We start from the raw sequence: 70127 nt of genomic DNA on the forward strand, positions 1-70127 counted from the left end.
CTATTAATCAACCATGAATAATCCCAACTTTAGGGGTATTTGCCTAGAGTAAACTTGGGTAACTCGATAACTTGTTATAGTATGTAATTCACCAAAAAAAAAACTAAAAATTAATTTAAAATTGGAGAAAAATTTTGAAATTTTATTCAAAAAATTCTAAATAATAAAAAAATCAAAAATTTTTTTCACATTTTTTTAAAATTTTTTTCGACATTTTATTTTAATTTATCTTTTTTTAAAATAAAATTTGCTATAGCAAGTCATCCGGTTACCGGATTTACTCTAGAAAAATACCTCTTAAGGTTGAGATTATTCATGATTAATCAACATGTGGGATTATTATAGGAAAATTATGAATAAGTTGGATTATTCTAAATAATTTTTCTAAATTTTAACTTAAAAAGTTTAAACGCATGATAACCGCACTTAATAAGTTGGATTATGATAAGCGGTGATTTGATTATTGAGATGTCATTAAGTTATAGTTGACTTCTAGAACCCTGCCCACTTGAAGCTTTTAAAACTTATAGTCAACGTACAAAGTCATTGAATCATCAATCATTATAACCGCACACACACATCTTTGCCGTAACCCACATGCTTAGTTACTTGGATCACTTGTAGACAGCCTTTTCATATCGTATTTCCATTGACTATGTTCAAAAATTCTACGAAGCATTCATTAATCAGTTCCTTTTTGACTATAATATTAAGCTTTTCATATTACTAGTAGGTTCATGCAAAATGCAATATATACTCGTATATAAGACAACGCCTAGTTTAGTACTCCAATAATTAAACTTAATTTTACGAATTTTTATACAAAATCTAATTTTTATACAATGCAACAAGTAGAGGAGCAAGCCAACATTCCACGACCACCAGGAAGAGATGTCGAAGGTGGTGGCGCAGGAGCAATGACGCCGGAGGGAAAGGAAAGGAAGGTGGCCGCCCCCGGAGATTCTATGAAGAAATGGGTGTTTATTTGTAGGTCATGTGCTTTGGTTGCTGCTTTCCTCTCTTTCATTCTTATGGTTTTTGTTAGTGACTTCACTCAAGCTGAGGGGTTCAGGTAATTATTCCATTTTCATGCAAATTTGATCAACATTATTCATGTGATTATGCTCAAGATTTAATAGTAAGAAAAAGTCTCTTACAAGAATTACAAACTATAAAATTGGATTTTGCCTCAATTGGTTTATAGTTAGGAACCTCATTAAGTTTGTGTACACTTTAACTCTCCTTTATGTGTGTTTTTTTTGTCTAAAAGCTCGATAACAAATTTATTATGATGTCAAAGCCTATAACTTCTGATCAATGGAAACAAAAAATAATTTGTCTTCCACAAAAGAATGATGTTCTTGCCTAACTAAAAAAAAGGATTCACCGCATACGAGGGAGAGTGTTGAAAACAACCATATAACCCATATGTGATCCCTAATCTAAAACTTAGAGAGAACGTAACTAATATATAAGTTTGGTGGGCCATTATCCCAATTACTGATTGATTTTAAGATGAAATTTTATCAAATTGTGCAGTTAATTTTTCTCTTATATGGGTGAATCTTGTTATATACGAGGCAAGTTTGATAAAAAATTTATCAAGATAGAGGGTAAAAAAGTAATGGGTCATAAGCTAAAAATAAACATAATGTAAATAACAAGAATAAACTAAAGGAAAATTGACTGAATTTAATCTCAACTATCACCCGTTGGCCAAAAATAATCCCCACTATCGATTATTTTTTGATAATCCCAACTATTATCTATATTTGTTCAAAACATTTACCCCTCCCAGCATACTGGCAGCAGCAGGTAAAACATGTTTGGATTTTTTTTTCCTTTTTTTTTCTCTTAAAAAATAACCCATGTCCTTCATCTATTAATCCCCTCCCTCTTCTTCTTCCCTATTACTTCTCCATTGATGAATCATCAAATGTTCAAATTATAATTCCAAAATAAGGAAAAACATATAACTATCATATAATTATAGTTTAGAAATGATTAATTATGAAATTTTACAAAGTTTATGAATTCAATCAAATTGGAGAAAAATCTAGGGTTCAAAAAATTGAAAATGAAATTGCATTTGTGGGTTCAAAATACTCAATTAAACAATAATTGTTAGGTAATGCAATTCAAACAAAACAAAAAACAAATTTTCTAACAATAATTATTTCAAAATAAAACTTGTAAATCTTTTTTGTTTTTTTTATTTTATAATATCTTGAATTATTTTAAGTGTCCAATACATCAAATAACTCAATTCATTATTTTTATTATCATATAATTTAAAATAATGAGTACTTATATATATAGTTTCAATCCAAACTAATTAAAACCCAATTTTAATTATGCAATTATAATTCACATTTTAACCTCCCCTAATTGAATCAATATCATATGTTGTAGGAATTTGAAGATTTTGAAGGTTTAGTTTCAATTTGGTTTTGTTGAGAAGGTAGGGTTCATCAATAGAGGAGTAATGGGGAAGAAGAAGAGGGAGGGGATTAATAGATGAAGTAGATAAGTTATTTTTTAAGAGAAAAAAAAAATCCAAACCTGTTTTACCTGCTACTGCCGATATGGTTGTACGGGTGAATGCTTTGAACAAATTTAGATAATAGTTGGGATTATTAAAAAATAATCGATAGTGGGGATTATTTTTTGCCAACGGGTGATAGTTAAGATTAATTTCAACCAATTTTCCTAAACTAAAATGACAAATGAGACAATAATTCTCTTTACTATAACTCAATTTCACACTAAGTAAAAAAATATACTCCATACAACATCATTGTAATTTGTATGTATTAAATGTTAATACGTTTGACAAGGGACTTTTCATGTTTGTGTCACGTAGTTATTTGTTCAGCATGGCAGTTCTTACGACAGTTTATATGGCCGTGCAAGTTGGATTTAAAGGCCATGAACTTCGCACCAAAAAGGATGTGATTTCACCAAAGGTTTCAGTTTGGATTGACTACTCTGGAGATCAGGTTCATATTTTCTTGTTTCTACCTGCTACTTGCCCAACTTATTTTTTAAGCTCAAACAACTAATAATAACACACATATTCGGATATTCCAAAAAAAATTATTGATCAACTATATATCTAAAAACTTTTTCATATTCATATAAAACGTTCAGACGATATATAAAAAAGGAAATAAAACTATTTTGCTGATATAGATTAGACTTACATTCAGTTTGGTTAATATTCTTAATAAATAGTGGTGACAGTAATGAGTTTTATTGTTAATTTTGACAATATGTGATATGTTATTTAACGATTAGACTTTTAAAATGGTAATGAATAAGAATATAAAGTTTTGTGACAAAAGAAAAGGTTAGAGTACGACAAGTATAACAATAAGTCTTGTCAAGTAAATCTTCTAGCGAAATTATATTATATTTTTATTTTAATTTTTACTAATTTATATCAGTAACCAAACAGACATGAAATTGATTTTTAAAAGAAATTCAACTTTAATAATTTACTTGTTTTGGTCGGGTAATTTTGCAGTTTCTAGCATACATGTTATTCTCATCAGCATCAGTAGGAGCAACAACGTGCAATTTTATCAGAAGTGCAGGATTAGAAGGTCCTGGGTTTGGCGTAGCAGCTGCATCAGTCAGCATGTCTTTTTTTGCATTCTTCTGTCTCGCATTTACCTCAATTTTCTCTGCTTATCGTCTATTCACAGTATTATCAAACTCTTAAATCATAGCTAAGCTCATATTCAGCTTAATTGTTTGTGAAGACTCTTTTTTTCTGTGTTTGTATTGCCTCTCAATGTCAGCTATTACATGATATATATATATATATATATATATATATATATATATATATATATATATATATATATATATATATATATATATATATATATATATATATATATATATATATATATATATATATATATATATATATATATATATATATATATATATATATATATATATATATCTCAAAAAGTACTATTACATTCTAGAACTAGTAACATAACAAACTACGGGACAGCTGGCATAAAAAGAGTGGAGGAGCAACATTCCGTTGTAACAAACTCTGCACAGCAGCAGAGATGCGAGGGCACCAAGGAAGGGCAGCAGCAGTGGCTCAATAGTTTGTTACTAAATATCATTGATTTTTTTTTTTTCCCTTTTTTTCTTCCATCTTTTTATTTACCTTTCATTCAATCGCAAATTATTTTCTATGTCTGCATGAATTCAATGACGGCCTTAGAAAAACCATCTAGTCAAAAGCTATTTTGAAAATTGAGATAATCATAATGTTGTTTTATTTTCATTTTATACTATAATTGTCAAATTTACCTAGAAATTTATCTACGATTTGTATGTACCTTGTAACATCGATTAATTTTATCTATAAGTGAAACTTTTGAGTGTGAATGTGATGTACGTAGTTTGACTTCTTTGATGGATTGTTGAATTGCACATTTCTGCAGTAAATGGTATTTAACGGAAAATTTAATTTCTAATGTGAATTTATTTTAGCTTGTGTACATGTATAATAATTAATAATTATTATTGAAATGAAAAGAAAAGGAAACACCAAAGATATTCTACCATATTAGTATTCATATGATCGATCTGAATTACTAAAGGGTGATTGCAAAATATTTTAATAGCAATAAATGTTAAGTTGAATTAAATTTATTGTTAATATCAGCAGTCAGCAGTATATAATTGAAAAATATGAATTGCCAATACCTTATATGCTAAAAGGAGATATCATCCTGAAATCCTATAATAAAAATGGGAAAAGAAACTCCAATAACTTATAGAATAGAATGTGCACCATTTTTAATCCATCAATATCAAATAATCCATTCCAACAAAATGAAAATGTTTGACACTTTTTCAAGATTAATGATCAAACTACATTTTTGAGTTTTCTTTAAAAGTAGATTGCCAATATTAAATTTGAATAAATCAAAAAATATAAACCTAACCTTTAATAGGTTTTTTCCATTGTTTTTCTCTAAAGGAAATTTGAGAATCATTTAAATAATCAAGGAAGAAGCCGAAAAAATAAAAGTTATATAAAGGTACATAAATTATAACTTTCTCTGTTTTTTCCGTCCTTGTTATATACTTTCTCTGTTTTTTATAATTGTTACAGTTATTTTATTACAGCAATTAATGTTCATCAATTAATTTAATTTGACATATATGTAAAACATAATCAAGTGAGATCCAGTTTAATTCATCTTAATACACAATTTTATAATATTAAGGTTTTAGATATTTTTATGGTATAAAATTAAAAATATTTAAAATTAAAATTATACATTGAATAGCGTAAAAAACAAAAATGTTAAAACTATTAAAACATGAGAACGTACTAAATAGGCTTGAGTTTTAAGTTTATCACCATTGATAACTATGACAAATACAAAGCTTTAGATGATTATTAATAAAAAAATTTTAAACATTGACAATCAGTTCTTATCTAAATTGAAAAGCTAGGTACTTACTTTATAATACTCCCTATTGTTCACTTTAAATGTTTTATTTAGTTTGGCATATTTATCAATGTACGTTGTCAATCTTAAAAATTTATAATTGTGTTTGAGTAAAAAGTATAAAAGGTTGATATTAATAAAATTTACAATAAGAAAAGCCAAATAAAATCTCACATGACTATATTGCAACTTATAAATTAAGAACAAAGTACATAATAAAAGTGATTAATAAATAGTGTTGAAAAACCAAAATGTACGACTAAAGCCAATATGATGGAGTAACAAAAAAACACCTTGAACTTCCGATCAAAGCTTACTTTATAAAAGACAAGTACGAATTCGGCTAGCGTTTCCCGGCCTACAACATCTACACACCTTTCTGGAGTTTTTAACAATGGCGTCCCCGATTCTAAAAATCGTAATCGACAAGGGTCCTCGCAGTGGTAAAGCCGTGGAATTCAATTTGAGATTAAAGCTTCTCATCGAATGACTTGTGAAAGGCTATAATCTAAGAATCAAAGATTCAGGTATTTCTTCCAAACATCTTGTAGTTGAATTTAGTTCAGACACAGTGAAATAGGTGGTTACTAATCTCGGTTCTTCAAATGGTACTTTTTTGAACCCTAAGAGATAGTGTTTTAAAGAATGGTATTGATTTTAAGGGGGTAGGTCGAGATGGGTGTGAAATTGGGGAGAAATGATGAGATTGTGGAACAAATTGACGGTTTTAGATACCCTAATAGGCGAGATTCAAATGTCACACAAAGCACAACCACCTAAATCATGAAATTTACTACAGAGCCCATCTTTGAACCAAAATCAGCAGTTATTTGGAAAGATCCCATCAGAAATTAGCCAAATTAACCAAAAGAAACCACGTTTCTAAAATGAATTTTGGGGTTACCATTTGATCAAGGTTACCATTAATCAAAATCCAATATCATTTAACCTAGAAAACTTTAAAAAGGGATTCAAGGTTACCATCTGATCAACAAGTACAAGTGCATAAGCATAACCAAAGAAAAAGCACAACTTAGCATTGGAAATTAAGATACAGTCGGACTACAAAATCAATCAATTATTATAAACAAAAGATTAATAATTTTCTTGAGATATCCCTAGAAGGATGCTTTGATTCTTCAGCTATAATCAGGGGACTCTCCTTATTTAAATTACAAAATCAATGTTTGTAATCTGTACAGTATATATAGACTACAATGACCATAAAACCATCTATGTTGGCACCAAAAAAACTAGGTAAAACATTGTGAGTGAGTGATACCTATTAAAGTATATAACATATTAAAGGAATCAATTCAACCAAAAATTTAAGCTGATGGTTGAGCCCCATAGCATATTATATGCTCTAACAATACCGAATACTGATGTACTGTGTGTAAGATTTTGAACAAGGAGTAGCATCTAATTATGTATATGTATTGGAACTTACCTCAAATTTCTTTGTCTTTCACTCCATACTTTACTACCATAACAAACCTCAAATTCAACCACAAAGCGTAAATTATTTTTAGACCTTCCATTTTTTAGGTGTCACACAAATCACAAGACATCTACCATCTTTTTTTCTTTCTTTTCCCTTTTCCTTAACAGATTTATAAATGCCTAAAAAAGGAAACAAAATTAAACCATTCCCTGTCCTATAATTTCTATTTTTTGGCTTTTAGTGCCACCTTGTTACAAGTTAGTTTCCAAGCTGTCATATTAACACAAAAGAACATCAAATCACTCACTCAACACAACAAGCACACACAACCAATCCACTCTGTTTCTTCTTTGTTTTCCTTTTCTTCCACTCCATCCTTCTTTTTAAATTACCCACCAAAAAAACACAATTCTTCTCCTTTTCAACTCAAATAAATCAAGTTTTCTTACAACATTGAAGGAAATAAGATATACCCATTACTCAAAACATGTCAAATTCAGTGGGTTTAGAATTAGAAAAGAAACCATCACCGGAAAATGACATGGAAAGAGGAAATCCGGTAGAAGGAGTAAATCCTGTGACAGAAAGATCAGATTCTGGAATTGGGTCAGTGCTTCAAAAATGGAGAAGACAAGATCTTCTTAGAAAAGGGTCATTAGGTTTAAGAATTTTGGGTTTTATTTTTTCTTTGCTTTCATTCATTATTATGGCAAGTAATAATCATGGTAATGGCAGAAATTTTGGTGATTATGCAGAATACAGGTAATTTCCAGGGGTATTTTATTTTTTAAATTAAATTGGGTCTGTTTTTTTTAAAGAGATTTAATTGTTTGTTCTTTTGGGTGTTTGCAAAAATAGGTACTTATTGGGTATTGCAATATTATCAACAATATATACAGGATTGCAATGTTTTAGACATATTCATCAATTATCTACTGGCAATGAAATTGCAACTCTCAAGAATTCAGCTTTGGTTGATTTTATTGGAGATCAGGTGATTTTTTGAACCAATTCTCTAGAGAAAAATCTGATTTTTCATTTCTAGAGTTCATACTTCATATCATCAAAATACAAATTAAACTTTTAAGACTAAATAAATGTCAATTAATTATGTTTTAATATGTAGGTGGAAAGCTTATATATATCTAACCATATAAGCATAATCTATGTTACTCGAGCTCTTTATTTTGCTTTCATGTATTCGTGTCCGATTTTTGATTCTTGGACATTAGTAGGACACTTAGACACTTCATTTTAGGCATAAAATCGAATATTTAGACGTATTCGGCACTTGGACACGTATCAGTATCTGACATTTGTACCCAAATCCAAATAACATAGAGCATAATTAACTATGATCATAAACTTCAATAAAATTGATACTTCTATCAATCATGAAATTATGTTTCATTTGGTGTAATTAATGTTTCATATTTTTATTTTGAGCTTGTTCTGCGTAGCCCTAAGGCAATGAATATATTTTTTTACAAAGTGAGTATAAATTATGATACTTAAGTCTTACCTATGAAGTGATGATGGAATAGTGTAGTTAGAAGAGCTTGTCAATGTATAGTTAATATTTTCCCAGTTTCAACTTAATGTGATGTATATTTATTAAATTTATTTATTTGATAATGTAGTTAAGAAGAGTATTCTTTGGGAATTATATTTTATTATTATGATAATGAGTTATGACTATAAGTACCATCAACCATGTTTAAGCCAACTTAACATTATTTTCTGTAATTCATTTATAGTACTCCATCCATCCCCAGCATCTCAATGCATTTTGCACCTTTTTAAGCTCATAGGATGCCTATCATTCCTTCTAAAAATTTCATCTGCATACATTTCACAAACAATTCATGCTATTCACACCGCTAATTTAGTTTAAAACTGATTTATCCACTACTCCCTCTGTCTCCTTATATTGCTAATGCTTTCTATTTTAGTATTCTCTTTAAATTGATGTAATTTTTTTTGTGGAAATGTCTCCTCTGCTTTCATTAATTCTCATCGAGATATTTTTTTTTCTTTTTTTATTTCATCCACACAACTTAAATAACCCATTTAATTCTTAAATTTTGTGTTCAATGTCATTGCTGCAATATCAAAGGAACTGAAAGGAATAGTATATATAAAAAGATCTGTATTTAAAAAGGAAAAGACACGTGAGCACAGACACACAAATGAAGAGGAATGCTAAAAAAGTACAGCTATCTTGAGGGTAGAAATTACAAGGTCTTCTGATTAATTTATGGTATATTAAAAAGTGGCGTATCTTAAAAAAAAATTAAAAAATTAAAAAAATGGCGTAATTTCGTAATGTAAAAAGATTGTAATGATCCAACTAACTTTTTGTCTTATGAAAACTATACGGGTATCTTAGCTTGCTATTCATTCCACAACATAATTTCATTATTTAATGTCATTAAGTAGCTCCGCTAAAGTGGGGTTTGGATGTTTGCAATCTTACCCTTGTTGGTGATAACAAAGATATCGTTTTTGATTAAGCTTTGGTAGCACCGAACACCATAAGCAATTTCACATATATTATATATATTATAAGTGCACGTAATCTAATGAGTCATATATTATATAATATATTATAATTCAAAACCAAAGAACTAAACCTCATCGAATTAAGGGACTTGTCATATATTCTAATATTCTATAATGTAATGTGTTACAAAAAGTTCAGACTATTCTGGAGTTGAACTTTCTGTAGTTGTAAAAGAGGTAGAATTGTAGAGTGTAGAACAAGTCTTTTGTTGCATATTTAATTCCATAAACATCTAGAACAATGGATTTGGTTAGGTTCCTTGTGGCTTTTTGGGAGACAAGACTTGAAAACCAGATTCCTATACTTAGAAGCACTATTTAATATTTTACTTGTTATTCTATGATTCTGGATAAGTAGTGGTTGTGAGTCAACTATGGTTGAAGTAGTTAATTAAGCTCTTTTAAATGGAATGATTACTTACTAGTTACTAGTTCAATTCTATTTGGGTTGATTTATCGGTTCATGTAACTGATTACCGACTCTAATCTTTTGGTTTAAGACTGATATTGTTGTTGTTGTTTCCTTCCATTTATAGAAGTGAACCAAATTCTAAGAAAAATGTATAAATGTGCAGGTATTTGCATACTTATTACTGTCATCTGCTTCATCTGCAATCCCTCAGACGAACAGAATGCGAGAGGGAGGAGACAATATTTTCACAGATTCATCAGCAGCCGCGATTAGCATGTCTGTCCTGGCTTTCATTGCACTCGCTTGTTCGTCCATCATTGCTGGCTTTAAGATCTCTACTCAATCGTCCATATAATTTTTCTTTTTCTTTGAATATATATTTATACTTTTTTTATAATGTATAAAGTATTGCATATGGATCATACCTGACCACAAATCCTTGGTCTATCTGTCTATATATGTGATTAAACTCTACAGCGTTTCCAGGTCTTATTTTACCTTGAATACGTACATTTTAGTCTTATATTTCTCTTTTCTTGTGGAAGTAAGAATAGTTGAAAAATAAATATAGAATATATTAATTTTTTCTCTCTGATTTCTTTATTTTGTAATCTCAAATGTCATTATTCTGTCTGATTGCAAAGAACACTCATTTTCTGTATCTCATTATCATTTTTTCCTTTCTCCATTTGGCCTTTATGGAAAATCACAAAAAGTTTTTTATATTTTTTGTTAATTCAAATTGTAACAGAAGCTTTAATATCATTGAACTTATAAGATGTTACATTACATGTCTAAATCTTGAATCGGCCTAAGGAACCTTTCCAAAGCTTAAGGGCCTCTTTAACAAATGAAAAAATGATCTAAATCTGACTATGCTTATTCTGTGAGATTCAAGATCTTTTAGAGTTGAAAAACTTGTATAAATAGATTTTATACATCTAAGAAGTACATAATTCTATACCTATTTGTTAAACCGTATTTTTTTATTTTCGTGATTCTTGAAATTCAGCGAAAAGTTTCAAAAAAAGCGCCATCCATCGGCTCTTCCTTAGTTTCTAATGGATTTCCAAACCCTGAGAACCCAAAGTTATTGTTTTGCAGCATTTGTAGGGAGAAAGGTGCCTGCTGAGCTTCTGGTCTCGAGCTACTTGTATTGTTATTTAAAGCCCGCAGGCCGGTTATCTGGTTAGGTTGGCTGCTAATAGCCGATGGCCTAACTGGGATCGGGGCATTGTTATAGCTGGCACTACCACGAGCTGCAGGAACATCATGGTTGTGCTTCCCCTCGTAGGTCGTGATCACAGCCCTTGTGTCGTGAGATGCCCTTTCAATGTGCTTCCGCACTGGACAACCTGCGCTGGTGCATTTGTAGTAGCTCCTGTAAAATCCATCGATTTCAAACATTAGAGCTTTCTAATAGGAAAACGAAAAGTTGTCCTAGAATCGACTCTCACGAACTTTGTGCTTACCTTGGATTCGGGTTTCCCTTCACTACTTTCTGCCCGTATTTTCTCCACCTATAACCATCATCGAGAATATCAATCTCACTGGTTGTCTGAACAATCACTCTTGGTTCTCTTACTGTTCTGCTCCCATACCCTGACATCACTTCCCCTTCATTCTCTCCTTTCCTGTAACAACAATTCAAAACACGATCAGAACCAATAACAACAATGTCAAAGTCTTAAATTTGTTCACCGATTCATTTTCACATCAAAATTTCATAAAACTTACCATCTTTTAGATTCGGGTTGTTCGTAATCATCCTCCTTTGCTGATTTACTCATCGCGGAAATCTGATTAAACTCATCATCCTCATCAAAAGAAACCGAGGAGGTTTCGGGTGTATTGAAGTTTGAATGATCATTATGTGGCTGAATCGAAGAAGTCTCGGCGCCATCAAAATCGTTATTTGTCCATGACGATCTTCTACCAGGCTGGGGTTTAGGGTGATTATGATTACCCTTGTAAACAATCTCAGTAATATAACCTTCAGGAGATGTTTCAACTTTCTTCTTAGTAGGACAATCTGGGTATGAACATTTATAATAACTCCTTGGATTTTCACTCCCTTTAACTTGTTTTTGCCCATATTTTCTCCAACAATATCCATCTTCTGCTCTTTTTTGTGCTCTATTCATCTGAACTATTGGTTGTTGATGAGTGTTATTTAAGTTTCTCTGCAGATTGTTAGAATCTGTCTGTGTTATTGTGTTCTTTTCTGTTGGAATGATTTGATTAGAAGTAGAAAACTCAGAATTTGAAGTCATTTGTTGTTTGTTAATCATCTCAATCTGTTTCTTGGGTTCACCTGAATTCCATCCTTCCTGCACATGTTTAGTGTCAGACAGAAATGTCAGAGCTGTATTAACATTTTTATTATATTATTATTTAAATATATTTAAAATGACCCATTAAGTCTCTTAATTAATTGAATTATGTTGTGCTTAAGACGATGTTCACTATTAAAGTTCTATCATAAAAATCTTGGGGTATGTAGGAAAATTTTCGTACAAACAAAAGAAGTGAGAAAATATAGTCCGGTAACAGATAATAAGGTTGTCGTAAATTCATACTGCCAAATATCAGCCTTAAACATCATTATCATTTGAAACGGTGTAAACACATTTTTTTTACACGCAACTAACATCAGTTTGATAGATTTTAATAACTTTATTGTGAAATTGTAGATATAATTTGGTGAGAATATAATCTTTAAAGTACTCCCATATATAGTGAAAAATAATCAATTTTTAATAATTTTCTTTTTTAAAAAAAGGGTGCTTCTAGAAGCAAAGGCGGCTGTGAAACTTCATAGAAGCAATATCTTCGCATTTTGTGCATTGATTTGGTCTTGACCAGGCACTGTGTGCTCTGTGCAGCAACTAAAGTCTATCTGGTGGGCATTTAATATTTACATCTTACAACTAGTAGTCTAGTACTATGCTTATTTTTTATCTTATCTGAGTACATATTATCTATTTATTGAGTTTTTATATATTAAAAATATAATTCTAATTATTATTCAACTATAAATATATAATATATTAATATCGTAATAAGTAGAGAACATAGAAGTATCATTTGTTTTAATTTAATTTATTTTTACATTTTGGGATAAATGTTAAGATAGAAAAAGAAAAAGACTTACTATTGAGGTGTTTTGAGCATAGAATGAGAAGTTGTTTTCTCCTCCATTTTTAGCACCAACTTGATTGTTCTCATTTGAGCTTCCCCAATTAAAACTGTCACCACCAAATGCTCCTACAGTTGGAGATGGGAAATTCTGCACAAATATTTCATAATCATTAATTAATCACTAACATATTTCATTTACACAGTGATATTAAACAATGATAATAAATCTTAGTTTAGATTTTTAACAAAATACAAGTTCTCAGATCACCCTTAACCATGTCTTTTTATTTGTAAATTCTCATTGTCAAATTTTGTGAATAAAAATAAATTAAAATAAAACAAACATTATCATAAACCTTCTGACTTACACTAAAATCTCAATTTAATAATTATTTCGTTTTTTATAATGTCTCACAACATATGTTTACAGGAATTACAAAAATATAATTTTTTTAACAATTAATATATTATTTTATTAAATTAATAAATGTCATGGAGAAATAATAAAGCTCATAAACATTAAAAATTATTTAAAAAGTTAATAAGACTCCTTACATGAACAATTGAAACACGTAAAAAAATGACAAATAGAAACTTAAAAAAGGATAGGGGAGTATTATATTATAAATCTATAATGATAAGATAAATAACAACCCAAAAAATGCACTTACATTGAGAATTGGGGAATTAAGGAAGATTGAAGGGCTAAAGGCATTAGGAGTATTCAAGAAATTAGAAGCACAAGAATTATTGTCAACAACAGATAAAGAAGCAGGAGCCATTGACTTAAACTTTGGAACTTCAACCAATTCATCAAACCCATTCCAGATATTAATATTCTTGTTCTGATCATCATCATGATCATCATGATTAATGTTGTTTTGTTTGTGATTATCACTTTCTAATCCATTATTATTATTAGTATTAGCAAAAAAATCAGTGAAAGATGAAGAAGAATTCATGAGGTTTGTAAAGGACAAAGTGTTGTTATTGAAGGAAAGATTAGATTCTAAAGTTGTTAATACAGATGAAGACATTTGTTTGTAAATAAAAGATGGGTTTTTTTTTTATTTTGAAGAGAAAACTGGGATTAAGAAGAAATTAATTAAATGAAAGAAAAAGAATTATGATTTATGATGAGTGTTTGAAGGAAAGGAAAGAAGTTGATAAAAAGAGGTGGGCTTTGTTTGAAATATGGAATATAAGAGGGGAAAATAACTAAGTGGGTTTTGTTGTTTGTGGTGAATGGATGGCTTCAAGAAAATGAAGGTGTTTCTAAGAAGGTAGGGAATTGGAAAATTTTGACTGTGGAAAAGCCGAAAAGGGTATGCAAGGAAATATAATGTTTGGATTTTTAAAGAGAAAGTCAAACCATGTGTTCTTGACTGGACTTGGTCATACTTCTCTATGTGTGGAAAGGAAGGTATGCCTTGTTTGCGCCGGCACCTTAGAAAGTCTCTTGTTTTGCACTTGTCATTCTATGCCACATCACTCAAAAAGTTTACCCCTTTGTATACGTGTATATTTCATATGTCCTAAAATATTTGCTATATTATGGTTGTTAATTATTTATTATTCTAACTTATTTTATATTTGAAAAATTATCTAGAATACTCTGATATTTTTTTGATTTTCTTATAATAATCTCACTTATTGATTAACTGTGAATAATTCAAACTTTAGAAGTATTTGTCTAGAGTAAACCCGATAACAAGATGATTTGCTATAACAAATTTTATTCTTTTAAAAAAAATAAATTAAAATAAAAATATCAAAAAGAAGGTTAAAAACTTTCTTATGATTTTTTATCATTCAAAAATTTTTATAAATTTTTCTCTAATTTTATATTAATTAACAGTTTAATATTTTGGTAAATTACCTATTATAACAGGTTACCCGAGTTTATTCTAGGCAAATACACTTAAAGTTGTGAATATTCATGGTTAATTAATAGGTACGATTATCATAGAAAAATCATAAAAAGATTGAATTATTCTTTATAACTACTGGTTAAATTACCTCCTATATATAAGAAAAATCATACTAAAATAAAACTTAAGTTATTCTAAATATCTTAATTTACAAAAGTTAAAATTATTGTAATACATGGGTGATGAAAAAAACAAGATTCACTAAAAGTGGATAAAAAAAATTACCAAATAATAGAAGAGCGATTAAAGCTAATTACCCACAGAGGAAGAGAATCTCACAAAAGATTAACAGTTATTTTTGTGAGAGCTCAAAAAGAAAAGCCTACATTTTTATTTTCCTTTTTAATTTATATTAAATAGATTATTAATTCATATATAATGTGTCTTTCGGAATGTTCGTCTCTCACGACACTGTGAAAGATTAATTCCCAAACCGTATATTTCAAAACCTAAAAACACTATTCTAGTTTTCGAAAAAATGGAAGGATAAAATTGATTTGCGAATCCTTGATACTCCCTGCTGTCAAAAACAGTAAAAATAATTCCATCAAAAAAGGCAAGCAGCGGAAAATATATCGTGAAATTAAGGATAAAATAATCAACCGAAATAGTGTGCACAAACAGACTAATGAACTGCAAAACAGGATGACCAACATGATTGACAAATACCCAAACAATTACATAACTGTGGTGCTTTCAAATTCATTCCCTATATTCATTATAGAAATTTTTAAGAATCCAACATAAGAAGCGACTGATATTATTTAATGAGACAAAAATGGTAAAAACATTTACTTCTTCTCTATTATAAACATGTTATATTTGATATTTTACGTAATCAAATGTATTATTTTGTCATTTATTAATGAACTATACACATTTAAAAATTATAAAATTGTATATAGTAGTTATGAAAGTATGCGATTAGAAGACTCAAACAAGATTTCATCTGATTACACTTTTTTACACATTAGCCGCAATAAATAAAATAAGCTTGAAAGATGAATAGTGTCAATAACTATTATGCAGCCACTTGCGAGTATTATACAGAACGAAAGAAGTACTAACAAACAAGATCTATTAGAAAAACAGAACTTAAGATTACCTGATTGCATAGCATCGGTGAAATTTGAAGAACAAGAGCGGTTAAATCTTTCAGATTAATACGTATTCCCTATAGTGACAAATGTTTTCACTATTATTCTCTCTGATAATGGAATAAATGGAGAAAAGAAATACTATAACCTAGAAACCGTAATTGCTATATAAAAATATAATAACATTTGACTAGTATTCAGCCCATTATAAAATATAGTCATAAAATTAGTCAGTACACATTTAAGACTCACAATCTATTAATACATTTAAGCCCAAATTCTTCAAATTTAATTAAATACTTTAAATTGACCATAAAAATAGTTTTAATAAATTATAGTGACATATAAAAATTTACATATAAGCCCAATATTAAACTATGGTCAACCACTAATATTTTTCTTACATATAAATATATAATTTCTATGTCAATTTATCTTAGAAATGCGCAATATAGCAATTTATTGAGACAAGCTGGGAATGATAATAACGCACTCTTTGGGTTCTCTAATCCTTCCATCACATTAAGACACAATTTATTAATTTAATCAACCAAAAAATATTCCACAAGCTATTCTTGGCTGGAAAATTTGTATATTGTTCAACATTAACTACAATTACACGTCCGAATCACAACAATGATCATCAATAGAGCTTCAAGGAACTAACTTTAAAAATAAGGGATTAATGTCAAAAAAAATAGTTAGTTATGGTAGATAAGTAATTTTCTCCTTTTTGTTTTTTTAGAAAATTAATTTTTTTCAACAACTCAAATAGTTGATGCAACTCAAAGTCAAATAATTATCTTTTATTAAAAAAAATCAAATAATTACCTACAACGAAGTATAAAATAATATTTTTTAATCTCTATATCATATGCATAGATTTAGTTTACAAGATATATGTACATTTATTAAAACATGATATGTAATATTCTTTAAAATTGACAAATAAATCTTTAGAAAATATATCGTCTAATTTCAACAACTTTACTTATTTTATCGAATGCCTTGTTAATTTTTCTATAAATAGGAAATTTTGAAACTTAATTCTAGCCCGCCAACATTGTGGGTCATGTTGAATTTGGATGTGGATCATATGATCTATCTATCTATATTACTACATAGTCGTTAACGTGTCACAAATCACAATTATACTTACTCTTTTCCCGTTAAAAATTTTAAGGGTACAAAAATACATACTACTTTGCCCTCTTTTTGTTACCTCAAAGAGAAATAGGTGTATTTTTAAAAAAGTGGTAATAAATAAGGATAGAGAATAAATTGTGTGAATGAAATTTAAAAAAAGTTAAAATATATGGATGAGATTAAAAGAAAATAATGAACTATTGTCCAAAAATAAAAATGATGCAAATTAAGTAGAACGGACTTAAATGAAAAATGATACAAATTCAATGGGACAGAGGGAGTATATCTAACAAATTGCATTGGCAAATGGCAAATAATTGGCAAATAAAAGTTTCCAATAATATTAATTAAGCAATATAATATTCATAATAATATAAAAATATATTCTTTAATATATATATATATATATATATATATATATAAATATATATATATATATATATATATATATATATATATATATATATATATATATATATATATATATATATATATATATATATATATATATATATATATATTCAAGTATAATATCAATTTGATTTACTCATCATCATCATCGTACCCAATATGCCGCACAAAGGTAGGGTCTGGGTGAGGGAAGAGAACGAACAATCCATACCCGCACTCCCTTAAAGGGAAGACTAGAGGAAAGTGGTCTATTTTACCCCAAAAAGAAAGAGCCTCGCATAAAAGGAAATGAGTGATGACTGACAATGTTGTCTAAAGATTAAAAACATTGATAAAGGAACTAAAAACAAAAACGCAAATAAATTAAAAAAATAAAAATAAAAATAAAGATAATACCGAGAACAGTATATGAAAAGATGAGTAGGTAAAAATCAAAAACCTAACACAAAAAAAGAGCAAGAAATGAACAACTAGACACTAGGGCAAGAAGGCGACTAAAGAATCTATTAGTAGTCCAAAACATGGATCTGGCGTCTCCACCTATTCCTATCCCTAGTCAGGTCCGCGGAGAGGCACATCTCACTCAAGTCGTTCTTAAATTGATCAACTTACGCCTTCTTTGGTCTTCTTCGACTTCTCTTACTCTCCACTATGATGCTTTCTATCCTTCTAACAAGCGAGTCGGTTGTCTTTCTTTGCACATGTCCATACCATCTTAGTCTATTTCACGCATTTTAGCAAATAGTGAGGCAACGCCTAGTGTCTCTCTAAACTCCTGGTTCTTGATTCTATCCATTATTGTGTTACCACACATCTACCTTAGCATACACATTTCTGCTATTTCCATCTTTTGTTCATGAACCTTCTTAATAGACCACACTCTATCGCATACAACAATGTTGGTCTAATGGCAACTTCGTATATGATGTATAGCATCTCCATCAATCACTCCATTACTCTGAATAACAAATCCTAAATACTTAAACTTATCCGTACTTACAACCTCATTCTCTCCAATAGTCACCACTAGATGATCATGATTTATTCATAAAAAGCTAATAACTAGAAATTAATGATAGAATTAAAATATTCGAGTTAAGGTAGTTAGAAATTTAATTGCTACGTAATTTGTTGCTTAAAATAATTGTTGACCTTATGCTATCAATATCATAAGCTCAATCAAATTTGGTCTTAAGATTTTTTTTAGTGCCATCATAAGCTCAAATTGAATTTGGTCTTAACATTTTTTTAGTGACCATAAACATACTATTAAATGAGTTATAAACAAGCTTATGTCTTTCGAGCCACCATATGGCTAACCAACCATGTCCACCCAATATAACATAATTTGTTTTTGGTGGGATATATTTAGTGACATTTAATTTAAGTGTCACTACTTATCTCTAATAGTATATATATTGAATTTAGTGACACTTATTAAATCCTTTAGCAGCATAATAAAAATAATACTAATATTTTTAGCAACATAGGATCTAGTGACATTTCTCATAAATGCCATTACACTATAGTAACAATTACATATGCTACTAAAGGCCAAATAAAGTGTACTAAATCACTTAATAATGAAACTTAAAATAAAAACCAATAATTATTACATTAAAAATATAATTAATAGTATTTTTTAATGTCACTAATTATAAAAATTAAATTTATTACAGTGACTTCTAGATTCAGAATGCATGTCTATTGTGTTAGACTTTGGGCAATCTCATGGACAATTTAAACCACATAAAAAAAATTGATACTTCATTTATGAGTTATGACTAGAAAAACTGAGTTGATGTTTTCGGTCGTGACTTGTGATATTTTACTAAAGGTGAAAGATTTCATTAGATTCTGTGGTCGTTGGTTGATTGGTTCTATTAGTAATGAGTTATTGATGAGTGATGACTATGACTACTCAAATGGATATTGTTGACTTTTTAGTCTATAGTTGACTTTGAAGTTGACTATCCATTAGTGACTACTAAATCTTTGTAATACTATAAGGAATAAGGTTATGATTTGGAAAAAAAAATATTTATTATAAAAATCTTACACAAAATAATCCTTAATATATATATATATATATATATATATATATATATATATATATATATATATATATATATATATATATATATAACTAATACTAAAAAATATATTGACACTATACATTTTTCTTAAAAATGCATATGGGTTACTTTGTCATAAATTTTATTCCTCTAAAATGTAATGAATCATCATTATTATTATTACTATTATTATATTTTGTATCATTATTATATTATCATTATATAATTACTTATTTAAATGAGTTTACGTAATGTACTCGTAATGAAATTTTTTTTTAAGTGAAAGTCAATTGTTACACTATATATTGCTTTATATAGTACTAACAATATTATTTTTTTTAATATTTACAAATATTTATTTACTTATTATTCACATATATTTTATAAATCCTATCATCCTATCATTGTGTATCACTCGAGTGTCAACCTCGTTTAATACTAACATAGTAGTTGTATTCGTGGATGCAATACTATAAATTTGAAATAGAATCCTTCTGAATAACGAGAAAAAAAATTTTGCATTATAACATTAATGTGTCATGTATATCAGTATTTGAAAGAGTGTGTAGCTTGAGTCTTGCAACTCATAATCATGTGTTACTTGACACTTGAAAAGTAGAAGAATTTTGTCTTAAAGGTTAGAAGTAACAAATTATGATTACTAGGCCTTTAAGCATGTATTATGATGAGAGGAAAAGTACACTCAAGACTTGGAAAATAGTACACACGCACTTGGTGTGCATAGAACAAGTACATGGAGTGCTTCAAATGGGTTTGTCCTTGATCATCAAGGCAATATAGTATACACAACAACTGAAATAAGCTATGGAAGCATAAAGGGAACCATAGGGGACTCTTGCAAAGGCTGAAAAAGACGTCGAGAGCATGGCTGCGGACCGCTCGACCGAGCAGCTCGCCCGAGTAGAGGCCGTGCAAGCCCACTAACACTTGTTTCCTTGTTTTTCTGTTTTGGTTCATTGCTTCCCAAGTCCCCTTTGCCTATATAAGTTGCATTGCTATTGTTTTATTTTGTAGAGCCAAGCTATAAGCTTGAGCCTCCCATTTTTTATCCTTACTATACTCATCTTTTCTCTACTCGATGTACAGCTCACAAACACTCAACTCTATTGATGTAATTTTTTCAACATTGTAATGAGCTTTTAAGCTCCTATATCCTTTAAACACATAATTATACACTAGCCTAGGATGGTGGATGTAGCCTCATTAATGATGAACCAACTTAAATCATGGTGTTAATGTTTATTACTTTTATTGCTTAAATCACCTTAATACAAGCATATAACTATGTTTCATTAGTGCACCTTCAAGCCAAAGTCATTAACCTTTCGTGTCATCTTTAGGCCCACGCTTCCGCATTCGTTAGAATGCTCTAACAGTATTAGTACTTTTGATACTAATCAACCCTTGGCAAATTTATGATGAAATAAAATACTGTTTTTATTTTGGTTTAAATTATCAATCGCCAAGTACATGGTCGAAAAAGTCGTCATGTAATAATAATTAAATGTGATCGATTGTCTTTTAAAGATCTGATCTTAGTTTAATTTAACCTATAAAGATTTGACTTTTAAGCTCTCCTTTATGAGTATAAGTTGCCGCCTTCTTTCTCTCCCCAGACCATGGCCTTAGCTTTCTAAGAGCGTGATATACCGGGTAGGATGATGATGATTTGACTTTTGCATGTTATTTTTTTCTAAAATTTTAAATAACCTATAACCTGTTAAATAGATTGTTTTTTTTTTTTTTATGGAGTAAGCAACTGTGAAGACTTGGTCGTTCCATAATGCAATATTCTGACACACCCAATCCAATGCTAGTGCTACACACAATATAGTTCCCATAATCTATATGTTAAGACTGGTTCGTAAAAAATGTACATGAACGCAGACTACTTGATCCTTTGTCGTGCTTTGAATAGAAGTTAAAGAGAATGAGAGAATATATTGCAGGGTAACTGAAGCTTCTTCAGCCACAAATGTCCACCACGGGCACTCTTCACGCCGACAGTGTCCTCAGGACTGGTCAAATATTCAGAGACATTTCAAATTTTGTGTCAAGCGTACAAAAAAAAACTCGAATATCTACAAATAACACAATCTCAGTCGACGATTTCACCTAACCTCATAGTATCCTTAATTTGTAGTCAATTTGCGACATATAATTTCCGATGAATCACCACATAATGACCAATTGTCCAATTCAACCATGAGGCAATCGAGCAAACATCATACACTTTTTACTTCTTAGGGACTATCGACGTGTAAGGAATATGATATCATCGTCAACATATTCAAAAAAGAGAAGTCTTCAGGAATTATTGTTCGTTTCTGCAAGCTGCATTTTCCAAGACTTGGAGTCTTCTAACTCATCCTGTCAACATTCACGACGGGAAATCAGCAACTTCATGGGACAAAGTTTTACTGTATTCTACATGAATATAGCTAATGGCTTTATTCACAAAATAAATTCAGGAAAAAACAAAATATTTCAATTTATCACTCTCTTTTATCAAGTTGCCTCATAATTGTCTAAAACAGAGTAAAAAGCATCAAGAACGAGAAACAACCGAGCAGGTGAACAGCTATTCAACCCAAACCCAAAAGTGGATTTTCCTAGAGATGAAGAAATCCTATTATTCACTTGCTGGCCAAGATACAGATACTGGCATAATGAACGACATCGGCCAAGGATCAAAGCACCCAGTACCCACTACAGACTATTATGTAATATTCAGATCCCAAAAACCCACAACAATATTGATGCAGCACTAGTATGGTTGTCACCCAAGTGTCAACTGTAAAACAATAAACTATAGAAAAAAAACAAAAAAAATTCTCGATGATGGCAACAACAATGTCAAAGTCTTAATCCCAAAGATTATCAACTATCATAGAGAAAGCTCATTGCAGAAAACATACTAGGACAGACCTTATACTAGGGTACAAATTTACCTGATATAATTTCTTTCTCCATTGGAAGACACAGCCACGTGCATCTAGATGTTCAAAGAGAGGTTGTGGAAGCAAAGATTTGAACGATGAATGAAGTTTGACTTTTGTCAACCCTCCACAAGCCAGTAGGGCTGCAGCTAGACCTCTTGGGTTCAAGCCTTTCAAATGCAAAATGTTCATGCTTTGTAGACAGCTTATGCTAGCCAGGGACAAGAGGCCAACATCCGTGATTGAAGTACATGACAAATTTATCTGGGGGATAAGAAGAAAGGTACATCATTAGCCCAATCGTACGTAAAACACACCTTAATTTAGTAAAAAGGGAATAGATTACCATTCGAACGAAAGAAAGAGCTAAAGCCAAGTTTTACATCAAACCGGCAACTCTGAAACACAAGGTACCTCTTTAAGATTATGAGAAAAGTGAACAAGTGGAAGAACTCCAAAATCATTGATATTGACACACTTCTTTATATCCAACTTCGTGAGGTGCTTACAACCAACAGCAACAGCTGCTATGCCCAAAGATGTTATTAGAGGACATCCTCGGCATTCAAATGTATTTAACTTCACACATTTTGACATAGAGATCAAAGAAGCATCCGTGACGGCTTTGCAGTATGACATATTGATCATTTCTAGGCCAGGACAACCATGAGCAATAGCTGTGATGCCTAAATCTGTAATCTCCATGGACCTGCCCAACAACATCTAATTAGACAAGAATACAAGTACCAAGATACAGAACAGGCAGACAAAATATATAAACACAACAAAACACGATGCATAAAATGATCTAGCATACAAACAGGCCTGAAAGAATCAGTAAGCGAGCAATAATTTTAGAACAGCTATCAAAATCATAAACTCCTCAACTCGTTAGTTAAAATCACACTTCCTATTTCATATCACACATAACAACTCCCTGGATAAGCTTTTTTTTTCTCTCTTCATCGCATCAAACCTTTTCTCTATCATAAACCATATTTTCTAACTACTTTTCCTCTCCATCTAGAATCAACTTTTTTATCCTACTTATCAACATTTATCTTTTAATTTCCAAGCCAACTTCAAGTAGAGAGCTAATTATCGGATAAAGTATACAGTGCACAAGAAAAATGAGTTAAAATTTAAATGAAAACACACCAATCAAACTACACATTACTTTCCAGGCAACTTTGTATCCAAATATTTCGACAGATAAGGAAGTCGATTCCTATGCTAAATAAATTGTCCACATAGGCATCAATTCTACTATTGAAAACGTCCTCTTCATCTTAATTGGATATGAGTGTGGAAAATTCTTATTGGATATGAGAGTGGAAAATGCTTATTATTGGCCTTTTCTAGAAAACATTTCATAGTTCTTTCATAGCTTTCTTCTTATTTGACAAATTGTCACGACTACCCAGCAAAAGGGAGTAAAATACTTTAACAGAAGGAGCAAAGCTTTGCCAAATATCAGTAACACATGCAATATGCCTATGACCTAAATTCAGAAAAGGTTTATTAAAACTTACAAGTAGTAATAGGAGGCTTCTTAAAAATAGAGTTTTTGTTATGTGCCTTTGACTCATGGAATTTTTACCATTTTTTTGCTCAACTGTTATTGCAATAAACAACTGGCCTAACAAGAGTACAGAGTCCTCATGTTAGCTCAGGAACGGTAAAAAGAAACAACATAGTCTGCAAACCTGTATAAATCAAGTTCCACAAGTTTGGAACAGCGGTTGCCTATATGACACAGCCCCTCATCTGTAATGTTCAAGCAGATACCAAGTTTAAGAATAGATAGTCTCGAGCACTTGGAGATAGATTTAAGACCTGCACAGAAAAACAGAAGTGTAAGATAGCTGCACCATAATGTCCCTATAACAAAATAATGGAGGCAAGCATTGAACCTTCATCATCTATTTCATTATCAGTAAAGTCAAGCTCTTCAAGTAGATGGCACTTCCGACCAAGCAGAACAAAAGCTTCTCTTGGTACTAGAGTACATGATTCCATTTTGAGAGAGGTAAGAGAGGTGCAAGAGTAGGCAATATGTGCAATAGATACACAAGTTAGCTGCCGGCAGCAAGTAATGTCTAGCTTCCGGAGCTCCTTCTGTTTCTTGACTAAAGAGGACATGCCTTCATCAGTCACACCAGAGCACTTGCTCACGCTCAGCTCCCGTAATGAGGCACAATGATTCCCAATGGCTTGGAGACCAGAACATGTAACTAGGCAGCCATCTAGCTTAATTGATTGCAGTTTAGACAGCCTCTGCAAACTACGAGCAAGGTCAAGAGTGACCTGAAAATACAGGACATGGTAATTAACAAGACAACCTTACAGACATTCTTAATGACAAAGAGGTAACCAAAATCTTACTGGAGATCCATATGCTAGAGTTAATTGCTGTAGACATCCAGTGCCACTTGTTAATGAAGATAAGCCAGTATCACTCACATTTTCACAGCTTGACATGTCAAGAGTCTACAAGCAGGAAATCAAGAAAATCTATTGAAACAAGCATTCCAATATAGAAAGCTGCAACTTAAACTGACAAAAATATATCAGTCTTTTTCTAACCCTCTAGGCACAGTATTCTAGGACAGCAAAGGAATAGACCAGGACATAAATTGTATCAAACCAACCTCCACCGAGTGCTTTCCAACTAGGTGGAGTGTGGCAATGACTCGCAAAGGGTTTCAAGCAATCAAAACACCATCCCTAATATGTTTATTAAAAAAGTAATTGAAATAAAGTTTTTTTATGCTGTAATAGATCAAGAACTTTCTAATTTGCGCATGAGAAAGAAAATCTAAACTCAAACTAAATTTAACAATCCTAAAAATAAAATTAAAAATTTATATAATATATTTCAAATTTTTGGCTAATAAGAATACCTTAAGTGATTTGGAGCCTTGCTTTAGTGCAGCGAGACTATCATCATCAATCCCAAAGCACCCTTCTAGAAACAACTCTTCCAGATATTGTAACTTCAAAATGGCTGGTAAACATTTACTTGTAATCTAAACCAAGAAAAACAATAAAATCAATCTTGGATGCACTCCTAGTCAAGTAGAACAATACTAAGTACAAAGCACACACTGAAGAAAATATTTTTCCAGCCATTAGAATCAAGAGCCATTAATTCACCATGCCATAGTATCATTACACTACTGCTCAAATCTTATTGACCACCTTTACTTATCAAAAAACTAATATTCTTGGATAAAGGACTTATATTATTATCTCATCAGTCATAACCAATGAAAAATACCAACCTAAACAGATTCCAGTGCGGAAAATACAAACCAAAGATGTCATTTTCACCGGACTACTCCAGAAAAAGCATATGCCACAAAAGTTATTACACCCTTCAAACAAAAAATATAAATCAGATTCCGACATAATATCGTATAAACAAACACCTTGCAGTTATTCCCTACAACGATCATACACCAAAGAGTAAACCCAAATTTATCATGAAACGCACCATTGGCACAAGTGTTTTTTCTTTATCATAAAACTATTTGAATTATTTATTACTAGTTTGCAAATTTATATCTAGTATCAAACCAGACTTCCTTGTTCACTTGCAAGATCATCAGGCATGGTAAATACAATATTTAGGAAAAACAATTTTAAAAACTCGATAGAATTTGCATTTACCCAAAAAGAATTAACAAAATATGGAAGATCTAACAAGCAAACAATCTAAAAAAGTATAATATACCTTAGCATTTGAGTTATAAACAAAAAAGGAAAAAAAAAGGAAAAAAAAGGATAAAGTTATACCGGCAAATAAGAAAGATCCAAGCTACGGAGCTCTTTACACTTAACAGCAACTAATTCAATCCCCAAATCACCAATTCCTAAACACCACTTCAAGTTAATTAACTTTAATTTGGGGCAACCAACAGCAATACACCCAATTCCAATATCAGTAACAAATTTACACCTTCCTAACCACAAATTCTCCAAATTCTTAGCTTCCCCAATCGCTGCAACTGCCGAATCTCTCAAATTCATTGAGTTCGACAAATCCAACCCCTTCAAATTCACACAATTCGCCACCAAAACCGCCAATCCATCACCAGAAAAAAACTTCGACCGAGACAAATCAACAAAATGCAGCGTATTGGCATAAGTAGACGCGATAATCGAGAGAGAATAATCGGTGATTCTAGGACAAAGTGTTAAATCTACGGTTGAAATTTGGGAGTAGCGATTAAGAATTGAAGGTAAGTATTCAGAGCGAAGAGGTTTGAGCGTCCTGCGATGCTTTGATTCGACAGAGTAGAATGATTTAGAAACCAATGAAAAGGATTTCCTGTCTTGTGGATTGGTATAATTGAGATAATCAAGAATAATAAAAATGATTTCTTCGCTTAGCAAATCAAAAAAGTTTGTTTTTGAAGAAGGATAAGAGGTCTTCGCCATTTTAGTTCTTTGTTTCTTCATTTACAGCTTTAATGGCGGAATTTGATTGGGAAATTGTAAGAAAAATGCAAGAGAATAACAATTGATAAATAAAATTAACGGTTAACATAGAGAGAAAGAAGAGTTGATAAGGGGAGGGAAGACTAATGGATAGACACTAGACAGGTAGTTGATGTAGACACTGTGAGCAGAAAGGCAAGCTTATACAGTTATACTAGTTCATTAATTACTCCCAAATTTGTTTTAATTTTTTTAGTTTCTCCTGAAATTTATCTAATTTTTATTTATAATGATATTTGCGATCTTTTTTTAAACTTTCATTTTTATATATACTTTAAAGTATTTTTTTTATATGTTTCACGTATTTCCTATAAAATACTAATTTAGTCTTTTCCACTAATTTTCCCATAAAATATTCATGGTCAAATATAATGGATTAAATAGAGTACTTTATTTTTGCCTTTTTGGCTTTTTACTTAAAAGTTAGATTTTTTTGTCGATTTGGCTCGTGGCAAATATTGTCCAACTAGTCTCTTGAAAGACATATCTAGTCCAATTTATTAAAGATTAATACCTACTTACCGTATTCTTAATGCCTACTCATACTATCCTTAATGCTTACTTTCAATATCTTAGATGTCTATTTACATCATTGTTAAGGCTTGTTTATAATATTTTAAAAAATATATAATGGGCCGGCTCAATTCGTGGAGCGTGCTTGTCCAGTCTCATGCTCTATAACAGTGTTAACTAATTTTTGGTTCAGTATAGTGTAATAGTGTTAGATTGTGTATTAACAGTTATTCATATAGGACAGTTATTTTATTAGTGGAGATTAGTGGAGCAGTTACTAGGTCAATTAGGAGCAGTTACCTTAAGTATCATGTATATATTATCATCATCATCATGGAATGAAATACATAGAACAATAATCAGAAACAAACACAAAAACTTTAATAAACAGAATTCTCGGTGTTTAACCGGAAATCACCCCCGTTAATATGCTGACATTAACAATAAGTCCAGCCTAATTTAACAAATAGTATTTATTTCAGTTCAATTATAAAGAATCTCAATGTTTATTTATTTAAGTTTCTTTATTAGTTCAATTCACTCCAATTTAAATTTAGTTAAATCGTTTTCGATGGATAGTTCATAGTTGTACAAAGTAGATGACGTTCTCATTCTCGAGTAGCAACATCACAAAACATATTGGCTTTTGGCGAGAGCTTACGAGAAAGGATCAAATGTTAAAATGGTATTAGGGGCAGAGATATGCCTGTAGCAGCAAGTAAGGACGAAGGTCCAAGAATGACGGTGCGTAAATAGGACAAATAGAGGATGGCTGTAAAGACTCGAATTTTTAAGGACACATGAATTATAATCAAACTACTAAGGGAAGAATTTATTTGGGGTAGGAATTAGAAATTAGGACTCGTTGTAGGACCTTGTAGGACCAATTTTGAAATATATATATATATATATATATATATATATATATATATATATATATATATATATATATATATATATATATATATATATACTCCCCGTCTCATTGAATATTGCATTATTTTCCATATTAGTTCGTCACACTTAATTTGCATCATTTCTATTTTTGGATTATGGTTCACCACTTTCTTTTAGTCTCATCCATACATTTGAACTCTCTTTTAATTTCATCTACATAATGCATTCTCTCTTCATTTATTACCACTTTTTAAAAACTTACTCATTTCCTCTTTGATAAGATTTAATATATATGTATGAGTGGAAAGTGGCAACAAAAAATGGTGGTAATGGGAATGATTTATAGTGTAAAATTTCATCAAAAGTTCCATATCATTTCCATAGTAATGAAACTTTAATCACAAAAAAGTTTTTTTATTTACAAATTTTCATTACCACCTCTCCTAATGGTAATACATTAGAATGAATTTTATGAAGAAAATGAGATGATTAAAGTTAAACCAGTATGGCCATAAAGGTAAATAAATCTATTATTATTTTAATTTTAATATAAAGTTCAAAGTTAAACGAAAGCATACCTAATGAGTGGAGGTGGATTATGGAAGTAGTCGATATTTTGGTGGTACTACAAAGTACATGTCTCTGGTGGGGAAGGTTGTAACTGGTCATATAATCAATGCTTCCTCCACCTTTAATTCGAAAATGAAATGTAGACTCTTGGATAATTTTTTTTTTACATAGGTGTTAATGGAACAAGAGGTTACTAGCAACAACTTGTTTTTAAAAAAGTGATACATATTTAAATAACAAAAATTTGACCGAGACGGTCTCATAATAAGACTGTTAATTTGGGCAGGCCTAATTTGCGTGTGTAACAGTCTCACATGATTTTTCTTTTTTTTTTCATTTTTTGGATATTTATCAATTTTAACCTTAGAGGTATCAATTTCAACTTAAAGTAAACCTTGAACATATCAATTAAAATAAAAAAAAATCAATTTTGACCTATAAGGCTATAAGTGATCAATTTGACGATAAACTGGTCAATTTTTACTTAAAAATGTTTTTGTTTTCACAATTTCAGAATGGAGTTAATAAAATAGTATTATTCTATCATTCTATAAATGAACTTCAAACAACAAATGAATAGTCAATAACACTATCAATAATAGTGCTAAAACATTGCACAATACAATTAGTCTTATTCAATGCAATATAATGGTTCTAATGGAACATATAAGGGTACTTATACTCTTTAATTATTGATCAATAATAGTGATATTGTTCTTTCCTCAACAGTTTCTGTTCATAATGAACATGGAAATAAAGTTGTAGTATTTACTTACCCTTGATGTGAAGTTGGAGGAAGTATCGATCTCGAGTTGTGTTTTGTCAAATGATTTGATAAATGCTTTTGGAATGATCAAGAGTTCATGGTTGCTTTGTTATAAAAATTCCAATTTTGATACAAAGATCAATTTTGACCTTAAAATATCCATTAAATGAATGCTTTATGGAAATGATAAAGAGTTCATGGTTGCTTTGTTATAAAAAATTTTAATTTTGATTTAAAATTAATCAATTCAGACTTTAAAATGATCAATTGAAAAATTATTTTAACCTTAAAGGTATCAAATATGACCTTAAATAGATCAACTAATGAGTGCATATTGAGAAAAACAATTTTTAGACTGATTAGACTATTCGTCTCATATTAAAACAGTCGTGTTCAAAACTAGCTGATTTAAATTAAGATAAATCTCAATCCTCTCGTCATATTTCTACCTTTTCATGCATAGAATTGATTAGACTATTGGTCATATTTTAAGTAGTCGAAATTAAAATTGTCATAAGAATAAAAGTAAAAGCACAGAATTGCCAAATCATCCCATATTTTTTTGTTATTTTGAAAACTTTATACGGTCATACATATTACACGTGAGGTGTCTAGAATTGCTTATAAGATAGTAGTTATTAAAAAATCAATTAATTAGGACAAAAAATAGGGAATGATAGTGCGACGACGCATATTTACATAAATTCCTCCACTGGAGAATAAATTGATATAGGAAGGATCCTTAACATAAATTATTCAATAATTGTAGCTTTTGTAGATAAGAATTGGAAAAGATTTACGTGTTTTAAATAGAATCTAGCAGCCTATGACATCAACAGAATGTACACATGGCCATGGGAGCACCCACATGATCTGCTGCATGATGCATGTCACTCACATTATTATGATTTATGATTCAAATTTTACTTATTTTGTTATCAAAATTATCCACTAATTTTATGAAAAGTTAATTTAGTTTATATTATTAGGATTTACTCCTTCCATTACATTTAAGTTACAACATTTTTCATTTTGGTCTGTCCCACTTAATTTGCATTGTTTTTAGTTTTGGACTATGACCCACTACTTCCTTTTTATCTCATCCATACATTTTAACTTTCTTTCAATTTCATCCACACAATTCATTTTCTTTCTTCATTTATCTATTATCTACCTTTTTTAAAAAAAAACATTCCTTTTCTCTTTGATGCAAATTATTGAGGACAAAGGGATTATACATTAAGTTGACACTTCCTATGTTTTTATTTGTTGTTTCTATTCACTTTTTACGCAGATTCCAATACAAACTTAAAAATCGAATAATGTTAATTGTGAATTTTAAAAATTCTAAAAAGTTATTTAAAAATATATATCAAGACGAATCTATTAAGATCCCACATAAATGTGTTTTTTTTATATAGATTGATGAGAAATCATAGTCAAAATCTAACACTAAAATACATAAATTCTATTTGAAAAGAACATAAGAAAATGGAGGAAGTAAAATATAAGAAAAATACTTAAATAATCATACAAAACTATAAAAGAACTGAAAAATTATAAATGGCGATTTTATAGAGTTTTGCCAAATGAAGCATTTTTTACAAGTTTAAATGTAATTGCGTGATATTCAAAAGATTTTTTTATATTATTTATGATTTTAAATGTTGAAAGTAAGTTTTCAAAAATATTTTATTAGATCAAATCATACAATCATATAGTACTATAAAAGAACATGAAAATTAAAAATAACAATTTTATAGATAATTGCAAAATAAAAGCATTTTTAGATGTTAAAATATGATTATGAAACATTCAAAAAGATTTTATTACATTACTCATCATTTGAAGAATCAAACAATATTATAAAAAACTAGAAATTTCAAATGACAATTTTATGAATTTTGCCAAATAAAGTCAATTCCTATTACATTATAGATGGGAAAATTTGAATAAAATAAGATGTTTTAACAACTTAATTCCAAAAATAAACTTCGTGAAAACTTAATTCCCAAAATAAGCGTCCATACATCCAAACTTAGCCTTGGAGTAAGTCGTTGTTACTAACAGCGTCTTTAAAAAAAAAAATAAGTCGTTGTTAGTAACAGCGACTTAATGCGTTTTAAGTTTTCAGTTCTCAGTTACTTCTTCATTCCAACCTACGAGATTAAGGAGTTGACCAATTAACTTTAAAGTCGCTGTTACTAACAACGACTTAAAGAGTTGACTGGTCAACTCCCTAAATCGCTGTTAGTAACAGCGACTTATGGCTTTTATTTTTAATTTTTTTTTTGTCTTTCGCTGTTAGTAATAGCGATTTACTCCAAGGCTAAATTTAAATGTACAAACGCTTATTTTGGAAATTAAGTTTTCACGAAGCTTATTTTTGGAATTAAGTTGTTAAATAATCTTATTTTATTCAAATTTTCTATAGATGAACCAAACAGGCCTAGACCTAGATGGGCCCTCTAGACTTTATCAAATTGAATAACAAGGTAAAGCATCAAACTGATAAACTTTGATCACACATAGATAAAGAAAGAATAGATTTCTTACACTTAAATTGATGAATATTCTACAAGATCAATATTTAATAAGTACATGAGCAGTCCTCAAAATACTCCATTCCTTCATTATTGTACTCTACCTTCCTACTAATCACTACTCAATACACATCAAAAATTGACACTATTATCCTAACCATCCCATATGGTGGTTCTAGATGGCTTCAGCGCGCATACGCATAAGTTATCAGGACACATACTTTGAATATATAGAAACGAAACCATCTTAAATTTGACACTATCGTAAGATATGCATGTCTCGACTTATTGTCTATGATAAAAGAATGAGTAAACCCTTTTGTTCTTTTTCAGGGTCTGCAGGTATAAATTGCAAAAACAAAAATATTGAAAGAGAAAAGAATAATAAACCGAGACGAAAAATAACCAGAAAGTAATAATCAGCTTCCTGTCAAAGCGACTCTAACCACTTGGATGTAAATTCATAGGCTACAAAAGTAACAGCACCGGCAGGTGCTGCCTTTACAACGGAAGGAACAATGCCTTTATAGAGACCACCCCAGCCCTCCGTTTGCAAGATTCGTAAGAGGGCATCATACATGTTCTTGTAAGCACCTTCTTCCACTCTAGCTCCATATCGCATGTCCCTTTGCAATCCTTCAATCTAGAAGTTTACAGTCACTGTTAGTCAAAATTGTTTCATTTGTTGAATCCCACTTGGAATCTCAAACAAGTTGATTCCCGATTCTAGACAAGTCTGAATTTCCCTTTCTTTAAATTGGCAGAAAGCATTACAATCCAAATTATTCAGCACATTCTTACGGAGAAACGACTATCTCTGAGAACAGTGACCACTCAACTATCAGAGACAGATCAGTGTAGGGCATATAAATGATCAAAATCTAAAATATCACAGTAATGTTGAGACCCTAATGAGCATTTCATAATATCATGTAAACGGAGAAATAAAATGGGGTTTCCAGCTAAAGTGCTCTGCTGTTCTTTCTTTTTTAGTTCGTGTATCAAACTTAAGCTATTGTAACATGAGGTTAAGATTCATCTGTAATAACATAAACAAATGATAACCATTTCAAAGGGAAGCATATGGAAATCCTGTCTTTTACACATTTCTTTTGACATGATACGGTGATTCAAGTAACAATAGAGCTGGCTCTTTTACAAGAGCACCATGAGCGACAGCTCGGGGCTCGGTTAATGGTAATAATATTTTTACACAGATGAAAATGAGTAGTATAATAATTGTTATGATTTTTCATAATTAATGGTCATTTGTGACTTTGTTAACGACTAGTTACTTGTTTTTCAATTATTGGTTAGTGGATATAATTTGGTATTTTTTCATCAATAATCATCGTGTTTAAGAAACTAAGTAATGATATTTTTTATTTATTGTATTTTCTAGGTTAATAGGTTAATTGAGCATATTATTGGTTTGTCTAACCGATAAAATTAGTTGTTTATCAATTGTCACATAAAAATGCATAACATTCGTATTTTCAGAACTCATTGTTTCACTTTCGCTCAGGGCCCTAAAAATGTCCAAGACGGCCCTGAGTAACAATATTAGCAATATTATAATGACTAGTGATTTACCTGGAATCTCTTCTTGATGACATCCATTGGATGGCAGACAAGCTTCGCACATGTACCAGCTGCTAATCCACAGAGGAAAAGCTGGAAGCTTGTAGGGTTAATGTCACTACTGGATTTTCCTCCCATTCTGTTCAAGGCCTACAAAAACAATTTCGGTCAGCATATGGAGTCGAGTCCAAATGCCAAATGATTTTTGTAACATATAAACGGCATGGCTTGTCAAGGTCTACAATCAAAAACCTTAATCAATCGGTACATGTGCACACTAAGACGTTTCATGAGTAATTCTTGGAAACGTATAATTCTTATGCAAAAGTGTTGATGCCTCGACAGCAATATCTCTTATTCTTTCTAAGACATGAAAAAAAAAAAAAGAAGAAAAACCTTCCTTTCGAAGATCCTAGATGTCTTTCAATCGCTCCAGGAGATAAGCAAGGAAACATTGTTCATGAGGTTGCTTGTAAAGCTTAAAAATACACCCAAAGTTTGATCATTGAAGTGGGATTGAACCGTAAAATTCTAAAAAATTATTAAAATTTGAAAAACATTTCTATATGTTTGAAATAATTCATATTGTGAGATTAATCAAACTGCTAATACTTGTACAAATGTTGGATCATTAAAGTTTAAATCACTACTCAATTTGGCAGTCGCAAAATTGAAAGCCGAATACTGAAATCGAGTCATTAGAAATCTGTGCAACACAATTAACAATGATATGAAGTCATTATTATATATGCGTACATCGAATATTCACATGAACCTACAAAAATGTTTCTATTCAGAGATGACATACACAAGTTACAGCCATAAGCAACAAGGTCAATAAAGCAGAAAGAAAAGGCTAACAAGACATACCATAGCCCAACGCTTGAATGTATCATAAGTGCCAAACTGAAGGCCAGCATACGGTATAATTTGAACTAGTGTAGGTGACAAGCCAGCATACAGCCCCCACAAGCCACGTGTATTTAAAACACCACCAACTGCAGATCTCATGTTGGGGTATACCTACATATTAGAGAACATTTATATTTTTACATATCCGTAGAGATCAACAAGCTAAAAATCAATGGTAAACACATCAACAGAGAGAGAATGACCCAGGAAACGGGGCAAACAAATCATATATGCAAGAGCAATGTTACCCGATCTCCTGGCAAATTATAAATTAAGACAAGAAAATAATGGACGGTTTTAATTTTATCATCGGTTTTAAACTATTTTTGAACCATTTTGAGCGAATCGTGAATCCAAAAGGCGAACTAACTAGCGAATTATGTTTCATTGCTATTCATGGTACGTTGTCCTTCATAGTGGAGCGACTTTTCTGTGAACTTCTAGGATATTGAAAAGAAAAATAAAGAAAAAACTTTCTGAACTTTCCTGCTTTTGCCAACCTTAACTGTCTGGTTACATACTCCACAAAAATGTAAAACATTTACATAAATAATCATACCTTTGGTTCACCCTGTGAGGCCAATATGGTCCGTATAAGATCAAATGGATATGTTCCGACAGTGGCAGCACATCCAGCAATTGACCCACTAATATAAGACAAGTAAGGGCTCAAATGAATGTGATCTTCTGCATATAAGAAAAGCAATAGTGAGCCAATATCATTATTGACCAGAGTATTTCAAACATGAAGGCGAAAAGTAACACTGACTTAGAAATTGTCAATCTCAAATCACAAGAAAATTTTTATCATTGGAGTCAACATAGAGCTTCCATACACAATGCTTATCAAAAACGAAAGAGAAAAATAAAGCATGAAAGAGTTTCTATAGAAATTTATAGATTGATACACCATCTTTCAACTGCAACCAGTATTCAGTTTCCAGATGATATTTGCTACCAAGGGTCAATTTGTCGCTAAAAAGGAAACGAACCTGTCCTGGAAGATCCAGACATATATGTCTTTAACTTGTGCAAGACTGTGAATTGTATGGACGCATAAGGCATAACCATTAAGAGAGCTGGGACATTACCACGCCAAAAACCCTGCAACAACCAGCGGCAGTACAACTTTGTAAAGAGCAACATTTGATCTCAAAGTGCCTAGACAATACTCATCTACATTTCGAACAGCACGCAGAAAGGGAACACAAGTTGAAGGTACACGAGAGCAGATTGAATCTATAACGGGAAACCAAAAAGACAATGCAAATAGAAGGAATACAAGAGCAGAGAAGATCCTTGTACCACAACCAAAGTCACAACTTCCAACAACCAGCATGAGTATCAACATGAAAAAATCTGTAATAAACTAACTGTTACAGAATATCAGTTTGTTGGCAAAACAGTAGCAAATTAGCATTAAACTGTATGAATGATGCACATGTAAATGTAAGTTGTGTTATTGTAATTCAAGAACTACAATAATGGATAGCAAAAAAAGCATTAGAGCAGCTTGTACTCTCCCAAAGATGATATGAACTCACTAAACATCTATACAATATTTCTCATATCTTTCTCTATTCCCCCTTCCTTATTAATACTAGCTTTCCCCTTCCTTAAATTTACTTCTTCTAGAATATACTTCCTAACTAACTAATATTAAGATACCCTTCTGACCATTAAATCACAGAAACTTGCATCAACATTCGAGAATCCTTTAGATTACATGGAGATGTCATAAAGTTGGGCCACGAGATCAAATAAATATCATATGTGACAAAAGACTAATGATCATGAAGTTACCGGTAAACCTTCTTCTCTTAAAATGTCCTTAGTTGCTTGTAACATTCCAGTGTACTTCGACGACCCATACATGTTTCTGTGAACCAAAGCCCATGAAGTAGTCGGTTCCAATTGGACCTATGAAGAAGATAACGACAAATAACTAAATAAGTATTACATGTAAGTAATAAGTTAAACTTCTCAGCATTCATGGTATAAATGAACAAAGTAACACACACAAATGAAGCAAACACGAAAACAAACATGCAGCAGCAGAGTTGCTTTCAGTACTTAATTAAAAAGACTGAACTAATGTACTTGTAATGATGTTGCTCATCATGCTTGTAAGGAACTCCTAGTAATAAATCTGTCATCTTATAAACAACCTTTAGTAATTCAATAAGCTTCACACCATTACCATGAGTGCACATTCAGGAATAGTAAAGCATGTGTCCTCTCAAAAACATTGATTATAAAGTCATGCCAGTATAGATAAAATGAATATCAAGTTGTTTAAGTGGCTGAAAAATAACAAAAAAAATGGAAGGGATTACAAAAATCCCCCTCGTCATCCATTCTAAATTAACACGAGCTGCTCATAGCCTCCTTCCCTCCCCCCCCCCCCCCCCCCCCCCCTTCCAAATCAGTAACGAGTTATGTCTAATCTTGTTAAAGCAAAAGGTACTAAAAATGTATGAGCTAGTTACCTGAAACCTGATCTTAATTACATCCAAAGGCGATGTAACAGTACGAGAAATAGCGCCAGAGATTGCACCAGCAGACGTGTCTATCAGTGCTCGTTTTAGCCGACCAAGCTCTTCCATCTCTCCCAAATGTCCCGCTCAGATTAAAGTATTATAAGAAACACCTGAGTCCATGAATGCACTCCATTATCATTCAAAAGAACATGGATATTCATCAACACATCAAGAAGCAATAGTAAGAAATTGACCATCAAATGCTTTATAGTCTCACATAAAGAAAGGCGTGTTTGGATAAAAACTATGAAGGAAATAAAGGGGAGGGAAGGTTGATGAGTGTTCCATCAAAATTTCTCCATTTTTGAACATATTTTTTTCTGATAAAATATTAAGGAACTCATTCCTCCAATTCCCATGGCTCCATTTCCCTTTCGCCCCTCATTTTCTATCCAAATAGAGGCAACTCATCCCTTCATTTCCTTTTATAATCTATCCAAACAAACCATTATCTTTGTTGAGCCAAGTCCCAAATCTCAAGCCATTGGTGAAGAGTTTGATCACCTCATAGCTCATGCACTATCTTGCACTCTCGAGAGTGAAGATGTGAGTGTCATGAGTCATGAAGGATTGAATTTTGGATCACTTGATGAGGTGATCAAAGTGGATGACTTAGTGTGCATCAATGAAGGCAAGGGAATGCTTGAGGATGGCTCTTGGATGTGCATTGAACAAGAGAAGACACAAGGGAAGCAATGCACCATCACAGCCGCTGCCCACTCAAAGAACTGAAGGCTCTGAACCCTCGCTTGACCTGGTCGGGCGAGCCACATCACCCCAAAAACGCGAGTTTCTGTTTTGTTCTCGGTTTGTAGTGAGCTTTTGGGGTTTTGTCCAAAGGCTTCGTAATATGTTATGGGACTATAAAAGGGGTTTGCGGACATCATTAGGGTTAGTGAGAGACTAATACAAGTGAGGCAACTAGGGTTTACACCATTAAAGGTGAAGTCTTTGCTTTGTAAGCGTATTCTCAAAGCTTGTGTGTGGCTTCTCATTGATGTATGTTAATATATTAATAAAAGTAAGTATTCTTTGAGAGGGAGTTATAACTCATATATCTTGTGTCTTTGTTAATTTTTGTTCTTGCTCTGTTTTTGTGTTTCTTTGTGTATTTTATTCTTGTTTGTTCTTCACCATTATTATAGCCCATTCACAACAATCTTAAAATCCCAATAGAAGCACAAGCACCCAATGGAAAATCAATGTAACAGCAAAAATTGCATAATCACCTAATTTAATGGGTCTATAGAAGTAAATTGCATAGGTAAACAACACAAAAACGCAAGAAAATATTATAGCAACTAAAAATAAAAACCCAAATCACTCCCAAAATTTAGGGTTCTTCATTTGTTAATACACAAATACTCCAAAAGATGAACTTCAAAACACATGAACAAAAAATACCCACTTCATCAATTCAATTCTAATTTAGACAAAAAATAAAAGGACTCAAAAATTAATATGAGAAAAAAAATACCCGCCATAGAATCTCCAGGCACCCACTTTTTCATTTTCCTTTAAAGTTTGAGTCTCTTTCATGAATCACTAAATGCTACTATCTTTTTGCATCCATTATTAAAAAGAATAAACGGGAATTTCCCATTAATATATAGTAGGACTAAATTTAATCAATTTTACCCAATATCGTTTTCGTTGCTACATGCTAGTTAAAAAATTCTCAATATTTCTTTTTTGCCCCACTTTGAAGGTCAAAAATTCCAAGCATACACACCTTTCAAGGACCAAAAAAATACCCCCATGAAGAAATAAAAACAAAAGAAAAAGAAATTAACCATGAAAAATATAGAACTTCAAATAATGTAAGGATTCCTGGTAGTTTCAATTCAATAAATAGTGTATGAAAAGGGAGAAGAAAATGTACCTTAACAGTGTAATCGAGGAAGATAAATTTAATTATATGGATATAGTAAAAATATAAAAGAAAAAGGTTCCTTTTTCGGCCAGAGTTCGGCACCACTTGACGGCGGTGGCGATAAACAGAGACAGGGAAGAAACAAAATTATCGGAACAGAAATTATAAATCAATCAAAATCCAAGAATAAAGAAGATTTGATTTTGGGTTTATTTATTTATAATAATAGAGTTTCGAGGTTTGTTTTTGCTTTTGCTTTTGCTTTTGCCGCCTCATTATAACTTTGATGCTAAATACTCGTACATAGGCCGTAATTGGCCGCCCGAATAGGGAAATTTTGAAGTACATAACTAAATAAATGCTTTATTAAAAAAAATTAATTAAATTTGAGAAAATTTTAATTTTAATATTTAAAATAATTGACAATAAGTTAAAAGCTATGGCTAATTTGAGGATATTAAAATTTTAGGAATAGTTATAGTTATTTGATTTTCATATGTTGCACTTATTTTATTCAAAGATTAGATGTAGGTTTAAAAATGTATTATCACATGAGGGAAATGTAATTTTTAATAGGAGGGAAATTAGGAAATAGAGATAAATTAGGATTTAGGAGGAAAAAAATGTCAAAAATCATACATATTAATAAAAAATATTAAAAAATGACAAATGTCATTCTTAGAGAGCCTTAACAAGTAGAATTAATTTAGTGGATGATAGTTGATTATGTAGCAATATTAACCCAATTTAAAATTTGGTTTTTATAAAATTGGAGGTAAGTATTTTTATTATTTATTATAGCAATTATATATACCTAGCCTAGAATTTGATATAGTTAATTGCATGAAAAAGGATATATCTGAAAAATAATTAAAAAAAATCAAATAATCATGTATACTATAAATTTAATAATACATATTAATAAAAATATTGAAAAATGACAAATATCATTCTTAGAGAGTCTTGACAAATAAAATAATTTTAGTGGATGATAGTAGATTATATGGAAATATTTATCTAATTTAGAATTTAATTTTTTTAAAATTAAAGCTAAATTGGAAAGTATTTATATTAATTGTCATACTCCTAGTGATTCTATATATCTATCCTAGAATTTGATATATTCAATTGCATGAAAAATGATATATTTGACAAATAATTAAAAAATTAGTATTTAATTTTGCTTTAAGATAATCATGTATTCCATAAATTTAATAATGATAATATATACTTGCATTATTCTTTAAATTTATATCTTCATATATTTCATACTAATAAATTTGTACATTGTACGAGCTTTTCAACTAGTAAAAAAATAATAATATATTCTCCTTTGTTGGCTTTTAGTAATAGTAAGGAAAGAAAAATAATTTTCCTTTTTTACAAAATAATTATTTTAGAAAAACTTTTTTAAGAAATATTATTCTAAGCCACACTATGAAACTGTGGGAAGAGCGATTGAGAAAAGAATTAGACGAGAGACGGTAATTAGAGAGAACCAATTCGGATTCATGCCGGGAAGATCAACAACCGAGGCAATTCATATTTTGCGGAGACTGATAGAAAAGTATAGGGTGCGAAAGAAACATTTGCAGCTGGTGTTTATTGACCTAGAGAAAGCGTACCATAACATACCACGAAGCATCGTTTGGGATAGCCTCAAGAATAAAGGTATTTCACGAAGGTACATTGAGGTGATACATGACATGTATGACAGGGTGTCGACTAATATACATACACCGGTGGGTATGACAAAGTCTTCCCAATTAAAGTGGGACTACATCAGGGATCAACACCAAGTCCTTTCATTTTTATGGTCATTATGGAGGAAATCTCTAAATCCATGTGGGAAAGCGTACCATGGTGCAAGCTTTTCGCCAACGATATAGTTTTGGTCGCAGAAACCAAGAAGGAGGCTAATAGTAAATTGGAAGAGTGGAGAGAAGCCTTGGAGGATAAGGAGTTGTGCATAAGCCGTACGAATACAGAATACTTGCGATGCATTTCAGTGGGACATAATCGATAGGGGAGCCAGAGGTGATCATAGGGGGAGAAATTGTTGCATGTAAGTCCAAGTTCAAATATTTGGGATCGGTGATTCAGAGTAATGGAGAGATTGATGGAGACGTTACTAATAGTATACAAGCGGGTTGGCTTAAGTGGCGAGGAGCAATCAGAGTGCTTTGTGATAAGAAGTTCCCAAGGAGATTAAAAGGTAAATTTTACCGCGTTGCAATTAGGCCGGCGTTGTTGTATGGGACAAAATGTTGGCCCGTAAAGCAGGTTTTCAAACAAGGGATGGAAGTAACAGAAATGCGTATGCTGAGGTGGATGTGTAGCAATACTATGATGGATAGGATAAGAAACCAGGAGTTCAAGGAGAAGTTACGGGTTGCACCTTTCTCCGCAAAGATGCGGGAGAACAGATTGAGATGGTTTGAGCATATGCAGAGAAAGACACATGACCCCCTAGTAAGAAGGATCGAATGCATCATAGTGGAGGCCAAGAGAAGTCAAAGAAGACCTAGGAGAACGTGGGAGGAGCAGATTATAAGTGACATACATGAACTTCACTTCTCCAAGGACCTGACCAGGGATAGGGGCAGTTGGCGGCGCCTTATCCACGTCTTAGATTACTAAACCCGTCCCTTTTACCCATCGTTTGTTATTGTTCATTGCCTTTTGTTATCGCTCTTTAACTCCTTCTTTACTTCTATCTTTATTTTTAGTTATTTGTACCTATTTTATTTATTTTATTTGTAAGTTGCAGGTTTCTTTCTCTTTGATGACCTTTCTCGAGCCGAGGGACTCTTTGACCGCACTCTCCTCTATGGGCATGACATGAGCTATCATCGTTCTTCCATCCTCATACCTTGACCATAGCTTTCAATGAGCGGGATACACTGGGTATGATGATGATGAAGAAGAACAATGTACTAGAGGTGATCATGGGCGGCCCGGCCGAAAAAGTGAGGGTTTGGGTACCAAAATATGGTCCGATGGGCGGGTTTGGGCAGAAAATAAGTGGCCCGATTTTTTTTAGGACGGGTTTGGGATTTGATGTTTGGCCCGCGGGCCGGCCCGGCTCGAAAAAGTGCTTGTTCATGATTTGCATTTTAAATTTGTTTTATATTATGTATAATATGTAACAATTGTATTTGTTTATTTCAATTATTTGTAATTTGTGTTTTAAATTATGTATAATATGCAACAATTGTATTTGTTTATTTTAATTATTTGTAATTGGTGTTTTTAATTATATATAAATAATATATAACATAGGCCCGCAAGCCCGCATATTACGGGTTTGGGCAGGAACTTTTAGGCCCGCACTTCGGCCCGATCCGGCCCGCATCAATGGACAGTTTTTTCCCTCCCGGCCCGGTGTTTGATCACCTCTACAATGTACAAAGTTTTACTTAACTTTTCGATAAAATTTTTTGTTGTTGGTTGTTATTAATAGTGAATGAATGTCTAATCTCATTTTTGGAAAGAAAACTCGTATTATGTGAACTAAAATTTTTCCAAGTTATAGTTTGAAGCTTTTTTTAAAAAAATAATTGTTCATTCCAAATTTTCTTCGAGGAGTATGCTTGGTATGTGTTTGATTATTCAGGGTAAATTTTTCTTAAAGGGGATATAATTTATAGTTTTTCTTTTTAGTTATTTGAAAAGCTGTAACTTATAATTTAATATTATATTTTTATCATATCTTTATTACAATATATATTTATTTCATAAAGATATTAGAAAATATACTAATATTATTGGTTAAAAATATATATATCATATCTCTGATAAAAATATATTAATAATATTAGTAAAAATAGAATACCCTATTTTTTATTAAAAGATATATTTCTCTCTGCACTATATATATTTTGGAATTTTAAAAAACTTTTGAATATATAAATTTAGAGAAATTCTCCAAAATAATCCCACATATTATCCAGATGTTGTGAATAATCCAAATTATTGAGTATTTCAAATTATTCCACCTTTATATTTTTTTTGCTGTCAGCATCCCTTGCCACATTTTAATTGACTATTACAACTACGTATCTACAACCAAAGAAGAGTTGGGTTTAGAGCAACAAAGAAGCATTAGGAGAAAGAAGAAGTTAGTGTAATGGCTAGTAGGTACCCACAGTATCCGATTGAAATGTTGAAAGGGGTGTTGTCAGTAAAAAATATATAAATGTTAGATTATGGAAAAATAATCAATATTAAATATTATTCACAGTAAAATGACCAATAGGTGTAATTATTACTATAAAATTTGATTACAAGTATAAATCAGTCATATTTACTTTGAACACGTGTTTAACTATAGACTTTATTTTCATCAATTCAAGCCAAAAAAAGTTAAACAGGAATAGAAAAGGCTAATTACTCAAGTGTTTGTGTGTTCTCAAAACTATGTATTTAAATATTCAACCCTAAACCTACATGACATAAGATTATTTATTGATCGGTTGTTCCCCAAAAATCATGTCAAAGCAGAAAATAAAAGATATTTACAAATAGGGCAAGAAAGACATATTAATAGTCAACAAGACATTGTACATGAAATACATGACCCAACTCAGTTTAATTTAATGATATATAAAAATGAAGTTTCATTCAAACGTACAATTGTAAAATATATCACTGAGTCTATTTTTTGTTGATTTAGATAGATTAAAAGTCGAGTATAAGTTAATAACATGATGTAAATCAAAATCGATTTTCCATTTTTCCAAGCTCATATTAAGTGAATTGTTTCAACTCAAGTGCATATATTTAATTTTAAAAAAGAGAAAATTATAATAAACTACCTATTCTATACCTCTATTTGCAAAAAACTATCGTATCTAAAAGTTTTTGCAAAAAACTACCTAATATAATACATTTCTTTGCAAAACACTACCTTATAGCGGTTTTTAGCGTTTGACCGTTTAAATTAACCGTTGACTATTACGTGATAGTCACGTGAGCTTATAATCCTTTCCTTCTTCTTCATTTCAGACTCTTCAATGCATTTGCTCCTCCTTCTTCATTCGAAAAACCCTAAATCATTCCTGTAATTGGTCTTTCTCCCTTCTTTCTTTCAATCCCTTGATTTACAATCCCTAAATCATTCAAAGAACCCAATTTTTTCCAAGTAATTAGTAATTTCTTCTTCTTCTTCAACCCAAAATTCGATACCTGAAAAATGTGGGTGTGGAGTTTTCTTTGCAAGGAGGGTTTCATGGACCAAGGAAAATCCAGGAAGAAGGTTTAAGACTTGCGTTTTTTATGATCCTGATACAAATTGGAAGGGATGTAAAAAATTTAAATGGGTTGATGAACCTGAAATGACAGTTTGGGAAAGAGAAGTCACTAACAAACTTGTGGAGGACAAGCGACAATTAGCAACCGAAATCAAGATTTTGACATCAAGGGTTTGTTGCTTGGAACATGAAAAGGAACAAGCAATTTCAGAAATTAAAAGGATTAAGAAGAAATGGATGAATGAGAGGAAGCATGGAAATCAGATTATAAGCTTTGTATTAGGGTTTTTCTTTTGTTTTTTGTTGGTGTTGGTTGTTTTAATCAAGGCTAGTAAATGAAAGTTATGACCTATTTAAGAATTTGTGTTAGTGATTTCGGTATGCAATGGAAGGATGATTTCTTTTGTAAAATGATTATGATGAATGAAATGTCTTTTTATTTTGGCTATTTGATTTCTCTTTTGGTATTGTTGTTTGTTGTTTGTTGTTTGCTTTATGTTTTCAATAACATCAGTATAAACACTGCTTGCAGTGATCAACATCAGTAGCCTTTTCAATGTGTTTCAAATCTGTATTTCAGCACTGATTCAAGACTAAGCAACTTGTACTAATGCTTGCTGAACTAATGAACTGATTTGCAGCACTGATTCAATCTCTATGTAATACTGCATTACCAATCAACTTCAGCATACTCAAAACTGATTTTCAACACTAATCAAGTTCAGTAGCTATGTAATAATGCTGTGTTTGTGTATGAAAATTAGATGGCTCATTTGTTGTTTACTGTTTGCTGTGTTTGGAAATCAGATGGCTCAGTAGCAATGTACATTAGATGGCTCAGTTGCATACAACAATTTACATATTGCTTGGTTCAATTGAACTTAACCCATACAACATACAACAATTTGCTTACATACAGCAATTACATGTTGCACAACACAATGCACAACACATGTACAAAACACTGATGAACTTACTCATTCAGAACACTTGTGTATGCAATGCTGCACTGATAAACTGCAAATACTTCACTGTGCAGTACCTAAAGTAATCACTAATCAACTACTGTTGCATAAGTTACTGCTACACACAATAAAGATGAACACAATTCATCACAGTAACTGAAATCATTACAAATCAGATTTTCAGTAGCCATATCAAGAATGTTGCACACAGTTACTACTTCTCAAAACACATTGAGTTTACTGCAATTAACAAATTTACTTAATTCAAGATAGTAAGTCAATGAAACAGAGTACATTCTCAGTTCATATACTGATTTGCTTACATGTAGTTCAACACAGTACATTCTCAGTTCATAAACTTATACTAATATATGTCTTACATTAAATCAACACATTACATTCAACTTCAATTTACTTATACAGCTCCATATTTGACTTTGTTGATCCATTATACATGAAGTAGATGCAGATGTTGCACTCTGCGTTTGTTGTTGACTACTGGAGCAAGGAACATCATTTGGTGTGGACTGCTGAGTAGAAGAAGATCCCATTTTAGGCCTTCCATCCTTTGACTTCATCTTTATTGGTTGTGGTTTGGCTGGATTCTTGCATCCTTTTTTGTAGTGACCTAAGTCACCACAATTACCACATCTTCGTTGCTTGAATTCTCGAACAGCAGTTACAAGGCTTATCACCTCCTTTACCTTCATCAGTTTCCTTTTTTCTTTTCCTCATTTTAGGCCTTCCAGGCATCTTTCGAAATGGTGGAGGAAGAGGTTTGGCTAAAGTAGTTGTCAGCCACATTTTGTGTCCTGGCATACCATAAAACTTTGGAGCATACGTCTTTGCATACGTTTCTACAAGATACGCCTCATGGACAAATTCACTGGCATCTAATTTTCTAATAACAATACAAGCCATGGCATGTTTACAAGGGATCCCAAGAAGATTCCAACTTCCACAAAGGCAAGTCTTATTGGTCAAGTTTACAATGTAAGATTCTTCATCATCATCCACCTCAAACTCCGACACATCCACTGGGATTACCCTCAAACCATATATTTCCTTTGAATTTTTTTCAATCATTTTGGTGATAGCTGGCATCAACACACCTTTAAAGTTACTCAACCCTTCTCTTTTGGCTGCACTTCTTTTCATCACATATCTCCTAATCCACTCCATACGAGAAATTATGGGCTTCCCCCTTGCTTCTACTAACACATTATTGAATGACTCACAACAATTATTTAACAACATCTCAGGCTTACTCCTACTAGAAAAAGCATGCCTAAACCAGTGTTTAGCAGGAATAACAGCTAGATATTCATATGCTTCAACAGAAATATTCTTCTTTTTCGAACTACTTGCTTTTTTCCAGATTTTCAATTTCTTCATCTTATTGATTTATCTAATTTTAGGAACCCTAATACATTATTCAGACACAACAACAATCAATTTACAAATTACAAGATAAAAAACATGAAATTCAATAGAAAAAATGCAGCAAAACGAAGCAGATTTGTAAAACGAATTAAATTTTAAAGAGAAAATAAAATACAATAATGAAGAACAAAACCATAATTGAGTAATACTACATACCTCTAAAGGTTAGAAGTTTCAGCAACATGATGTCGCAAGGAAGACGGGAGCGAATTCAAGAAGTTACAGGACTGATTTTTTCGAATGAAGAAGGAGAAGCAAATGCCTGGAAGAGTCTGAAATGAAGATGAAGGAAAGGATTATAAGCTCACGTGACTATCACGTGATAGTCAACGGTTAATTTAAACGGTCAAACGCTAAAAACCGTTATAAGGTAGTCTTTTGCAAAGAAATGTATTATATAAGGTAGTTTTTTGCAAAAAATTTTAGATAAGGTAGTTTTTTTTTGCAAATAGGGGTATAAAATAGGTAGTTTATTGTAATTTTCTCTTTAAAAAAATTGAAAATCGAATTTTGTCTCAATTGCAGTAAACACCACATTTCTCATATAAATTCAACGATCAAATTTCATCTAACCCTCTGATCTCCTTGACCTAATTGTAATAAAAAAAATCAACTATTTCTAAGTGAAGAACAACATTAGGATGTGACGCCATAAAAGAAACTCGTTAGACGAAACAAAAGAAGACGAAAGCTTGAGTTGTGGTTGGATGTAAAACTCTAAAGTTGTCCACTTTGTGAGTTGGCAAACAGCAGGAAGCAAAACTTACATATCTGCTGAAAATGACCCTATATAAACGACGTCGTATCCTATAACTGACTTGAATCAGGAAATCGTAATTTGTACTTAAAACCCTTAAATTCTTCATTTCAATTTGTAAGAATCTCTCCATCCATAAGAATCTCTCCATCCACAACTGCTTCAACTTTTTTACCCTTGATTCTCTCGGAAATCTGGAAAAAAACCCACGAATTAAAACCCTAAAGTCCTCAATCATAACCTTAAAATCCTTAATTAAAACGCAGACAAATTAAACGACATGCAAAACGGAAGTAGTAGCAACAATGGCGGACAAGGAAGGCTGCCGTTATCAGCGGTGGTAGCAGATTGTGTAAAGAGATGGTTTCATGATACTCTTAAAGAGGCTAGAGGGGGTGATGTTAACATGCAAGTTCTTGTTAGTCAGATGTATTACTCTGGTTATGGAGTTCCCAAAGATACTAATAAGGTTATAATCGTATTCATTCTCTATGATTTTTAGGTTTAATTTTGTGTTTGTAGTGTTATTTATTGATGGGTATTAGTATTTGTTGTCTTAATTCAATGAACCCAATTGCGGGATTTGAATTTTTTCGGGCTTTTCAATGATTAGTTTGTTGTAGTCTCTTGGAGTTACCATTGCATTTTGTTCTAGACTAATGAGAATTAATTGAGTTTGTGGCAACTTATTCAATTGATTGGGGGAGATTTTTTTTTGTTGAAATTATGGAGTGCTTTGGGTAGATTGCAATCTAATGGGGTAATCTCGTGGTATTTGACGTTCTTGAGTTAAAAGGTGGTTAGTGTTCTCTAAAGATATTGGCCTAGATTGGATTGTATAGTTTAATTGTAATCAGATTCTGGTTTGCCCCATTCTTGTGGTACTAGCTGATTTTTGATCGTTTTTGAGGTGGATTGGGTGATCTATTCTACACCAAATTTAGGGGTTATGATCTTGTGTAGCTTTTCTATTTGTTAAAGATGTGCTTGTCATTGTGCGTGAATATTGTTGTCTTTTTCCATGTGTAATCGGAAGGTTGTTTGCAGGCCTCTTGTTGTCAAGGTGTTTAAAATTAAAAGCAAATGTCAGAACCTAAAATTTGTCTCAGTTGTACTCTGAGTACACTGGGTTTGCTTCTTGATAGCTCTGAGTTATGACTTATACTAACTTTTGATGTATGCGTTTGCGGATGGTTCACAGGCAAGGGCATGGATGTCAAAGGCTTCTAGATCAAGATCATCGGTTTGGATTGTGGGTGAAAAGCATCCTGGTAATCTCCTACCTCATCTCCAAATATATAGCATATAGTACATTTTAGTTTGCACTCATTAATGTCTATTCCGGTATGAGCGAAAGATTTGTAGTTCTTCGGTTTGGATTAGGATGTGGTAAAATGGCTCATAATATCATGTTCACTTCTATTTTAGTGAAGTTACATATGATGTTTGCTATTAGATTACAATCCCTTTGTTTTTACAAGGGTAAGGTTGCGTACATCCGACTTAGATGGGAGCTACTTAATGGTATTGAGTGATGGAATGTATTTGAATGCTATACTCTATGATGTCATTGTTTATGTTGCACCTTGCCTTATTTTAGCTTTTTGTTTACATTATGTATAGGTTATAATGCAAGTGATTCAGACTCTGATGAAATGATGGGTGAAGCACAGTGACCAATTGATTTAGACGTTGTTACTTTGGTTATGGCCTTCATATGAAAACTTTTTTCTATAGGTAGACATTTCTTTGTATTATTCCTTTATGTATGCAACAAACTATTCCAGTGATGAGTTGTGATATAATGACAACATTATTTAATCATGGTTGAATCCATTGTTAATAAATTGATTGCATGCTTCTATGACTTGTAATTTATTGTTTGTTAATATGCTGAAACTGATTTTAGCCCCAAATTTTGACTTATGAAAACCATGGCATCTAATCCAAAGGTGCAAATGATTAGTCCCCCTTCTCACATCAAACCCTATGATGAGAGTAGGTTAAGTGGGTACCATAAATATCTTGGAAGGGAGTGGAATGACTGAATGATTGTAGTCTTCCTGGAAGTAGAGGTAGTAGGAAAGGAATAATTAGGAAAATTTTCAAATTTACTCGTAGTAGTTATGTTGTAATGTAGCATACATCTTCCAAGGGCCATGACTAGCTCCCAATGGCGCCAAAGTTGAGGAGTTTTGTGGGTGTGAGTTGGGAAACTGGCCTATTTGGTATTGCATCATCTAAAAATGCTTCCTTTGGTAAGATTTTTCTAGAGTAGCTAATGAAAGGTCTTGGATCTCTTTCATTACCGGAAACCATATTTTTGTACAACTCCACTGGGAACCAAAGATGTATAGCAATTGGTAGCGGTGTCTTCTAGAGCCAACTGATGCTACTCGCCTGAAGTTTTGACAAGCTACAGCTTGCAAGGTTTATATTGGGACTGATGTATGTTTAAAAATGATTGTACTGATATTATAGTGCCATGTATTTGAATGGATCAAGGGTGATCAAGGTGGATAGTGGATTTCTGTTTGGATGACAATGACACTCAGCTATTAACCATGCCTATTGATTACGGAAGCTAGTGGGGATCATGATCTTGCTGACCCTTATGGACAACCCACATCAGAGCAAGGAATAAGGCTTTTTCTTGTGATGATAATCCTTTGTTATTCCTTTCAAATGGGCCATCGACTCTAATTTCTATTTGCAGTTGAGTTCAATTTAGACTTGGATCATGATGAAGATAAGCTGGGTCTTTTTGAAACTGTTATGGAAAGTCATGATTAAGGGCATATGTTCTTCTTAACTTATTTCAAGTACTTGCAAGTTTAGCTCAGTTATAAGAATCTCAATTAAATTGAGCTCAAATAAGTTTTTTTGATCGTTTTCACTCATATTCTTAATATTTAATGAGTCTAGGTTCAAGTAGGCGGTAATAAGTTGGGGAGAAAATGTTCTAAACTCTTGTCAAGGACTGTCACCATCCACCTTCACGGCTCTATCTGTAGAGAATTTCAGGGTATATTTATGTGAAAGGAATAGCAAAATAATAATGTGAACAATAAAGTTTAGAGTGGTATTGAACAACTAATGCTTAAAGTAATAATAACATCACTAAAAACATAAGATTACAATATATATACTACTACTATATTGTAGTAGCTCACTCTTATTCTTACAATAACTCACTCTAAAATATTGCTCACTTTTGCTTTACCATTCAAGAATGTTGTGGTGGGATGAGAAAAATGCAAGTGATGAGCATCCTATTTATACTACTAGAAATGCTCCAAAATTCAATAAAAGTTGGCAAGTAATTAAAGTTTTTTGACTAATTGATGCATTGATAAAAGAGAAGTGGTTGGTGACTTTATTTAATACCATCGTCATATTTGTTAATATACCCTGAGAACAAAGGGCCCATGTTTATTTTGCGAAGGAACTTCATTAGATTTAATAGCTGAGCAGGAGGCATAGATCAGACTCAACTAAAAACAGAATCAATCCGGTACATGACGCTTCTCGTAGAAAAGCAGGGTCAAGTTTGCCTACATTACACCTATGTGGTAGAACCTTCCTCAGACCTTCGCTCAATGGGAACACTTTGTGCACGTGCACGGAAGTTACCTCTACATGATGCTTCTAAGCTATGAATAATTGTTTTTGTAATAGGAAAGCCTCATTTAGTCGTTTATTTTTGAAGACAGAAACCAGTGTGTAGCTAACCTCCTTCCATGGTTCCACTAGATATAGCTGCTAGTAGAGTGAGTTATTCATGGATTGACATATCCATTCACATTATGTTGGGTGTGAAAGAGAGTGGAAGTTTTAATGCAGCAAAATTAGAAGGACGTGCAGCCGTGCACTGGTGACCTCCAGTGTATTCTTTCATGGCAACATGTTCATGTGGTATTCTCCATTGTAATTCAACAAATCTGTAGGATTTTCTACAGTTTCAACTCCCGATCTTATTGGAGTTTCTCCATTGAGCCAAGATCTTTGATGCTTTGATCTTTGTGAAACCTTCTGTCAAATCGCTTAAATCTTTGTGAAATGTGTAACAGGAGGTGGAGAAGCCGAAGAGATCTACTTCTTAATGGGGAATAGCTATGAACTATGAAAAGACGATTTGTTTTGGTTCGTGTGGGTGAATTTATATAGTTAGTAGTAAACTTTGACATTGTTATTATTGTGGTTTCCTTTTGCTAACGAATGTAATAGATGGTATGGTATACATTTATGAGGAGCCTTAATACAAGGTGCATCCTGTCATTCTGTCACCAATTCATTGTTGATACCATTGCCCCAATGGTGATTGGTTGCTCCCAAAGCAAAATGTTAAAGGGATCAGAAATATGCAATCTTACCTTGTAATAACAAATATGTTTTTTTGGTTAACTCTTTATTGTAAATATTTTGTCCAATTTCAAATGAATAAGTAAAAATAATATAATAAGTCATTAATATTGGTTGTTGCGAGCAAACACAAAAAAATATACATAAATTTGTTGTTCTAGCGAGAATAGACATAGATACGTATTGTCATTCATGATTTAGTGTACTTTACACGTTCTTTCAAGGAAAAAATGAAATGGATAAACTAATATATTAAAAAAAAAGCTCGAAATAAGTCAAAATTTAACTTATTTCCAAAAATGAGCGTGTAACTTTCAAACCCGAAGTTTGGGCTGTTCACAGTTACTAACTGCGAACAGGTGTTTAAATTTTTAAAAAGCTGTTCGCAGTTAGTAACTGCGAACATACCTGTTTTCTGTTCGCAGTTGGTATTTGCGAACACTATCGAGCATAAACACAGTTGTAGGTCTCCTCTTCCCCATTCTCCCCAAATTCAAAACCCTAACCTACCCAAAACTCGACATTCCCCTTTCAAAAATCATCTTAGACTACCTTTAATCCATCAATTCTTACATTCCTTTCAATTTAGCACTTTAAATTTAGTTTGGGATACTCTAGCTTGCACAAAGGTAAACTTTAATGCGTTTTTTTAAATATATATCGTTTTTTAGGGTTTTAATGAAGTTTGGTTATTTACTTAAATGTAGGTCACTAGTTCTAAAATCTACACTCTTCTTATTCATCCACAACTGATGAAGGTAATGTTTAATTGTTTTAACAGCTTTATTTTTGTTGTTTTTTTGAAGTATTGTTGTTGATGAGCCTATTGAATTAGTTGAATATTATGTACAGTATATATTATTAGAAATTTTGATGTTGTTATTAATTGATTTATTAGTTGAATTTTATGTACATTATATATGTATGAACTTAGTTACATCATGCACTTTATTACTTTATATATCAAAAAAATTATAATCAAATGAATATAATGTAGTTCTATTGACATGAAGTTGATGATGATGTTGATTTTGTTTGTATTCATATAGAAATGACGTCATTTCGTGTCACTATAGTATGTTTTTGGAATGGTTCTATTCGAGAAAGTAGTGGCAAAGTTCATTATGTTGGGGGTAGACGTAGGGATCATTGCAACAGCCCATTATGCTCCTGTAGCGCCTACGATGACCCAATTTGTAAGTCTTCATTTGCATTTAAATGATTCAGTTGCCGATTACATAGTATAATGTTACATTAACTTACTATTAATTGCAGGCACAAGGTGCGGCAACCGTGATCCGGTGTAGCCACGAGGAGCCAATGAGGGAGATTGCGCAAGGCATGCTCCTCGGCACGCAGTTCCAGCACTTCATACCGGAAGTAGCTGCGGAGTCATCACCGGCTACCGCCTATGTGCACGTCTCATCTCCTCCTTATGACGTTCATTTGGAGGAGATGGACTTGTCATATCCCAGTGACGTTGCGGGGACCTCGTAGGCTGGGCCATCCCAGATTCCCAGCCATCAAAATACCAGTCCCCTCCCCTACCAGAGCAATACACGAACGCCTCTTACTATTGTAGGAGGAGTAGAAGACCAAATCAGTTGGATAGGGTAGATGAGGGTGATGATCGTTAGCTTTAGATTTTTGTGTATTTTAATTGACTATGTATATATATATATATATATATATATATATATATATATATATATATATATATATATATATATATATATATATATATATATATGTTTATTTAGTTGTATATTTCAAACATTTGTATATATTTAGAAGTATTAACAAAATCAACAACAATTCAATTCAACAATAACAATAAAGAATTAATCTAAATTATAGAAAATTACCTCAACTTAGGATGATAAATTGGTGAATATGAATGAATGAATTGAGTTATAAGGTTTTGGTATTTATAGAAGATTGAACTGGTCAAAAAATGTCAAAGAGCTGTTCGCAATTCCTAACTGCGAATAGAGGAAAAGTTGTACGCAGTTAGTAACTGCGAACGGAGGTTGAACCTTTTTGACCAGTTCTTTGACTTTTTGACCAATTCTTTTGTTCGCAGTTATTAGTAACTGCGAACAACACCAGATCTCAGACTTGGAAATTAGACGCTTATTTTTGAAAATAAGTTGAATTGTCACTTATTTAGTACTTTTTTTTTTTAATAAATTAGCTTATTTATTTCGTTTTTTCTCTTTCAAGTTGGTCGGACTTGCCATATGCTTGAAACTTTGCAAATAAAATGCTTGAAACAAAGGCTAATTTTAACTTGACTCATGATGTTTGAAGTTTGTATAACCCAATAAACACTACATCCTTATGGCCGAAAAGAACCTACTTATCACTTATGATTTTGTTGTCGTTTATTCTTCCTCAAAATATCCAGAATCTAATGATGACAATGAAATACTACATCTTTAGTTTTTCACTAGTTCACTTTGGATTTTGAAGAAAATACTAACCAAAAACTGACGACTTTTTTATTTTAACAAATATACTTCCATCTCGTATAGATTGCAACAAGTATTAAAGAAAATCACAAAAACTTCGGTGAAATTGTCTCACTTGTGAGACATGTCTTATTGGGCCGACCCAATTATATATATATTTTTACCAATTTTACAAATTAAATGTCAATTTCAAGAGTTAAAAGACCAATTTTAAGGATTTAAAATTGACATTTTAAGTCATGATTGACAGTTTTGAGACTTAAAAGGTCAATTTCAATATTTAAGAAATTAATTTTACGACTTAAAAGACTATTACAAGACATTAAATTCTCATTTCAACTTTAAAAAAAATGACTCAAACATTAAAGTACATATTAAAAACTTTGAAATTGACCTTTTAAGTCTTAAAATTAGATTTTTAAATCTTGAAATTGTCCTTTTAAGTTTTAAAATTAGTATATCAAAATATTTTTTAAAAATTATTAGGCCTGAATCAGTTGCACGACTAAGACCATCTCACAGAAAAGTAACCGAAAGAAAATAATGAGGGATTCTACCTAAACTAAAAATGCTACAAAATTAAAGACAGATGAAAATAAACATTGTGACAATGTAAGGATGGAGGAAGTCACAACTTTATAACCAAATAAATTCCATACTAACAAAAAAAAATTAAAATATTTTTACATGATATATTAATATAGGATTAAATCTATTATGGAATTAGTCCACACTAATATTAGTGTGGACCAACATTTACACTCTCCTCATTCATTCCATTCCACTCTACCACTCCATTCCACTCTATTCTTATATTCTTATACTTTACTTCACTCTACTTTATTCTACTCTACTTTACTCTTATACTCTTACACTCCACTCTACTCTTTAAAAATTTTAAAAATAAAAAAAATTAAAATTAAAAATAAAAAATTAAAATTTTAAAAACTAAAAAATTAAAAAATTTTAAAAATAAAAAAATTAGAAATTTAAAAAATTAAAATTATAAAACGAAAATTAAAATTAAAAAAATTAAAATAAATAAAATTAAAATTACTTTTTTCAAAAAGTTTTTTTCAATTATTTTGAAGTATATAGTGAAAAGTGAAGAGAGTAGGAATAAGAGTATTAAGACTTAGTCCACACTACTTAGGGGGCGTTTGGTTGGGGGTCTTAAGGAAAGGAAAAGGGAATGGAAATACCCCATTCCCTTTGATGTTGTTTGGTTTCCATTTTCAATGATTTCCTTTCCCCATTTCAGTTTTAAGTTTACCCAAATGAGGTAAACCTCATTCCCCACCTCCCCCTCCACTTTCCCATTCCATTCCCTCCCTCATTCAGCAACCTTACTGAAGCAGTACTCGCGCCTCCTTCCTCACCATTTTTCTCCTTCCTCGCGCCTCCAACCTCACCAAAATCGTTGGCATCTCCTTCCATTCGTCGCGCCTCGTTCATCTTCCTCAAGTTCTCATCTCTTCCTCGCGCGTAGTTCCGCCTGCTGCCTCCATTGTCAAATGTAAATGCAGACATAGGGTTTGTTTGCTTCTTTTCGATGTTTCTCTCTTTTTCGTCAAAACAGGATTCACAAATCACAACCCAGAAAAAATCAATAATTGTCTCACTCTTTCCGAAGTAGTTGTACTTCAATTCTCTATCTCTCTTTCGTTTCATCTGCTTGAAAAAACCAGACAAAAATGGCAGCGGAAGCATCTAGATCTAGTTTCAGTGCTGGTTCTGCAGATTCTTATCTTGGTAGTTTGATTAGTTTAACTTCAAAGTCTGAAATCCGTTATGAAGGCATTCTTTTCACCATTAATACCGAAGAGGCTAGCATCGGTGTTGTTATGCTGTTGATTATTATTGTTTGGATCTTTTTTTAGGCTTTTGATGTTTATTCTGAATGTTTGTGTAAAGGATGTGAAATGTTGATTTGTTGAGTTCTGGTTTGGCCTGTGTTTCTAGAGTGTTCTTTTTTCTTTTTTTTTTTTCATTTACTGATGTTTTTGAATGTGTGATACTTTTGTATTGTTTGCTGATTTGAGGTAAATTTGGTTTGAGGTTTTGTTTGATGTCTGATGCATTAGATTACTGGTGAAGCTTGTTTACAAGCATTCATGAAAGACATGAATGTTCATTTTTCAAGTTTATCATATAACAACTACTTATTTTTGGAGAAAATATAAAAGAATTTAAAAACTCAAATTTTGATTCCTTAGTTTGAACCAAACAGTCACAAAGGGAATCATTCAGCAGTTCATTCCGTTTCCTGAACACAACCAAACAACTAGGCTAAATTAGGGGAATCCATTCCTTTCTCCTTCATTCTCTTTCCTCATTCCATTCCGATTCCCTTGTGCGAACTAAACGCCCCCTTAGTATGGATCAAGTATACACAAGAGTTTCTCAATAAAGTAACAAAATTGTTTGACCTTAAAAAATTCAAGCTCAGATGCGGGCATATATCATCGATGTCTGATGAAATGTGGCGGACCCTATCCAGCCACTGTACCGCATATATCATCACTGCTTGCAATTTTGCACCAGCCGGGAATCGAACCCGGGTCTGTACCGTGGCAGGGTACTATTCTACCACTAGACCACTGGTGCTTGTTGATATTTCTTCTGATTTATTATATAATTAGATCTAATGTAGTATGAAATAATACCAACATTTAAAATTATGGTATTCCAATCTTCAAGTCAACTTTTATTAATTTATTAGAATAAAAATTGACTTAGGAAACAATTTTTTCTTTCAGATCACTCCCATCAATCTGAAAATTTAGGAAAATTTTGGAGGGCGTGTGCAGTGTACTCATCATCCAAAATATATAGGAGCTCAACACTTTTTCTAACAACTTTATTTTTTAAATAGGTTATTTTATTTATACATATATCATAAAATATATATTATATAATTATAATAATGGTCACAAATTTTTATGCTTTATAATTAAACACTTATCTTAGGCCGGATTTATTTTATAATCTATAATAAACAATTTTAAAATGTACAAAATATGATCCATGCATAATCAATAAGTTCATCAATTCAAACAATTCCATGTTATTTATCTATCTTAAAATGTTCTTAAATTTCTTGTTAAATTTAATATTTTAAAATAGTTTATGGGATCTTTATGTACAATAGGTCTAAAAGTAGATTATATATTTACACCCGAGTTAAATTTTTCATTCTTAAACTAACAATAATATCAAAGCCTTAATATCAACAAATTAAGGTCCAAAACACATGAAACATTAGATCGATTTTGATAGTCGTTCACATGAATTTAATTTTTCATTCACAAATTAAAAAAGTTCTTTCGTTTTGTTTTAGTTGTTATAAAAGTGTTTTGCACAAAAATTAAGAAATGATGTCGTTGTGTTAAAGGATCGTTGCAACTCCTAAAGAAACAGGCAATAAGTTTTGAGATACGAGGTAGGAAAAAAAGTAGGAGAAAGACGAAAAATAGACTTTTACATAATTATTTTTTTTGTCAATAATAGTAATATTGCAAATAATTTGAAATTGTTGAATAAGAAAAATATAACTATTATAATATTACAGAGGATGTAAATTTTTTATTATTTAGTTTGGATTGAAAACATCAACTTAAGTTCACTGATTTTAGGAGTAGATCAAATAACTTTTTTTTGATTCAAACTCCTTAATAGTAACAATAAACATTTATTTATTACAAGGCAAATGAGGGTAACAATAGAGGAAAACGAATAACTAAGTGTGAATCATATTCAATACTATCTGAGAAAATAATACGTTTTCCAACTGTGATAATGCTCAATCTCAACAATTAACATCTTCCTCATATTTTCTTTTCCACTCTTGTTTCACCAGTTTTTCTCCTAATACTTCGTCTTCTACTCCATTCATATTTATCATAAGTGTGTCATTTTTATATTGGGTCGAGTCAACTTAAAATGTCTCAATTCTATTATGGGTGACTTTATCAATTTACCTTTACTACACTTAACTTTTCACAAGTTTACGCTTACTAATCTTATTTTACCCTATCAAAATTAAAAAACACTATTCGTATTTTTTCTCACATAGTCCATTTGATCACCTAAAAATAGTATAAAGTGAAATGGGTACATTGGATGAATAGGGGAGTACTTATTAGAGTTTAGAGTCATTCCGGTGTTCTGTTTTTGGTCGGTTGATCACTAAACCTAATACGGCTAATAGCTTCGTCTTCTCTCTAAGTAGTCAGCCGTCCTCTCAGACAATATCATACTAAACCCCCCTTTAAACCCTGTTTTAGGGTTTATCATCACTACAAATTCCTCTCTTCAAAAATAATAGTCTCCGTTTTTTAGGGTTTATATTCATCAAAAAGAATTTCTTTGTCTATCTTCCACCATGAATTACAGGTTTCAAAATCTTCTTGGAGCTCCATACAGAGGAGGAAATGCCATTATTACCGGAAATACCCGCTTAATTTCATCGGTGGGTAATCGGATATCAGTCACAAACCTTGTTAAATCGGAGACAATAACTTTACCTTGTCAATTTTCATCAAATATTTCTCGAATTGCTGTATCGCCGGATGGAAACTTTATCTTGGCAGTTGATGAGAATAATAGGTCTCAATTTATTAATCTGCATCGTCGAATTGTACTCCATAGAATCACATTTAAGGGTAAAGTTTCTGCCCTTGAATTTAGCCCTAATGGCCATTTTATTGCTGTTGCTATTGGTAAATTAATTCAAATTTGGAGATCACCTGGTTTTAAGAAGGAGTTTTTTCCATTTGAATTAGTTAGGACTTGTGCTGATTTTGATGATAGGGTTACTTGTTTGAAATGGAGCCCCGATTCGGGTTATTTGCTTGCTGGTTCTAGGGACTTGACTGCTAGGATGTTTTGTTTGAAGAAATTGGATGAGAAAAAGAATAATAAACCGTTTTTGTTTCTAGGTCATAGAGATGTTATTGTGGGTGTGTTTTTTGGTCTTGATAACAAGACGGGTAAAATTTTGAGGGTTTACAGTGTTTCTCGTGATGGGGCTTTGTTTAATTGGGGTCCAAATTTTGATGGTGATATGCTTGACCCGCCTTCTCCTGGTACACCTGAAAGAATGGATGAGGAAGGTGGTGTTGCTGCTAAAGATGATAATGCCATTGAGAAGGAGAAAAAACGGAAAGAATTTGATGGGAAGGACTTTGAGGATGAGGGCAGTGAGATTTTACTGCATAAGATCAAGTGGGAATTGCTTAAAAAGGATTACTTTATGCAAGCACCAGCTAAAGTCGTGGCGTGTGATTATCACCAAGGCCTTAATCTTGTTGTTGTAGGGTTTTCAAGTGGCGTTTTTGGTTTGTATCAGATGCCTGATTTTGTTTGCATTCATTTGTTGTCTATATCAAGAGAGAAGATCACTACTGCTTCTTTTAATGATCTTGGTAATTGGTTGACATTCGGGTGTGCAAAGCTTGGCCAGCTACTTGTGTGGGAATGGAAATCAGAGAGTTATATATTGAAGCAGCAGGGTCATTATTTTGATGTGAATTGTCTTGCTTATTCACCTGATTCTCAGCTCCTGGCTACTGGTGCTGATGATAATAAAATCAAGGTGAGGAGCTGTTTAGTATTTGGTGTAGTCAATATATTGTTCTATTAAACTTCAAATCCTCTGAACTATTGTTAAATTGAAATATAAAATGATGTATCTTATATTATTAAAATGCAGTTATTCATATATTTAGTATAAATAAAATCATGATAAATATTTTTTTTATACATTAATGTAGAGACATATTATAAAAGAGGATAAGGATAAAGCTGTTAACAAATATTGAATTGAAGGTTATTATAAACAAGTGTAAAGATGAATTGTATAGTTCTTTTATGTTGAGACATTATAGCAATATGCTAGCTAATTCAATTTATAGCTAGATGTAATGATGCGCTATAATTAAGCAATAATAAAAATATAGAATTTTGTTGTTTGGGCTTATTCAGTCTTTGTTTGTTCATGATCTTATAGAAGTTTGCTTAGCTATAAATTAGGTATATTCATCTTTCATAAAAATTATAACAATTCTGTCTTTTGGGCTTATGCAGTCGTTGTTTGTTGGCTTCAATGACTTGATGCTTAATTTATTTCTGTATGCAGGTTTGGAATGTTTCGTCTGGCTTTTGCTTTGTGACATTTCCTGAGCATACTAATGCTGTGACAGCCCTCCATTTTATGGCCAACAATCAAAGCCTTTTAAGTGCTTCTTTGGATGGAACAGTTCGTGCGTGGGACCTTTTCCGGTACCGAAACTTCAGGACATTCACTACTCCATCTTCTAGGCAGTTTGTTTCATTGACTGCTGATCAGAGTGGTGAAATTATATGTGCTGGAACTTTAGATTCATTTGAGGTACCTTTTGATTAAATATATCTTTCACTTTTATGATAGTATCGTGTTTAGAACTTTTCTAATACAATGTGTTCTTTCTTTGTACAGATATTTGTTTGGTCGATGAAAACACAACGCTTACTTGATGTTTTAAGTGGTCATGAAGGTCCTGTTCATGGATTAATGTTTTCTCCAACAAATGTGTGTATTCTTTCCTGCTTTTTGCATTTGAATGAATTGCATAATTGCATCTAATACTACATGCCAAATTTTATTAACGGAATGGGGCATGCTACTCTGTCTACACTACTATGGTGAGTAATTGTAGCAGTTTACTTTCACTCACAGCTGTTCAGTGAAAAATTCAATGCTGTCTTGCAATCACTTATTATGCAAACTTTCTCTTATCCTCAGCTATGGATGCGATCACTGAATTGACACTGAACTTTGATTTGGAAACTAAGAGTCATGCTCACAATTTTTCACTCTTTTTCAACTTTTGTTGATTTGTTGATATTATCAATGAATTTTTCAGTGCTTCACCATAAGTGAATTCCTTACTTTTACGTGCCTCTTATTTATCCAAACTACATGCCTTAAATGTTTTACCGCAATAGCTTTATAAATTCTGTCTGGGAAATTAGGAGCTAACCGGGACATATATTGTGATCTCCTCAACCCAATCAAAGCCTTATTGAGCCCTATTTCAATTGGGAATGTCGGTTTGGGAAGTCATCTGAGGATAGGAACAGAACACTGGCATTTAAATTTTAGGGTTTTGGGATCAGTTTGTGTTTGAATAAGATTTATATTTTGCTAGGAAAGGGTAATGAGAATTGCAGCTTTGCTTTTGTAATGAAAAGAGTTATCTTCTATCTTTTGGGGGTGGGGCCATTGAAGTTGTGCCTTTGTAATTGAAAAATAATCTTTTTTTGAGGGGTTGGTTGGGAGAGGGAGTAGGAGCGGGTTTCATTAATAAGTTTGAGCCTCTTTAAGTCATTTTCTCCCCCGCTAGAGGCAAGGTTGGGCTGGGCCATTTTGCTTCTCATGTTACCATTTTTATTTATTGTGATTTATTGCTAATTTAGTGCCTATACAAATATTGATGCTGTTAAAGCCTTGAGAACACAAAGTTCAAAAACAAATATCTTGGTTAAGTATACAGTGAGGAATGTTGATAGAAATCTTCTTAATGTATTTTTTTGTTTGATGTATGATTTATGCTTTCCTTGTAGGCAATTTTAACTTCGTCTTCATGGGACAAAACTGTGCGACTTTGGGATGTTTTTGAAGGGAAGGGTTCTGTTGAGACATTTCAGCATGTCCATGATGTTCTCACTGTTGTTTACCGTCCAGATGGAAAACAACTAGCTTGCAGCACGTTAGATGGCCAAATTAATTTCTGGGATCCCTTTGAGGGTTCATTAATGTACACTATTGAGGGTCGTAGAGATATTTCTGGAGGTCGGTTGATGACTGACCGCAGATCAGCAGCTAACTCTACTTCTGGAAAGTACTTCACAACCTTATGCTATTCTGCTGATGGAAGCTACATACTGGCTGGTGGAAATAGCAAATTTATCTGCATGTATGACGTTGCTGAACAGGTGTGTCCTTTTCTGCTTCTCCTCTACTTCAATTCCCTTGCTATGTTATCTGCATGTGGTACTCGAGTGTCTAGACTCTGGCACTCTTATCTCTGTAATATCACCCCTTATAAAAGTGAAACTATAACCATTTCTTTTATTCTTTTCTTGTTTTCTGGGTTTGACTGCTTTTAATCCATGAGTTAGTGGTATGTACAACTGCATTAGCCTCTAATAAGAGAACTAATGAAGAAAAAATCACTAATATCGTTATAAGTAGAAGAGTATTGAGCAAGAATAGGGGAAAGTGAATAAAAGGGATGTGTTCAGCAGAGCGGGGAATTTTCAAACTGAATTAAGAATATAGAAGACTCAAGTGCTGAGGCTAAAGATTTCCCTCGAGACTGCAGTCGGAGTTCACAATTTTGTGCTTAATAGGTCACTGTGGCTGTTGGTTTATTTAAAAAATGGGTCTTTTTGGGTTTAGGCATCCTAACAACGTACTGCAGTCGGAGCTCACAATTTTAGTGTTCTCAATTTGCGTCCATAGAATTACATGATATGAGGAGCTACGAATAAAGTGATGTTTGTGTTTGTAGCGAAGACAATCATAAAACCGTGAAGTTCAAGTGCCTTAGACTCATATTCCTAGATGCTTTTTTAAGCCTTCCTTTTGGAATGTGATTTATGGAAGCTTTAATCTTCTTTGTGCCTTTTTACCTTGGATAGAAGAAGGTCCATTCATTATGGTGCAATATATAGGAGCTTAAGTGTAACTGCAATTGAATGATTTTTAAATCTCTTTTTGTGGATCAGATATTATTGCGTAGGTTTCAAATAACTCACAACCTTTCACTTGATGGAGTACTGGACATCTTAAATTCAAAAAAGATGACAGAAGCTGGTCCACTGGATTTGATTGATGATATCAATAGTGATGAAGAGGAAGGAATTGATAAGCAAACACGGGGAAAGCTGGGTTTGGATTTGCCAGGATCTACATCTAACCGTGGTAGGCCTGTTATTCGGACAAAGTGCCTGAGAATTGCACCTACTGGGCGCAACTTTGCAGCAGCAACAACTGAGGGTGTTCTGATTTATTCTGTGGATGAATCTTTTATTTTTGATCCTACTGATCTTGACGTAGATGTTACTCCCGAGGTACTCACTTGTATTTCCCTCATTTTTTCAACATTGCAGTAATGTCCTTGATCTTATCTGTGTCTACATCTCTTTTATTATTTTCTACCCCTTTTGATATGACTCAAAGTATTATAATCTTTCATATTCCCTTTATCTTTGTTAGCTGTGCAGAACAGACCCCTTGGCTTGATTAATGTTTAAATCAAGCTATTAGTACTGGTGCAGGGTTTGAACCAAAAAATTAATAATTGAAACTTTTTGACGACTTGAAGTAGCCATACTTCTATTTTCATTGTACTTTGAAGGAATGTAAACAGTAGAAAATTTCTTTGAATTGAAAAAATGATTTGTCTTGACATTACTTCAAATACGAGGGAAAGCTGGTAAGCAACGCTCATCACTCATAGGTCAGGTCATAAGCCATTATCCTTTTCCTGTTGGCAATATACTACACAAAATCCTACCTGTGATAACACCTATAAACGAAAGTTCATAGCTAGAATGTACATATCTGAGCCATAAAAACTTTAAAGAATGTTACATGATTGCAAGTGCAACAGTAAGTTCATCAACTTTTCTTCTAGCTTGGTGTTCTCTGTTAGCAATATACTTCACAAAATCCGACCTGTAACAACACCTATAGATTTGCAACTTAACTGATGTATACTTTACTCTTTAGTTCTATTTATGTATACAAAATTCCCATCTTTGTTATTGTATGTTTTTGGTAAGAGGCTGTTTTTATTGGCACTTTTCAGGCGGTTGATGCAGCTCTTAATGAAGATCAACCAAGTAGAGCTCTAATTCTAAGTCTTAGACTAAATGAGGACTCGCTCGTGAAAAAGTGTATTCTTGCTGTTAATCCTGCCGACATATCAGCCGTTGCTTCATCAATCCCTTTCAGATACTTGCAAAGATTAATTGAGGCGTTAACAGAACTTCTCGAGGGTAGCCCCTTTTTGGAATTCATTCTTAGGTGGTGTCAGGTTTGTATCAAATTGTTGACAAATTTAACCGAAAACTGTTCTGTGATTCGATCTTTCAGCGCTTATATGTCCCCTAATTGTTTGTATCAAATTCTTTTCTGGCAGGAAATCTGCAAAGTCCATGGTCATTCAATCCAACAAAATTCGAAAAACTTACTTCCAACCTTGAAATCCTTGCAGAAAGCAATTACAAGTTCGCATCAGGATTTGGCAGATATGTGCTCCTCTAATGAATACACACTAAGATATTTGTGTGCATCAAGCGTGAAAATATGACTTGAATGGGATATGAATGATAGAATCATCTTAATGTCTTAATTTATCTCCATAAAGAAAGTTTGTCACCAAGTGACTTATTTTTTTTTGTAGTTCTTTTTGTATGTTAGTTCTGAGCTCGAGTTATTAGGAGAATGCTCTTCCATGTAGATCATCAAGAAGCTTACTAGTTTTGAAAATAGGCCTAGTGATATTAATTGGTTCAAAGCTTGAGTATTGTTGTAATCTATTCCACATCAAAACTTTGTTAAATGGTGTTTATTGTTGAATCGATATTCTCAAGGATTTTTGAATTTTGAAGTAGGCTAGAGAATGTCACAGATAGGACATAAGGATTGATAAATAATCATATGTGAGAGTGTCTTTGAGCGATAAGAAATAAACTCATGTCTTACGGCGGACAAAAAGCTCCCAAAGTCCTTAAGAGTTCTATCTATGTCTATATTACCCTTCTAACGTAGTATTGAGAATATAATAATTATATGTATTTATTATGTACAACTATCTTACTTAAAATTATATTTAATTATTTATCAAATAATCATCAATTACTACCTTACACATAAACTATACAGCAGGTAGATGTGGCTATCATGGTGCTTTTCAAGAGTACTCATGGAGAACTTTAATATTTTGTCATTTAGTGTGACAAATGTAATATTAAATGAAAAAGAGATTAAAATGTGTAGATGAAATTATAAAATATTGTAAAGTTCAATTTTAAATAAATTAAATGTTAGTAAAATAAATGGGACCATCTGAAATAAAAATTAATGCAAATCGAGAGAGACGAAAGGAGCATATACGAGACCAACACATGTAGGACTATGGTGTTATTGTTACCCATTACCCAAAGATGAAAAGAATGGAGGAAAGGGAATATGCAGACAATCGTCCTTGATATAAGAACCAAAAGTGTTGGACAAAAATCGAGCAAGGATATACATCATTCTGTTGGCACACATCTATTGCCAAAATTTGAAAAAAAAAACCTAATACAAGTTAATATGAACATTGAATTATACAAAGGACAAACCGGTGGATGCGCTTGCACGCTGGACCTCAGGCAACTCACATGTATAGATTGCGTTTCTATGAGATGGCACGAGAAAATGAGAGAAAAACACTATACACATATATATCTATGTAGGTGAAAGGAACAAAACAACCATCTATATACTAATATGGTGAATATACTTTCATCTAGCGTATTGACGATGACAGCATCGGCAGCTGTATCAACTATCATCACTCCAACTATCTGCATCATCTTCTTCATCGCTTCCAGCCATTGCCTGTTTCAAGATTTTACCACTGTCATTAATCAATTTGTAAAATACAAGTGTGAAATATTGAAATTCATTTGCATTTTGACAGCAAATCAAGATTTAAAGATGCTTGTAATAGTGAATGCGCATGGAAAAACCTGGCGGATAGTGCTTGCTTTCTCCAAAATGGCAGCAACTTTCAAATTTGTTCTTGGACCTTGAATGTTCGGTCTAGCAGCAACTGCTGGCTTCAGATTGAATGACTGACAAAAAGAAAAATCATAAGATGACAGTTTTACCCAATATTTTGGATGAATAACATCATCATGAATTAGGAACTGCAATCTGAGGGCAACCTTATTTCTTATCTGTTCAAATAGCGAGTCTCTCTCTTCTGTCTTTTCCACAACCGGAAGCTGAGCCCTTTCGGAAACCTTTCTCAACTGCACACGTGGTGATTCTGTTTCTTCAGCTTTTGCTTCAACCTCCTGTCTAAACCTTACTCCGACCTTCCTCAAATACGCCTGAGGGGATCCAGTTTCTTCTACTGTTGGCTCAACATCTTTTTTAGACTTTTCCTTTACCTTTCTTAACTGCAACTGTTCTAGTGAAAATTCCCTCTCTTCAGATTTTGGCTCACTAGGTGGTTTAATCCTTACTCCTACCTTTCTCAACTGTAGCTGTTCAAGTAAAAACTCCTTTTCTTCTAATTTTTGTTCGACTGGTGGTTTAACCCTTTGCTCCACTTTTCTTAGCTGCAACTGTTCCAGTAAATTTTCTCTTTCCACTTTTGATTCTGCCGATAACTTGGACCTTTCAACCTTTCGCAATTGCATTTGTTCCAAAAGAGACTCACCCTCTTCCGGTTTTGATTCCGACTGTGGTTTCACCCTTTCTACCTTTCTCAACTACACAAACATATAAAAAATAAGAACATAGACTAGGCTAATAGTATTAGAAATTTTTAAGCATTGTCAAGAAAGAACTAAATAATTTCAAAGAATGATTAATGAGACAAACCTTGCTTTTGTCAATAGCAACAACTTCGTCAATGAGAGGATTTCTAGGTCTGGGAGGCTTCTTCTGGAGAGTTCCATTTGTAGTGCCATCTGCATCACGAGTTAAAATCCCATCATATGCACTCAACCATGTCATCCCTGCCTCATGAGCCACCAAACTGGAGGATGGCTGTTCCTCTGTGGATGAAAGTAAGGGATGTATACGATACTTTCCTGCTTCCTCTTCCAGCACCTGGGAATCAAGTCCAAGCATATTCTGAGTAATAGATTCAATATTCATTTTCGGCTCTATTTTAGAAGTATTCTTAGAAAAGTGGCCTTCAATTGATGATTCTGATTCAGAGTGAACCAAATTAGGCTGAAAGGGCCCTTCAGAGATCTTCATGCCGTCCAATGACCTTGTTGAGGCTAAAGAGACCATGGACGGCACATTGCCTTCTCGTCCAAGTCCCTTAATGTTATTCTGGCAAGAAACTTCGGATACCACAGCCGGCATTGGTAATGGATATACTCCTTGCTGCGTCACATAACCATCCAAAGTCGTGGATGTTAGAGGAACAGTAGACAGTGAATTCTCTTGTCTTCCAGCCACACTTGAGTTTAGCTGGAAAAAACCATCAGAAACTCCACCAGACATTGGTAAGGTTAAGACTCCATGCTGTGCCATATATCCATTGGAATATCCCATCAGTCCCTCACTTGTGAATGTCTGACCAATACCCTCAATTCCGTATCCACTAGTTGGTAGGGTCACTGGTCTGACAGGAGTATAGGTATAATGCACCGCTGGTAGGGTTGTTGGCAGGGTTGCTGATGGTACTGCAGGATGCAAACTGTTTCCTGTTGGTAAGGGCACAGGTTGGAAAGAAGCAAGTGTATGATGTAACGATGGTAGGCTCATTGGTTGTACTGAAGCAAGGTTATGGTGCATAGTCGGCATGCTCACTGGTTGGACTTGGACCGGAACAAGTGTATGCTGCAGCATTTGCCTCTCCATTGGAGCAGCAGAAGAATTTTGGAACCTGCCCAGTCTCCATTGCATAGGAGGCAAAGGAGGGAGAGCAGACGGTGGTTCTAAGTTGATTCGAGGTTCAGATGGACGCACTTCAAGATCAGGAAAACCTTGGGTAGAGAGAGGTTGATCAGAACTCTCTACCACAGAGGCTTCATTAGCACCATTAAGTATGCCATTAACCTGGAAGACAGCATTGGAGGTCTCCAGCCCTTGCCCACCTGATTGTGGTGAAGCTTTTGACACCGCTGATTGGTCATCATAATGTAAACAAATGGCATCACTTTGTTCTTTTTGTACGTATTGAGGTGTTAAAGGATTGTGGCTAACTGACTTCCGGTGTTCTACTTCAAGCAAATCGTTTAGTTGAGTGGGAATCGACTCTACATGGTCATGTTCATTTTCAGAAGCTAGTGGAACTTTTGCATCTAGTTTTTCACTATTGACATCTTCAGGCAGTAGATCGTCATGTAATATCAATGGAGAATCATCAGAAGACATGCTGCACAAGTTGGCAGCAGATTTAACACAAGTATCTGGAACAAGATCTATGTGACAGAATTCCTCACCGACTAAATCAGGGGCTCCGTGAAGCTTGTCGGGATGTAGAGACAAAGATGACGACATAGTGTCTATACCATTATCATCCTTGACATCAACTTGTCCAGGACCATCAGCAACCATTTCCATATGCTTCACCTTTTCCTCATTATGATCTAAATCAAAATCATTTTTAGCTGCCATTATATAATCGCTATCAATAGTGTGTTTGAAAGGTATACTAAGAGAAGATGCATCGTGAGAAAAGATCTTTTCGAGGCCACTAAGCTGATCAGATAGAGCATGATTGGAACTGGCTTCGCCACGCACAATCTCGGCTTGAGATGCAGGACCATCCACAACCACAAGAATATCTGGCTCAGAAACCTTCGACTGATTTGGATGTATCAAATTAGTATCCTTACAGACATTTTCTCTTTCTAACAAACCAGCAACAAGAGTAGCTTCATCTTCATACCCACCAACAGAGACAGAGCATCCAGTACCTGTAATATTCCTGGAATTCAGCCTACGATCTTCATCTTGTGAAAGTTCCGATAGAGTAGCATCAGTTGTCTCTGAGGTAAAGTTAAGCCGTTGACATTCCGTTTCCAGAAGATCTAAAATTTGTGATGGCTTTCCAACCATGACAGCTCCATTCACAATATTTTCATCAGCCAATCCTGAATTATTATTACTGGTTTCTAGTCTAGAAGACACAACATCTATATCAGCTTCCAAAGAGCCATTTTCAGCAATTTCTCCTGCTTCAGTATCCGATGAGACTTCTCGAGCACAAATGTGTAGCTGGTTGGAAATCGTAGGTAAAGTAGTAGCTTCAACAACAGACAAAGCAGAAGATACTCTCTCCTCATGAACAGCAATATTATTTTCAATAATAGGATCTTGCGACAAGCAAGGAAGATTTCCAGCAGCAAAATTAGGAGAGCATAAATTGACAGAATTAGTTGTTCCAGGGGGGATCTCTTGAATTCCAGGACTCGTTGAGGAATCTGAGACACAAAATAAATCTTTTGGGTTCTCTTGAATTGAAGGAATATACAATTCTTTTTCACAAGCCACATCAATTAACTTCGTTTTTTCCAAATATACAGGATCGAAAATGGATAGATGTCTATTTGGAGATTCACCATTTGAACACAAAGTTGTATCTGTCATTCCCAATTTGTTATCATGTCTTCCAACTGGTGAACAAGGCAATTTATGAGATTCTGTTTGAAGCAAAGAAACAAATTCATCAGGGGATATTCAATGGAGCATGTGATGTATCAAAATATATATTAGAAT

General features: G+C 32.5%; 9 protein-coding genes and 2 non-coding genes across 15 annotated transcripts in view; 5 read left to right on the forward strand and 6 right to left on the reverse strand.

The window, feature by feature from the left end:
- The first annotated feature begins 740 nt into the window (after positions 1–740).
- On the forward strand, positions 741–3809 carry LOC130814158 (CASP-like protein 4B1). The gene is made up of 3 exons (XM_057680210.1): positions 741–1072; positions 2864–2999; positions 3527–3809. The coding sequence occupies exons 1-3, from the start codon at positions 843–845 to the stop codon at positions 3722–3724; spliced, it is 564 nt and encodes a 187-aa protein (XP_057536193.1). The 5' UTR covers positions 741–842; the 3' UTR covers positions 3725–3809.
- A 1831-nt stretch (positions 3810–5640) lies between these two features.
- On the forward strand, positions 5641–10482 carry LOC130814160 (CASP-like protein 4B1). Its single transcript, XM_057680212.1, has 3 exons — positions 5641–7698; positions 7795–7930; positions 10074–10482. Exons 1-3 carry the CDS (start codon positions 7424–7426, stop codon positions 10263–10265), a joined length of 603 nt encoding a protein of 200 aa, XP_057536195.1. The 5' UTR covers positions 5641–7423; the 3' UTR covers positions 10266–10482.
- Positions 10483–10610: 128 nt separating this feature from the next.
- Positions 10611–14363, reverse strand: LOC130814159 (probable WRKY transcription factor 33). Its single transcript, XM_057680211.1, has 5 exons — positions 13723–14363; positions 13065–13199; positions 11648–12240; positions 11383–11544; positions 10611–11291 (listed from the first exon to the last, which is right to left on the reverse strand). The coding sequence occupies exons 1-5, from the start codon at positions 14086–14088 to the stop codon at positions 10919–10921; spliced, it is 1629 nt and encodes a 542-aa protein (XP_057536194.1). The 5' UTR covers positions 14089–14363; the 3' UTR covers positions 10611–10918.
- A 7189-nt stretch (positions 14364–21552) lies between these two features.
- On the reverse strand, positions 21553–27387 carry LOC130814161 (F-box/LRR-repeat protein 3-like). Of its 3 annotated transcripts, XR_009042320.1 has the most exons (9): positions 26470–27387; positions 25575–25700; positions 25057–25161; positions 24585–24978; positions 24378–24507; positions 23086–23380; positions 22684–22935; positions 21853–22102; positions 21553–21750 (listed from the first exon to the last, which is right to left on the reverse strand). XR_009042320.1 is itself a non-coding variant. In XM_057680214.1 (8 exons), exons 1-8 carry the CDS (start codon positions 27133–27135, stop codon positions 22040–22042), a joined length of 2031 nt encoding a protein of 676 aa, XP_057536197.1. In that variant the 5' UTR covers positions 27136–27387; the 3' UTR covers positions 21553–22039. The 3 variants fall into 3 exon arrangements, 2 of the variants coding, with proteins under 2 accessions (XP_057536197.1, XP_057536198.1); XM_057680214.1 differs by having other exon boundaries at positions 21553–22102; XM_057680215.1 differs by lacking the exons at positions 21553–21750; positions 21853–22102 and having other exon boundaries at positions 22797–22935; positions 23018–23380.
- A 4826-nt stretch (positions 27388–32213) lies between these two features.
- LOC130814162 (mitochondrial thiamine diphosphate carrier 2-like) lies at positions 32214–39657 on the reverse strand. 2 transcript variants are annotated; one of them, XM_057680216.1, is made up of 8 exons: positions 38974–39356; positions 37446–37606; positions 36760–36876; positions 35949–36060; positions 35516–35643; positions 34915–35067; positions 34057–34194; positions 32214–33106 (listed from the first exon to the last, which is right to left on the reverse strand). In XM_057680216.1, the coding sequence occupies exons 2-8, from the start codon at positions 37560–37562 to the stop codon at positions 32894–32896; spliced, it is 978 nt and encodes a 325-aa protein (XP_057536199.1). In that variant the 5' UTR covers positions 37563–37606; positions 38974–39356; the 3' UTR covers positions 32214–32893. The 2 variants fall into 2 exon arrangements, with proteins under 2 accessions (XP_057536199.1, XP_057536200.1); XM_057680217.1 differs by lacking the exon at positions 38974–39356 and adding an exon at positions 39379–39657 and having other exon boundaries at positions 32216–33106.
- Positions 39658–40880: 1223 nt separating this feature from the next.
- Positions 40881–41395, forward strand: LOC130813668 (uncharacterized). The gene is made up of 2 exons (XM_057679510.1): positions 40881–41063; positions 41156–41395. The coding sequence occupies exons 1-2, from the start codon at positions 40881–40883 to the stop codon at positions 41393–41395; spliced, it is 423 nt and encodes a 140-aa protein (XP_057535493.1).
- Positions 41396–47719: 6324 nt separating this feature from the next.
- On the forward strand, positions 47720–49648 carry LOC130814164 (uncharacterized). The gene is made up of 3 exons (XM_057680218.1): positions 47720–48255; positions 48988–49057; positions 49410–49648. The coding sequence occupies exons 1-3, from the start codon at positions 48067–48069 to the stop codon at positions 49460–49462; spliced, it is 312 nt and encodes a 103-aa protein (XP_057536201.1). The 5' UTR covers positions 47720–48066; the 3' UTR covers positions 49463–49648.
- Positions 49649–57060: 7412 nt separating this feature from the next.
- LOC130814393 (small nucleolar RNA snoR114) lies at positions 57061–57148 on the reverse strand. Its single transcript, XR_009042414.1, has one exon. It is a non-coding gene; the product is annotated as a small nucleolar RNA snoR114 (small nucleolar RNA).
- Positions 57149–57155: 7 nt separating this feature from the next.
- On the reverse strand, positions 57156–57226 carry TRNAG-GCC (transfer RNA glycine (anticodon GCC)). The gene has a single exon. It is a non-coding gene; the product is annotated as a tRNA-Gly (tRNA).
- Positions 57227–58755: 1529 nt separating this feature from the next.
- LOC130814166 (periodic tryptophan protein 2) lies at positions 58756–65273 on the forward strand. The gene is made up of 7 exons (XM_057680222.1): positions 58756–60215; positions 60759–61010; positions 61098–61190; positions 62225–62596; positions 63392–63736; positions 64477–64704; positions 64810–65273. The coding sequence occupies exons 1-7, from the start codon at positions 59004–59006 to the stop codon at positions 64978–64980; spliced, it is 2673 nt and encodes an 890-aa protein (XP_057536205.1). The 5' UTR covers positions 58756–59003; the 3' UTR covers positions 64981–65273.
- A 339-nt stretch (positions 65274–65612) lies between these two features.
- Positions 65613–70127, reverse strand: part of LOC130814165 (uncharacterized) — an 11973-nt gene continuing 7458 nt past the window's right edge. Inside the window, exons 7-10 of one of the 2 annotated variants that reach the window (XM_057680220.1) lie at positions 67269–70024; positions 66605–67156; positions 66407–66511; positions 65613–66275 (exon numbers count right to left, since the gene is read on the reverse strand). In XM_057680220.1, the coding sequence (XP_057536203.1) occupies positions 66219–66275; positions 66407–66511; positions 66605–67156; positions 67269–70024 (3470 nt within the window). In that variant the 3' untranslated portion in view covers positions 65613–66218. Of the gene's footprint in view, positions 66276–66406; positions 66512–66604; positions 67157–67268; positions 70052–70127 lie in introns of both variants that reach the window. The other variant, XM_057680219.1, reaches the window with a different exon arrangement.

This window comes from Amaranthus tricolor, chromosome 5 (assembly GCF_026212465.1).
Source record: "Amaranthus tricolor cultivar Red isolate AtriRed21 chromosome 5, ASM2621246v1, whole genome shotgun sequence".
NCBI classification, from domain to species: Eukaryota; Viridiplantae; Streptophyta; class Magnoliopsida; order Caryophyllales; family Amaranthaceae; genus Amaranthus; species Amaranthus tricolor.

Bases quoted from the DNA above. Each gene is read 5' to 3' on its own strand.
- LOC130814158 (XM_057680210.1), top strand. From the start codon at position 843: ATGCAACAAGTAGAGGAGCAAGCCAACATTCCACGACCACCAGGAAGA. The intron at 1,073-2,863 runs GTAATTATTCCA...TGTGTCACGTAG, and splicing joins ACTCAAGCTGAGGGGTTCAG to TTATTTGTTCAGCATGGCAG. The intron at 3,000-3,526 runs GTTCATATTTTC...GTAATTTTGCAG, and splicing joins TTGACTACTCTGGAGATCAG to TTTCTAGCATACATGTTATT.
- LOC130814160 (XM_057680212.1), top strand. From the start codon at position 7,424: ATGTCAAATTCAGTGGGTTTAGAATTAGAAAAGAAACCATCACCGGAA. The intron at 7,699-7,794 runs GTAATTTCCAGG...TTGCAAAAATAG, and splicing joins GGTGATTATGCAGAATACAG to GTACTTATTGGGTATTGCAA. The intron at 7,931-10,073 runs GTGATTTTTTGA...ATAAATGTGCAG, and splicing joins TTGATTTTATTGGAGATCAG to GTATTTGCATACTTATTACT.
- LOC130814159 (XM_057680211.1), bottom strand. From the start codon at position 14,088: ATGTCTTCATCTGTATTAACAACTTTAGAATCTAATCTTTCCTTCAAT. The intron at 12,241-13,064 runs GTAAGTCTTTTT...AAACATGTGCAG, and splicing joins ATGCTCAAAACACCTCAATA to GAAGGATGGAATTCAGGTGA. The intron at 11,545-11,647 runs GTAAGTTTTATG...TTGTTGTTACAG, and splicing joins CAACCCGAATCTAAAAGATG to GAAAGGAGAGAATGAAGGGG.
- LOC130814161 (XM_057680214.1), bottom strand. From the start codon at position 27,135: ATGAAGAAACAAAGAACTAAAATGGCGAAGACCTCTTATCCTTCTTCA. The intron at 25,701-26,469 runs GTATAACTTTAT...TTCTTGGTTTAG, and splicing joins TGGATCTTTCTTATTTGCCG to ATTACAAGTAAATGTTTACC. The intron at 22,103-22,683 runs GTAAATTTGTAC...GAATGTTGACAG, and splicing joins GGAGAAAGAAATTATATCAG to GATGAGTTAGAAGACTCCAA.
- LOC130814162 (XM_057680216.1), bottom strand. From the start codon at position 37,562: ATGGAAGAGCTTGGTCGGCTAAAACGAGCACTGATAGACACGTCTGCT. The intron at 35,644-35,948 runs GTTCGTTTCCTT...TCTTATATGCAG, and splicing joins GTCTGGATCTTCCAGGACAG to AAGATCACATTCATTTGAGC. The intron at 33,107-34,056 runs GTAAATCACTAG...GTAAACTTCTAG, and splicing joins TCATCAAGAAGAGATTCCAG to ATTGAAGGATTGCAAAGGGA.
- LOC130813668 (XM_057679510.1), top strand. From the start codon at position 40,881: ATGCCGGGAAGATCAACAACCGAGGCAATTCATATTTTGCGGAGACTG. The intron at 41,064-41,155 runs GTGATACATGAC...GGACTACATCAG, and splicing joins TTTCACGAAGGTACATTGAG to GGATCAACACCAAGTCCTTT.
- LOC130814164 (XM_057680218.1), top strand. From the start codon at position 48,067: ATGCAAAACGGAAGTAGTAGCAACAATGGCGGACAAGGAAGGCTGCCG. The intron at 48,256-48,987 runs GTTATAATCGTA...GATGGTTCACAG, and splicing joins TTCCCAAAGATACTAATAAG to GCAAGGGCATGGATGTCAAA. The intron at 49,058-49,409 runs GTAATCTCCTAC...CATTATGTATAG, and splicing joins TGTGGGTGAAAAGCATCCTG to GTTATAATGCAAGTGATTCA.
- LOC130814166 (XM_057680222.1), top strand. From the start codon at position 59,004: ATGAATTACAGGTTTCAAAATCTTCTTGGAGCTCCATACAGAGGAGGA. The intron at 61,011-61,097 runs GTACCTTTTGAT...TTCTTTGTACAG, and splicing joins GAACTTTAGATTCATTTGAG to ATATTTGTTTGGTCGATGAA. The intron at 63,737-64,476 runs GTACTCACTTGT...GGCACTTTTCAG, and splicing joins ACGTAGATGTTACTCCCGAG to GCGGTTGATGCAGCTCTTAA.